This window comes from Ranitomeya variabilis, chromosome 3 (genome assembly GCF_051348905.1).
Source record: "Ranitomeya variabilis isolate aRanVar5 chromosome 3, aRanVar5.hap1, whole genome shotgun sequence".
NCBI classification, from domain to species: Eukaryota; Metazoa; Chordata; class Amphibia; order Anura; family Dendrobatidae; genus Ranitomeya; species Ranitomeya variabilis.
Window position 1 is genome coordinate 400,193,245 of NC_135234.1, and position 66,174 is coordinate 400,259,418.

A 66,174-nucleotide genomic window follows, 5' to 3' on the forward strand; every position below is an offset into this window, starting at 1 on the left:
AGGCCACACACTACTGAGCAATCATTTCCTTGTCTTGAGGCATTTCCATTGAAGGTGGATCAGCCTGTAACTTCATTTTCCACTTTGATTTTGAGCATCATTCCAACTCCAGACCTCCGTGGGATATTAGTTGTGATTTACGTTGATAATTTTTAGGTTTTATTGTTCTCAACACATTCCACTATGTAATGAATAAAGATTTACAACTGGAATATTTCATTCAGTGATATCTAGGATGTGGGATTTTAGTGTTCCCTTTATTTTTTTGAGCAGTGTATATTTATATTACACAACTACAATTTCCAGAATAATCACTTGAACTAATCACTTGTAGCTCCACACAGCAGTATAAGAGTGTTAACTGTACTGTCTGAACCACAGGACAGCCCAAATTGATAGTTATGACTTCCATCATCTTGTGTGGCAGTCTAATGGTAAAGACTGGTAATGTCACATGATTTTTATAAGAGTGTGACAGCTATTTTGACTATTGTGACAGATGCTTGTGGATGCAAGGGATGAAGTGAGAGCTGGAGAGTGAAGGTTAAGTATAGTTACAGGCACACCTGGTGAGGTGGATTCTCTCTGCTGTAGGTCTGAACGTGCAGCATGGGCCCTAGACTATGGTGCAGGGTAACTTATCTCGACGGTTGACACTTGGATCAGCGAGGACCAGAACAGCAGAGTATGGAGTACAGAAGACAAAGAAGTGGAGCAGGTAGCACCAGATAAAGCTGAGCCAAGTGTGCAGATATCACAAAGGAACAGTAACTGTATAGGAAACTGCCATCTTCAGTGAGAATACGGTTTATCACAGGAACACAGACATGTATACATGTACTGTATATGCAATTTAGTATTTTACAAAAAGGATACAGTTAATCACAGGAAAGACAGAGTAGCAAATACTGTATGGTATCGTGGTTAATAGCTACGCTGTATGCAAACTGGGACTTGCAGCCCAAAAATGGTTAGTGACCTGCACACACTTAGGATAACATACAACATATTCTTGGATGCCTTGTTTACATTAAGGCCACTAGGAAGAAGCCAGGCTCTGTAATGTTGGTGAGGGGAATCGGGGTGTCTAACCTTGTTGGGTGCATGTTAGGTGCATTTATGCACTTATATAGTGCTGAGCAGCCTGTCTGCTCTAATAGAATGGGGGTCACTAAGAGGATATAAGCCGGCATGGTCCATACACGGACGTCCGTGCACATCGATCCAAGCACAGACCGCATTGAATGGACTGGCAGCGGCTCTCCCAACAGCTTTATAGAAATATATGAAGCGATCATGCTCCGCTTGGGATTCTTGCGGCCAGTCAGTTCATTACAGTCTGTGATTTGACCGAATTGCACAGACGTTTGAATGATCCCTTACAGTCAATGGGAGAGTTTCTAACTCTTATCTGTCTTTTTCTGAGCTCCTTTCAAATGCTTTATGACCACAGAACACAAAGGTGAAATGTACTGGGAAGCAAAGAGCCTGTGAAAGTAAAATAGTGCAAACATTTTAATGAACTCAATTGCAAAAATGATTTTTAGCCCCAAATACATGCATTTAAATTAAAAAATTGTCTCTAGGTGGCCAAATCTTTGAGCCTACATATTTGAAAAGTAACTCTATGCATAAATATGCCACCTAGGTTCCTCCAATACCTCTTTAAGGAGTTGGCCTGTCTTAGGGTACAAGTCTACTGTCACTCTATGTGACTGTAGACTTGTGAATCCTCAAGCACGTGCACTGCGAGAAATCTCTGCTGTCAGGCAGTCATGTGATGGCAAGTATGTGATTTGAACATTTCCAGTCACATTCCGACTAGACGTGTCTGGCCTCGCTCAATACACTGGCACTGAGCAAAGCTGCCTAAGTCTAGTCAGCACGTGTATGCAAATCATATACCTGTAATCACATGATCACCCGTTCCCCGCACAGGAGAAGCGTCACCGTGCAGTGCAAATGTACAAGTCTACAGACACATAAGAGTCACTGCAAGCTTGAAATGGGTTTCCCACTACTAGGACAACAACCCTTTCATGATCTAAATGTTTGGCCCCGATAAAATAAAAAAGCCTATGCTCACCTCCCGTGCAGGCGCCGTTCCAGCCGTATCACGTTCCTGGAGCTCGGGTGGTTGTATGACAGGTGGTGCCCGATGCCCAATCAGCGTTACTGTTACCACCTTCGACCGAATTGAACATGAAGAGGAAAATCAGAGATCAGCTGCAGCCCGGACTTCCTCTCATGTTCAGTTTGTACCAAGGTGGAGACAGTAACGCCAACAGTGATTGGCTGATCACATCAACCACAGTAGGACACTGCTAGAACAGCGCCAGCATGGGAGGGGAGTATAAGCTTTTTTTATTTTATTGGGACCAAGTAGGGTGTCCTAGTAGTGCACAACCCTATAAACAAAGTAGATGCAACAGCAAACCTGCACGATACACCAACACCTGGCTCACTCTTAGGAACATTACCATGCTTTTCCACTGAGCCACATACATACTAGCATCCCTGTGTGGAACATGGCTTTTGCAGGTGCCGAGGCAGTTGTCTTCTGAAGCAGGGACCTCTGACAATGTAAGGCCGGGTTCACACTTGCGTATGGGGGCTTTGCGGATGGCAGCGTACTTCCTCCATGAAATTCCGCCGTTTAGGTCCGCCTACTCTGCATGCATCCTGCGTACCTATCTTTAACATTGGGTACGCAGGACATGCGGATGCGTCCGCATGCGGCGATTTGAGGTGTGCGGCGACCATACGGGAATGCAAAATTTTGCATTCCCGTACGGTCGCTGCACACCTCAAATCGCCGCATGCGGACGCATCCGCATGTCCTGCGTACCCAATGTTAAAGATAGGTACGCAGGATGCATGCAGAGTAGGCAGGGTTTCAGGGAGGAAGAAGGGAAGTACGCTGCCATCCGCAGCTCTCATGTACGCAAATGTGAACCTAGCCTAAGTTGTGTACTTGCGCACTGTTAGTTTAGTGAACACACACTAGTGTATTATGGACTGCTCACTACTACCACAAACAGTTTTAGACTCAGGATCGACCTTGACTAGCTAGAGGAAGTAAAAGTCGTCCGTTAGTCTGTGACTAGCACAAGTGTGCAAAGAAAATAACCACTGGATGGCACCGGAGTTCTAGTACCACAGTACACGAGTGGGAAGAATTTGACGCATGCGCACACCTCTCAGTTTTTCTAGTCATGCGTCAACGGCTTCTAACAGATCACAAAACAAAAAAAAAACACAAACCGGAAAGATGAGTTAAACAAGCGGAAACCGAAAACTGACACACGCCACTAGCAATATGGCGCGTTGCTACTTGCTATATGGTTGGCGCGCACCAGAGGGCGCTGTGACTAAAGGGCTAGGCCGGTGCACCTGCGACCTGGATATAAAAGCCGTACTTCCAGCTATTGTCGGCCTCTCTTGTACTCGCTGCCGAGCGGGGTGCCGGCTACAAGGTGCTTTCCTGAGGGCGACCGGGGCGCAAAGCTAAAGCTATAAATAAGAGGGGTAACTACAAGACACACACTGCTCGGTACACGGGTCACTTCGCAAGACTGTAACCCCCCGGTCTCTCCACGGAACGTCAGCCGGTCAACTGCTCCTTGCCCGTCACGTTTCATCTAGTGAAAGCACCATAACCAAGCACCAGCCTGAGCACATGACTCTCTCATCACAAGTATAACTCCGCCGAGCCCGTACTATCGGCTTCCCTCGGTGTGGTCGTGCAGTAACCGCCCTATATTCCCTGTGGCTGCCGGTGACCCAGGCGCCTTCCTAGCCGGTGACTTCTGTGGAGATCCCCCGGGCCTGTAGTGCGGTGTAACCTGGTCGGGTGATGCACACAGCCACCAGCAGTTATCCTATGGCCTCCCTCTATGTGGGTGACCTCCATCCTGATGTCACAGAAGCCATGCTCTATGAGAAGTTTAGTCCAGCTGGGCCAGTGCTGTCTATACGGGTGTGCAGGGACATGATCACAAGAAGGTCTCTTGGTTATGCCTATGTCAACTTCCAGCAGCCTGCAGACGGTGAGTATGGCTGTGTTGGCTCACTGACTGGCCAATATGTCATTGTCATGTCGCTCTAATGTGCTTGGCTTTGTGTGTGTTGCTGCCGATTTGTTTCAGCCCATCTGACAGCACTGTGTCCGTGCCCACCATCGGGCACATGCACTTAGAAGAAGTGTGCCCGGACACTGACCACAGTCAGGATGGAGCCTGAAGCATCCGTCACCATATGAACACCGTAAAAGTGGAATAGGTTTCTCTGTAGTTGCCCCCTAAATAGGAAAGCAGTCTGCTGTACTTTCCATATAGTCAACACTCCCAGAACACAAATGTTGGCCTCTGGTGAATGGAGGCCTCTGGGGATGTTCCAGGATATGTCGGAAGGGTACTAAGACTGTGTCTTTTTGCTGAGGTTTTGGAATGGAAAGCTCCCAAGTTTTTTTTAGGAGGATTTGCAGAGTTCCGCTCCAAAAAATCTTCCCACCCCCCAAAAAAACTAAGTGTGAACTTAATCTTAAGTCTTACACAGCCTTATGTAGTGGTGTTCTAATACAGTGCCCAGACTACCTGCATTTGTTTTATTGTTTTTTTTCTTGAGCTTTGCTGATTTCTTTATTGAAATTACCTTTCAGGTAGGCAGGGGTGGTTACTCCACGTTTAATGATAACTGTTGCTCATGCTCTTATCCTGGCAGGTATCAATAAACATGTCTCCAACCCTGCTCACCTCCGGATACAATGTGAATGGAGGCAAAATAAACCTTTCAGTAAAAAAAAAGTTGCAGGCAGCAATTCAGATAAAGTACAAGAGAGAGGCCTGGATGTCTTCCTGGAGCGTAACAATATTGTATCTTAGTTATTAGGTTCTTTAGAAGGACGTAGATCTGGGGATTTATTCTGACGGAATATAGGATGAACTGGATGGACAAATGTCTTTTTTCGGCCTTGCTAACTATGTTACAAATTATTCATTTATACCCCATTCATCACTGAAACGCCAATCCTACCTTCTGATTGACTTGACTGCAGTCATGATATCCCATAAACTGATGATGCTACAGACAAACCGCTGTAACTGACTGTCCAGACTAAGTACAGGCACCTGAAGCATCATGGCAAGGCCAAACATTTTAAGTGCACCTTCCCACTTGCTTGTTTTTCCTAATCTCCACCTACCCTATCTTCTTTGACAGTTCTGGCTTCATAGAACCAGGGAAGGGTGGGGATAGGTGGAAGGTGTATATAAATAATTGGCCCTGCCACGAAGCACTTGGGCTATGTGCACATGGAGGAAAAGAGGTGCAGAATTTTCGGCACAAAATCCACATCTACTGGCAGAATCCGCAGCCACGGATTTGCCCCGTTTTTTATGCGGATTTTGTGCGGATTTTCTGTGGTTTTTGCCACTGCAGAATTTTAACATGGAGGGATGCAGAAACGCTGCAGATCCGCACAAAAGAAGTGACATGCACTTCTTTGAAATCCGCATCAATTCCGCACAGATTTTTCTGCACCATCTGCACAGCTATTTTTTTTCCCATTGAATAACATTATACTGTACATCACAGGGCGGATCTGCAGCGTTTCTGCACGGAAAAATCCGCTGCGGATCCGCAGCAAATCCGCATCATGTGCACATAGCCTTAGTGATGGGACTTGGTTTGAACAGTCATTGTGTTGATAGTCCGTTAATTGCACCTTCTCGCCTGCTTGCTTTCCAACTACCTCCAAACTTCTGTGGCTCTATAAAGCCAGAGCTGTCAGAGGGGGTGCAGAGATAGGTGGGAAGGTGCATTTAAAGTGACCCTGTCAGCAGGATTGTGCACAGTAACCTACACACAGTGTCAGGTCTGCACCATTATACTGAGTAAAATGATACCTTGGTTGATGAAATCAGTCTTGTGGCTGTTTCCTAATCTTTATTTTCGGTTTTGTGTTAATGATATTGCTTGTGCTGCGGGGTGGGGTTGGTGTATGTGGTGCTCTGATTGTATATTCATAACGCTGACAGGTCACTGATCCCTCACTGACCTGCCCCCTAGTTTACATAGTGATACCATCACATACTGAATTAAAGAAAAAAAGCTTCTGAAGGCAGGTGCCAGCCGTGGCACCTGCGCTGCAGTATAATCGCATGGTTACTTGGCACTTATTCTCTTTTGCAGATTTGCTTGAGTGAGGAAAGTCATTTTGAAAATGGCGCCTGCGCAGTAGCAGCTATTGGTTTGTATAGAGATTCGATAGGTGCTGGCAGCGCCATCTTGCTGGAGAAAAAAAAGTCCTTCAAGATGGCGCCGCCTGCGCATTAGCAGCTCTTGGAGATCGCCAACAGCTGCTATTGTGCATGCTTTTTTCTCCTCGCTCAAGTTAATCTGCAAAAGGGATTAAGTGCACAGTAACCATGCGATTATGCTGCAGAGCAGATCAGTGACCTGTCAGCAGGCTGCATTATGAATATCTAATCAGAGCACCACATATACCGTCCCCGCCTCGGGGCACGAGAATGTCATTAACACAAAACTGAAAATAAAGATTACAGAACAACCACAAGACAAATTTCATCAACCAAGGTATCATTTTATGCAGTATAATGGCAGCGACCTGATACTTTGTGCAGGTTACTATGCACAATCCTACTGACAGGTTCCCTTTAAATGTTTGGCCCTGCTATGATGTTTCAGACACCTGTACTTAGTCTGAACAGTCATTCTGTGCTGACAGTCCCTTTTAATGGGCATTGATGACACATGCACACCACACTGAACTGCAAAAGTGTTTTTGCATCTGATGCCACTATGCTCTTGTGTTGGTCACATAGGTGTGGGAACTGCGTGTTATCACCAGGGCTGTGGAGTCGGTAAACCTAACCTCCGACTCCTCAATTTCCATGACGCTGACTCCGACTCCCTCATACCAGGGCTGTGGAGTCGGTAAGCCAAACCTCCAATTCCTCAATTTCCATGACACCGACTCCACCAAAATGGTCTCCGACTCCACAGCCCTGGTTATCACTAATTGTCATTTTGTGCCTCTTGCATCTAGAAAGATTGGCAAGTACAGGTACAGCAGATAGTAAGCGTGCAATACCCACTATTCTCCTGCACTTGTAATAGCAATCTTAAGGCAGTCTCAGCTGTGTATTACAAGTTCCAGCCCAACTGTAGGTTTAAAGTTTCATACTGACTGCTTCAAAGATCCCAAATTCACCCTCAATATGCTTGTCTGAATTTGGTCCTAGGCTGCATTCATATTTTGAACACTTCTTAGTACTGTTTTTTATTTCTTGGACAGCACAGTTCCCCATAGTTTTCTGGATAGTGAGACTCGCTGTGAGTCTTATCTGTTTTGCAGATCTGCCATAAAGTCTGAGTGTCCATATTAGGCCTCTTTCACACATCCATGTCTCCGGTACGTGTGGTGACAGTTTTCACACATACCGGAGACACTGACACACACAGACCCATTCAAATGAATGGGTCTGTGCACATGTCTGTGTGTTTCCACGGACCATGTGTCTGTGTGCCCCACACGTAGACATGTCTGTTTTTTACCGTCGGCACATCCCGCACACTGAGAACACAAATTTATGTCATCCGTGTGACTGGCTTCGGGAATGGGGAAGAAGCGCTAGCGTAAGTGCTGTTCCCCGGCGCCGCGTGCTGAAGACGCTCTTGCCATTCTCCCCTGCTCTGCCGGCGATCGGCGCGAACAGAGGAGAATGAGGAGTTCTAATAAAGTCCGAAGATGACAGCAGGTGGGGGCTTTTGTTACTATTACTCCCATCCAGGCTGAGGAAGAGACCCCACATGCAGCCACCTGTGTCCCGACACGCGTTTTGCGGTTATGCTATTTCAAGGGGAGTGAGCACTATTTTTGGTTGTATATGGCATTAGAACCATTTATTGATTCATATGATGGGAAGACTAACATTGAGATGCCTCTAGCCCGTATAACCATGTATATGTTTTTTTGGACTTTTGTGTTTTTGTGATTTGAAGTTGCCTTTTAATGACACCTTATATATTGTTTAACTTTGTTCTGGTCACAGGTAGATGGGTTTTTGGCCTGTCATTTGTGGTGATTAGGCCTCATCTTCACTTTCAGTTTGTGTCTTGTTTTTCCAACATGGAGACAAGACATTTAGGGCACCGAATTAAGTATACCACGTTTGTAGACCATCTGAATGTCTCAAGAATCTTATATTCCTGCTATGCATTGGGCATTTGTATCCTGTCTATGGTCATTTTAGAAATGCAGGTTTTGCAACTCCTTACACTGAAAGGATAGGTTAATTTTGCTTGTCAGAAGCTATTGAACGTCTTGTCATGATCTTTCCATGTTGGAGAAACGGGACAGAAACTGAAAGTAAAGCTGGTGTTATCACCCCACAATTACCAATGAAAAGGTTCAACTACCCGTGGAGAAATGTTTTTCTGGTTCAGGACACAACATAAACATTCAAAGCGAGAGAGGAGCACAACCACAGATTGACTACAGGGCTCTTGTGGCATAACGGGTGCTCAAGCCCCTGAAGACACAGCTCTGGTATTTGAAGGATTGTCCAAATAGTGGACAACTACTTTAATTATTTTCACATATTTCATTCCACCACCACCTCGCAACTTGAACCTGGTATTTTTCAATCGCTTGTACAATAGAAATATATATTGTTAACAGAGCTGTGGAGTCAGAGTCCCTTTTGGTGGAGTTGTACAGGGTGGGCCATTTATATGGATACACCTAAATTAAATGGGAATGGTTGGTGATATCAACTTCCTGTTTGTGGCACATTAGTATATGGGAGGGGGAATACTTTTCCTGATGGGTGGTGACCATGGTGGCCATTTTGGATCCAACTTTATTTTTTTAAATGGGAAGAGGGTCATGTGACACATCAAACTTATTGAGAATTTCGAAAGAAAAACAATGGTGTGCTTGGTTTTAACGTACCTTTATTCTTTCATAAGTGTTTTACAAATTTATGACCACTTATAAAATGTGTTGAAAGTGCTGCCCATTGTGTTGGATTGTCAATGCAACCCTCTTCTCCCACTCTTGACACGCTGAAGGCAACATCGCAGAAGAAATGCTAGCACAGGCTTCCAGTATCTGTTGTGTCAGATGCTGCACATCTCTTATCTTCACAGCATAGACAATTGCCTTCAGATGACCCCAAAGATAAGTCTAAGGGGGTCAGATCTGGAGACCTTGGTGGCCATTCAACTGGCCCACGACGACCAATCCACTTTTCAGGAAACTGTTCATGTGGGAATGCTCGGACACCCAAGATGGTGCACCACCACATTATGGGTGTCAGGTCCGAGCATTGTCGTGTACTAGAAAACGGGGATAAAATTCCAAGGGCTGTGAAATTGCAAAAAAGGTGCAATCCCACACTTGTTTTTTTTTTTTTTTAGCTTTTTTGCTAGGTTCACTAAATGCTAAAACTGACCTGAAATTATGATTCTCCAGGTCATTACGAGTTCATAGACACCAAACTTGTCTAGGTTCTTTTTTTTTTTTTAATCTAGTGGTGAAAAAAAATTCCAAACTTTGCTTAAAAAAAATTGCGCCATATTCCGCTACCCGTAGCGTCTTTATTTTTCGAGATCTCTGGTTGGTTGAGGGCTTATTCTTTTGTGCCGAGCTGACATTTTTTATACCATTCTGGTGCAGATACTTTCTTTTCATTGCCTGTTATTGCATTTTAATGCAATGTCGCAGCGACCAAAAAAACTTAATTCTGCATTTTGAATTTTTTTGGTTTTTTTTTATCGCTTTGCCGTTTAACGATCAGGTCATTCCTTTTTTTTTTTTTATATTTTTTTTGGGGGGGGCGATTCTGAATGCGGCGATACCAAATGTGTAGGTGTTTGATTTTTATTTTTTTTTTGAGTCGCTCATAGCAATCTGGTATCAACAACCATAGAGGTCTCAAGGAGACCTCTGGTTGTCATGCCGACGGACCAATGACCCCCAATCACGTGACGGGGTCACCGATGCGCGCATTTCTGTCCAGATGCGCTTGTTAAATGCCGCTGTCGGAGTTTGACAGTGGCATTTAACTAGTTAATAGGTGCGGGCGGATCCCGATTCCACCCGCGCCTATTGCAGGCACATGTCAGCTGTTCAAAACAGCTGACATGTCCCGGCTTTGATGCGGGCTCACCGGGGGTTAAATTGGATTGACTCAGACTCCTAAAATATATAATAATTTTTATTTATACAGCGCCAACATATTCTGCAGCAATTTACATTATAGAGGCGGGGACTACATTTTGTATAGAAGCACATTGCAGGATGCGCTGTAAATGTATTCATAATTTGTAAAAGCTTTAAAATGTCCTATAAATGTCTGTTCTGTTCCTGATCTAAGGGTCTCGGCTTTTAGTGGAGATGAATCTTTCTACACTTTATGCACATGCTCAGTAGTGAAGCAGTGCTGTGGAGTCGGAGTCAGGTAAATTGAGGAGTCGGAGTCAGGCTGTGTGCACACGTCGCGTTTTTTTCACGGTTTTTCGCTATAAAAACTGTATAAAACCGCAAAAAAACACTCACATTAAGCATCCTATTTAATAGAATGCAATCCACATTTTTTGTGCACATGCTGCGTTGTTTTCCTGAGCGGAAATGCATTCCAGAAAAAAACGCAGCATGTTCAATAATCTGTGGAATCCCGGGGATTCCGCACACATAGGAATGCATTGATCCGCTTAAGTAAGCGGATCATGTGCGGTTGGTACCCAGGGTGGAGGAGAGGAGACTTTCCTCCACGGACTGGGCACCATATAATTGTTAAAAAAAAAATAAAATAAAAAATCGTGATGGCCCCCGGAGACTTCCCGCCTCTCAGCGGTGCACGCGGCCGCTTCCGTTCCCAGGGATGCTTTGTGTGAAGGACCTGCGATGATGTCGCGGTCATGTGACCGTGACGTCATCGCAAGTCCTGCACACAAAGCATCTATAGGAACAGAAGCCGCCGCGTGCACCGCTGGGGAGATTGGGGGCCTTCGGAAGGTGAGAATAACCGTTTTTTAAAATTATTTTTATCATATCTTTTTACTATCGATGCTGCATAGGCAGCATCAATAGTAAAAAGTTGGTCACACTTGTCAATCTGTCAATCAGTTTTCCAAGCGATGCTACAGATCGTTTGGAAAACACTAGCATTCTGCAAGCTAATTATGTTAGCAAAACGCTAGTGTTTAGCAGGAATATGCATGCCAATTCCGCATGCGATATATCCGCGGCAGGAGTTGCAGAATTGCCGCGGAAATTTCCGCGGCAATTCTGCGACGTGTGCACTTATCCCTCAGTCGTTGGTTTGGCTTGGCGACTCTACAGCCCTGATTGTTAATTTACTAGTGTCCTATGAAGCTCAGACACAAGATGATCTTCTTAGGCCTCTTTCACACTTCAGTCTTTTGGTGTCAGTTTGAAACCGCCATTTTCGTCAAATAGCGGATCCGCCATTTTTTTTTGGGGCGGATCCGCTATTCTCCCATAGACATGCATTAGCGACGGATTGTGGCGGATGGTCATCCGTTCCATCCGCCATGCGACGAATCCGTCGATTTGGCGGACGTCATCTAGACATTGACGGACATTATAACGTTTTTTGTCTGCGCCGAAATGGCGGTTCACGACGAATCCGTCGCATCCGCCATTCCATAGAATGGGCGCCTATGGGCGACGGATCCGTCGCGACCGTCATTTCGGCGGATCCGTCGCCCCAATCCGCGTTTTCAATTGCGCATGCTCCAAAAAGTAGATACTTTTCCCAGACAACCCCCCAAGTAACGGATCCGTGAAAAAAAACGGATCCGTTAGAACCATTTTCTCAACAATTGTGATGGATCTGTCACTATGTCTGAGCAGATTGACGCCAAACAACTGAAGTGTGAAAGAAGCCTAGTAGTGCAGTGACAGCAGCTACATATGTGAGCATACCCCTACTAAACAACATGAAACCACTTAAATGTCACTCTGCACTTGAAAGCATCTATGGTAAGTAGTTAAATACCAGATATGAAAACTATACATATACCACTGTCCCTTTCCATGTAAAAAGTGGTCTTGGCTTCTGAGTCTGCTCCTTACACCCACCCATATGATAGATATTTGTTGTAAAGTCATGGTGGGAATAAGGGTGCTTTCACACTGTGTTCTGGAACCAGTGCATTGGACCCCTGTGAGTTTGTCTGAACGCCCCGCAAAACGGGGTCATAGATAATAATGGTGTCAACAGAGCAAATGTGTGCTTTATCGTGCATCTTTTTCGGGAATATACGCCTACTGGGGACTGACATCCAGAAGTAGTAGTCTGGGTGTGTCTCCTGTAGGTGTGCAGGCCCAAAATGCACAACAGAGCGCACGTTTGCACGGGTGAATTGGGCACCTTTATGTTTATGTGCAGCTATACTCGGGGAAAGACCGTCACTGATGCCATGTGTGCACCCCTTGTGTTGTAGGCAGATAATGGGCAATCTTGGCCTCTTCTCCTGTATCCTATGTCAGGATCACCCTGATGTGTGTGGTGATGGTGTTAGTGTCAGGTTTGTGTGGCAGCAATCGGCATGTAAATCTGCATTACTATAAATAAACTCCTCTACATTCCAGTTGCTGCGCTTGCTGGGAGCTCGGTGCTTTATTGCCTGACCCCACAACATGTCCCAGTTACAGCCTGAGCAACTTTAAAAGTTTTACTAAGGCATTAATCCTGATTTTGTTTTTTTGAGTATTTATTATTATTATTATTATTATTATTATTATTTATTATTATAGCGCCATTTATTCCATGGCGCTTTACATGTGAGGAGGGGTATACATAATAAAAGCAAGTACAATAATCTTGAACAATACAGGTCACAGCTGGTACAGGAGGAGAGGACCCTGCCTGCGAGGGCTATTTTATTGCAATGTCGGATATACAGTGTATAAGGGAAATATTAAGGCTATGTTCTCATGTTCAAGATTTAATATGGATTTGGGTGCAGATTCTGTGCCTAAATCCTCATAATTCATCCAATGCAAATGGTATTTGTACCATTTACATGAAGTGGAAAACAAATTTGTGCAAAATAATAACTGATGTGTGGCTGTGAATATGTGCAGTATGCTTATTTGCGCAGATTCTGCACTAAAAAAAACCTGATCAGCCTATGAATCATGCGGATCCACTGGGTCATCCGTGGCAGGAGTCTGTCCCCACCTTTTTTGCTGCAGATTCTATGAAATTTACAGATTGCATTTGCCTGTAGGATCACAGCCCTATAGTATGAATTTGCTGTGTCGCTATCAATGAACAAAAAACTACTTTCTTGTATTATATATTATTGTACAGTCTCGGAGTCGCCATTGGCTTATGAACTTGCTAGGTTTTTTTAAACAATTACACAGCACTTACTGACGTTGTATTTCAGCACTCGGTCCGTTCTCTTGTATACTTTGTAATATCATTGCTGTATTGAAACTAATTCAATATTTTAATGCATTTCTTGAATCTGCAGCCGAGCGTGCGCTGGATACCATGAACTTTGATGTAATCAAAGGAAAACCTATTCGAATTATGTGGTCCCAGCGTGACCCATCACTTAGGAAATCTGGAGTGGGCAATGTTTTCATAAAGAATCTCGACAAATCAATTGACAACAAAGCACTTTATGACACTTTTTCTGCTTTTGGCAACATTCTTTCTTGCAAGGTACGTTTAGCACCTCCTTGTATAACTAGGGTATTTTTATTTATTTTTTTCAGCGCACACTAGGTCATTAATAAATGTCTTTTACAGGTGGTGTGCGATGAGAATGGCTCCAAGGGATATGCTTTTGTGCACTTTGAAACACAAGATGCTGCGGATAGAGCCATAGAGAAGATGAATGGCATGCTGCTCAATGACCGCAAAGTGTGAGGCTGTGTGAAAGTATAACTTTATGGCACTGAGATTGTGCAGGGAATTGAACCATAGAGTCTAGAATTGGAGCAATTGTTAGATGCCACAGAGGGAGTCGAATGAATCAACATTTGGTACACCGGCAGAATTAAAGGGGTTGTCCACTACTAGGATAACCCCTTCTCATTCCCCACGCTTGGCCCTGATCAAATAAAGCCTATACTCCCCTCACCTGCTGGCTCTGTTCCTGCTGTGTTGGCACTCACGGTCCCGGGGCTCTCGTGCGGTTCTTATGACACGTGAGTCCAGAGCCTAATCTGCACTGACATCACTGGCCCTGCCTTCATACGAATTGAACATGAAGAGGAAATCTTGAGATCAGACGTCAGTGCTGATTGGGCGGCAGGCTCACTTGCCTGAGATCGCGAGTGCCAACACTGCAGGAACGGCGCCGGCACAGGAGGCGAGTAAAGGCTTTATTATTTTATTGGGGCCATGTGTGGGGAATGAGAAGGGGTTGTCCTAGTAGTGGACAAACCTTTTAAGAGGTATTTTAGAAAATCACACCTTGCCCCTATACCACCTATTTGCTATTTGTATTGCATGCCTTTTGAAAGCGTTATCTTGGTTCTAGTAAATAAAGTTTTAATTTAAAGTATTATGATTTAAAATCATGCTTTGGTACACAGTTATCATCCGAAACATGGATTCTTCACTCTGGGCTGCTTGATAGGCTTATATATCGATGTCTGCTATCATGGGTGTGAAGGGCAGACTGCTTTATCTTATACTTATTTTTATTCCCCATTTCTGTGTGTTTAAACATAACCTGCAGCACTGTCGTAGTATTGAATATCATTTCATTTTTGTGACTTGTCCCTTTGAGGGCCCAATCTATCAACCAGAGTGAGTAGAGCGCCTTAGAACAGAATGGTTCTCTGACAAGACAAGGCATGGCCATCTATTAAGACAAGGACTCCCTTGAAGAATTTTTTTTCTATAGCTTTGTGTGTGTGATGTACTCACCACCACCTACTCTGGGATCCAGTACCGCTCTGCTCTTCATACTAGCCGGCTTGCTCTTTGAGGCAGTAGTCTTTTACAGTGTAAGGCTGGTTTCACATTTGCGTTTTTTGCAGCTGCATTTTAGCGCAAAAAAAAGCATGCGTTTTTTTCCTATATTTAACATTAAAAGCGCATGCGTTTTTTTGTATGCGTTTTGACGACGCATGCGTCATTTCTATGCTTACGTTTTGTTGCAGAAATGCAACATGTAGTAATTTCTAGAGGCGTTTTTTTGCCGCAAAAAAACACATGCGTTTTTTTGCGGCAAAAAACGTATTGCTGTCTATGTAAACGCATGCGTTTTTAAGCACATGCGTTTGTTTGCGTTTAAAACGCATGCGTTTTTATAGAAAGAAAAAAAGAATACACACTGATAAGCCACCCCCAACCATCAAGGTGATAAAGGGATCCTAACCCTAAGATAAGCCACCCCCCACCATCAAGGTGATAAAGGGATCCAAACCCTAAAGGTACCTTCACACTAAACGACTTTGCAACGATAACGATAGCGATCCGTGACGTTGCAGCGTCCTGGATAGCGATATCGTTGTGTTTGACACGCAGCAGCGATCTGGATCCTGCTGTGATATCGCTGGTCGTTGCTGAAAGTCCAGAACTTTATTTGGTCGTCAGATCGGCATGTATCGTCGTGTTTGACAGCAAAAGCAACGATGCCAGCAATGTTTTACAATGGTAACCAGGGTAAATATCGGGTTACTAAGCGCAGGGCCGCGCTTAGTAACCCGATATTTACCCTGGTTACCATTGTAAATGTAAAAAAAAAACAGTACATACTCACCTTCTGATGTCCGTCAGGTCCCTGGCCGTCTGCTTCCCGCACTGACTGAGCGCCGGCCGGCCGTAAAGCACAGCGGTGACGTCACCGCTGTGCTCTGCTTTTACTTTACGGACGGCCGGCGCTCACAGTCAGTGCGGGAAGCAGACGGCCAGGGACCTGACAGACAACAGAATGTGAGTATGTACTGTTTTTTTTTTTTTTTTTACATTTACAATGGTAACCAGGGTAAACATCGGGTTACTAAGCGCGGCCCTGCGCTTAGTAACCCGATGTTTACCCTGGTTACCCGGGGACTTCGGCATCGTTGGTCGCTGGAGAGCTGTCTGTGTGACAGCTCTCCAGCGACCACACAGCGACGCTGCAGCGATCGGCATCGTTGTCGATATCGCTGCAGCGTCGCTTAATGTGACGGTACCTTAACCCTAAGATAAGCCACCCCCCACCATCAAGGTGATAAAGGGATCCTAACCCTAACCCTAGGGATCCTAACCCTAGATATTTCTATTTATAGTGGGTTTTCTAGATGAATTTGATGATTGGCAGCTGTCATACACTTCTCAGCATGCGTTTCAAAAACGCAAACGCAGGAAAAAATGCATGCGTCTAAAAAATGCAGCGTTTGCACGCGTTTACATGCGTTTTTTTCACCACCTGCGTTTGCTTTTTAAATGCAAATGTGAAACTAGCCTAAAGGCCCCGTCTCACATAGCGAGATCGCTAGCGAGATCGCTGCTGAGTCACAAGTTTTGTGACGCAACAGCGACCTCAGTAGCGATCTCGCTATGTGTGACACGTACCAGCGACCAGGCCCCTGCTGTGAGATCGCTGGTCGTGTCGGAATGGCCTGGGCCGTTTTTTGGTCATTGAGGTCCCGCTGACATCGCTGAATCGGTGTGTGTGACACCGATCCAGCGATGTCTTCACTGGTAACCAGGGTAAACATCGGGTTACTAAGCGCAGGGCCGCGCTTAGTAACCCAATGTTTACCCTGGTTACCAGCGTAAATGTAACAAAAAACAAACAGTACATACTCACCATCTGATGTCCGTCAGGTCCCTTGCCGTCTGCTTCCCACACTGACTGAACGCCGCAAAGTGAAAGTACAGCACAGCGGTGACGTCACCGCTGCGCTCTGCTTTCACTGTACGGCCGGATCTCAGTCAGAGCGGGAAGCAGACGGCAAGGGACCTGACGGACATCAGATGGTGAGTATGTAGTGTTTTTTTTTTTTTTTTGGTAACCAGGGTAAACATCGGGTTACTAAGCGCGGCCCTGCGCTTAGTAACCTGATGTTTACCCTGGTTACCCGGGTGCTGCAGGGGGACTTCGGCATCGTTGAAGACAGTTTCAACGATGCCGAAGTCGTTCCCCTGATCGTTGGTCGCTGGAGAGAGCTGTCTGTGTGACAGCTCCCCAGCGACCACACAGCGACTTACCAACGATCACGGCCAGGTCGTATCGCTGGTCGTGATCGTTGGTAAATCGCTATGTGTGACGGGGCCTTAAGTCTGATAGGTGTAGAAGCCACTCCTGAGTCCTGCAGTGTGTAGTATAACCCTTTATCTGAAGAGTGGTGCATTCATTCCAAAGAGAAGTAGAACAGTGCTGAATCCTGGAGAAGGTGACTGTAAGTGAATAAATACACTTTATACACGGATTTATATAAAAAAAAAATTAATGGGACTACTATGTACTGCTTTGTTTACCCTACAGGAAAGAATTGTAGCCATCAGCACCTTCTTTGTGACCTTGCCCAATTGCACAGCATTGGGGCTTATTGAGACGTCCTTTTTTTTTTGTGTGCTTTTATTATCCATGTTTTACACTTTTAGCACTTGTAACAGTGAATGGGGCTGTTCACATGTCCATGATTTTTTCATGGACCAAGCAGTCTGCGCCAAATCATGGAGAAATGTTTGATATTGATTTGTGTTGGATCAAAATCGTCAATTCAAGTCTATGGGGCTGTGAAATCTGACAGCATTTGGATGCCATCCAAGTGCAGTCCTTTTTACACAGACTATTACAGAAAAGAAGGTGGAGAAACTTTTTTTTTTTCTTCCCATATGAGAAAAACAAATGAAAATTAAACCAAAAACTGATGAAAATCGTTGGTAAAACTTTGTCCTTTATCTCCTACGTGAAAATGAACTCCTGAATGAGGTTTTAATGTGAGGTTTGTTTGTCCCAGATAACCTCTACTACATAGTTGTAATACAACCTTATTTTCTTTGTCATGCAGGTTTGTTGGTCGCTTTAAATGCCGAAGGGAGAGAGAAGCCGAACTTGGAGCTAAAGCCAAGGAATTCACAAACGTTTACATCAAGAATTTTGGGGAAGATATGGATGATGAACGGCTAAAGGAGACTTTCAGCAAATACGGTAACTGTGTGAAATCCTCAACCCATCAAGTCAACACTTGCTTCTGGCTTAGTGTGTGCCGTGGATAACTTTTGTGAGGTCCTTCGCTCTGCCCATGCATGTGGGCTGTTGGTTTCACGCGTATGCCGTGGTTAACCCAATGAGACCTGACTCTGCTCCCGCATGTGGGCGCCTGGTATCAAGCGTGTGCCGTGCACCTGCATGCTGTGACCCTGTAACCTTTGTGGTTAACTGGTGTCTCTTGGCTGCAGGGAAGACTCTGAGCGTTAAGGTGATGACTGACACCAGTGGCAAGTCCAAAGGGTTTGGCTTTGTCAGCTTTGAAAAACATGAAGATGCAAATAAGGTAAGAGCTCCCCTGGAGGACCAGGCAGACACAGTGTCTGCAGGGGAGAGCCAGGCACCCGGGAGCTCTGCCGGAAGTGATGATTAAATGTGGGGAAAACTGAACGGTAACGTTCTTTTAACATTTACTATTTTATTTTTTTATAGGCTGTAGATGACATGAATGGAAGGGATGTCAATGGAAAAGTGATGTTTGTAGGCAGAGCCCAGAAAAAGGTGGAGCGCCAAGCAGAGCTGAAAAGAAGGTTTGAACAGTTAAAACAAGAGAGGATCAGCCGCTATCAGGTATGGATTACATGTATTCTAAATACATGACATTGTACATTCAGTGCTGTCTGTGGGAATCAGTATTGCTTGTAGTTCATTCATTTCAATCCCTTCTTTCAATGCTTGAGTCCAGTAGGCAGCCCTCATCAACGTTCAAGCTGTCCCCGTTACATGCTAGTACAAGGAAAGCTGTCATTGCCAGTTAGAACCACTCACTGAACTCCTATGCATAGAAGGGCAGGGATTTACGTGAATGGAATACAAGTAATTCTGAATATTCCCCCACAAAACTATATATCAATCTGCTCAGTTCATCTGGCTTTACCATGCAGACTAGATGCCATCGGTTGCTATAAAATGCAACCATTGTAAAATCCATGTTCATGTGACTATTGGGGGTAAAAAATGCAAAAAATATTTCAGGAGAGTACTGCTTTGTGTATAGTAGCTGCGATTGTATATTGTGGCAGCCATCAGTTTAGCCTTGTTGGCAAGTTGTGTGGCCAAAGATCACCATGTACCATTGCTTCATCACAGCATAATTCAGGTGAATGGTGTTGCAACAAGCGAGTCTGAGGAACTCAATTTTTTTTCAACTTGCTTGTTGTATCCTAAGGCTTATTTTACACTTACCGTGGTTTTGCGGCCCCAATAGATTCTATGGGGCCGTAAAAACTGGCGGCAATAATTCCACGGAGCTCCGTGAGGGCCGTATTTACTGCTGTGAAAAAATTTCAAGCCTGCTCGATATTTTTCACGGCTTACGGACACGGGCCGCAAAAACAATGGTAGCTTGTTTTTGCAGTACACCGTGACTTCCGTTTTTGTGGGACACTGTTTTTCTCCCAATACTTTTGCCATAGTATTGGAAACCCAAAAAACGTCAATCCGCAAGTTTTTTTGCGGTCCGTTATTGCGGCAGACCGTGAAAATTGCGGCAATATGGCGAAAAGTATCGCAAAAAAAATATCGCAAATAACAGGGTAAGTGTAAAAGAAGCCTAAGGGTCTGAATGTAACCCTATTCATCTACGTTATGCAGCGATGTACCAGCAACACATGGTGATCTTTTGCCAAGCAACCTGCATAGCTGCCAAAGTCACTGAGTACCCCTGATATAGTCTTTACTTGTTTACAGGGAGTAAATTTGTATATTAAAAATCTGGATGACACTATTGATGATGAAAAGCTGAGGAAAGAATTTTCCCCATTTGGCTCAATCACAAGTGCCAAGGTGAGTAGAAACTCCTATTTATTTATATTAATCTTGCTCCAACTAGTGGTGTGAAAAACAATATTGGGTCTAACTTAGTTTGTCAGTAGGTTTTTACTATCCTATTTGAGAGCAGCATAAAGTAGGGGAAGAAACCCTGAAGCTAATGCTGTCACTTACTGGACTTCTTGCTGTTTGATAAAAGCTTTAATCTGCTGCCGTTCTGTTGATCTTCTCAGTGATGACATCTTGCCATGTCCTAGTTATTCATGAGCTTTGGCGAGGTCTGCTCCCAGCCATTAATTGGCAGCTTTGTGGCTATGCAAAGTGTGGGCAGGAATCTATCAATCAGTGGCACAGACCAGATTTCATAGAGCTTATGATTAGTGGACTGGTGGATATGCAGCATTGATTTTACCAAACAGCAGCCAGGAGCCCAATTAAAGACACAGATTTGGAATTGTGCAAAATTCCTATTTTATGGTGCCCTTAAACTGGAAGCCATTGGTAAGGCTTTTTGATTATTTCATAATCCGCTTTCCCTACGCCCAAATGTAGCTGCATTTACCCTTCAGGATAAATACAAGTGTTTCGTACTAAATTAGACTATCATTAAAAAGTTAATTTATTTCAGTTCTTCAATACAGAAAATGAAACTTACAAATTATATATAGTCCTTACAAACCGTGATCTATTTCAAGTGTTTCTGTTAATGTTGATGATTATGGCTTACAGCCAATGAAAGCCCTAAAGTTATTATCTCAGTAAATTAGAATAATTAACAATAAACACGTGCAAAGGTTTCCTAAGCATTTAAAACTGTCCCTTAGTCTGTTTCAGTAGGTTCTACAATCATGGGGAAGACTGCTGACTTGACAGATGTCCAGAAGGCAGTCATTGACACACTCCACAAGGAGGGTAAGCCACAAAAGGTCGTTGCTAAAGAGGCTGGCTGTTCTGAGTGCTGTATCCAAGCATATTAATGGGAAGTTGAGTGGAAGGGAAAAGTGGTAGAAAAAGGTGCACAAGCAACCGTGATAACCACAGCGTTGAAAGGTTTAAGAAAAGGGCATTAAAACAATTGGGGAGATTACAAGGAGTGGACTGCTGCTGGAATAGACGTATTCAGGACACGCTCTACAAGTGTCGCATTCCTTGTCAAGCCACTCATGACCAATAGACAATGCCTGAAGCGTCTTACCAGTGCCAAGGAGAAAAAGAACTGGACTGTTGCTCAGTGATCCAAGGTGGTGTTTTCAGATGAAAGAAATTTTGCATTTCATTTGGAAATCAAGGTCCCAGGGTCTGGAAGAAGAGTGGAGAGGCCACAATCCAAGCTGCTTGAGGTCTAGTGTGAAGTTTCCACAATCAGTGATGGTTTGGGGAGCCATGTCATCTGCTGGTGTAAGTCCACTGTGTTTTATCAAGAACAAAGTCAGCGTAGCCTGTTATGAACTGGTGGTTTAGGAGCAACATGGGACGAGCTCTGGAGGAGGTGGTACCTGTACTGACCGCAGTTCCTGATCTTAACACAACACTAGAAGTAGCCGTGGGATGTTCCTGTCACTCCCTAGACACCTCATCACAGCCGGAGGACTAACTGTCCCTAAAGATAGAAACAGGAAAGCTATCTTGCCTCAGAGAAAATCCCCAAAGGAAGACAGCCCCCCACAAATATTGACTGTGAGTGGAGAGGGAAATGACATACGCAGAATGAAACCAGGATGAAGCAAAGGAGGCCACTCTAGCTAGATAGAATAGGACAGAATACTGTGCGGTCAGTATTAAAAACTAGAAAAATCCACCACAGAGTTTACAAAAATCTCCACACCTGACTAAAGGTGTGGAGGGTAAATCTGCTTCCCAGAGCTTCCAGCTTAACTGAATAAATCCATACTGACAAGCTGGACAAGAAAAAACACAGAAAGTGCTGAACGATAAAGTCCACAAAATGTGGACTGCAAAGAACAAAGTAAGGACTTAACTTTGCTGAACTGGTCAGAACATCAGGGAAATCCAAGAGAGATGTGAATCCAAGCAGGAACCATTGACAACTGGCACTAGCTGAAGGATAGAGCCAGGATAAATAGCCGAGCCAGAATAGACGATCAGTGGAAGCAGCTGCTGACTGCTAAATCCAAGGAGCAGCAGTTCCACTTAAATCCACCGGAGGGAGCCCAAGAGCTAAACTCACAAAAGTGCCACTTACAACCACCGGAGGGAGCCCAAGAGCGGAATTCACAACAGTAGCCATCTACCAGGAAATTTTAAAGCACTTCATGCTTCCCTCTGCCCTCAAGCTTTTTGGAGATGGAAATTTCATTCTCCAGCAGGACTTGGAACATATCCACACTGCCAAAGGCACCAATACCTGGTTTAAAAACATTATCACTGTGCTTGATTGGCCAGCAAACTCGCCTCACCTTAACCCCATAGAGAATCTATAGGGTATTGTCAAGAGGAAGATGAGACACCAGACCCAACAATGCAGACGAGTTGAAGGCTGCTATCACAGCAACCTGGGCTTCCATAACACTTCAGCATTGCCTAGGTTGATCGCCTCCATGCCACGCTGCATTGATGCAGTAATTGATACAAAAGGAGCCCCGACCACGTATTGAGTGCATTTACTGAACATACATTTCAGTAGGCCAACATTTTTGATTTGAAAATAATTTTTCAAGCTGGTGTTATAAAGTATTCTAATTTATTGAGATAATGATTTAAGGGTTTTCATTGGCTGTAAGCCATAATCATCAACATTAACAGAAATAAAAACTTTAAATAGATCACTGTTTGTAATGACTCTATATAATGAGTTTCACTTTTTGTCTTGAATAACTGAAATAATTTAGGGCTGTGCATTTGGTAAGCCAAACCTCTGAATCAATTTCCCTGACTCCGACTCCCCAGCACTGCCTCAGTACTGAGCATGTACATAAAGTGCAGCACGGATTCATATCCACTAAAAACCGAGATCCTTAGATCAGGAACAGAACAGACATTTATAGGACATTTTAAAACTTTCCCAAATTCTTATGAAAACATTTACCACACATCCTTCATTGAACGACGCTACCCCAATTTATTATATATTTTAAGAGTCTTGAGTTTGTCATTTTATACCAACTCCACCAAAATGGACTCTGACTCCTGGTTATGATAATGGGTGTAGCGACGGTGGAAATATATAGCTACAGCTTATAGGGTCGGTACAGCTCTTGAGTACGTGCCTTACCAATGATGAACATCTACGGTGCTGTGTGAAATCTACATTGATCTACAGTAGTTATGACCATATTTGCAAATAATTTTTGGACCGTTCATGGTGATGGGTGTTTGCTGGAAATTATAACTAATATTTCATTACCTGCTTCCCTTTATTGCACTGGAATCTCATCTTGTCCCTTCAATATTGTGTAGGGAGAGGTAATGCAGTGCTAGATAAACGCAGAGGAAATCCAGACGGAGCATAGATTGCATTGCGCTCTGTCTCTACGCCTCTTCTACATGCAAACCTATGCATATTTTAATGTTGTGATAAACATATAAAATTCCACCTTTTAATGCATAATGTCCCTTTCAGGTAATGTTGGAGGATGGCCGTAGCAAAGGATTTGGATTTGTTTGCTTTTCTTCTCCAGAAGAAGCCACTAAAGCAGTCACTGAGATGAATGGAAGAATTGTAGGGTCTAAACCACTCTACGTGGCATTGGCTCAAAGAAAGGAAGAACGGAAAGCTCATCTTACCAATCAGTATATGCAGCGTATAGCAGGAATGAGGGCTCTTCCTGCCAACACCCTCATCAACCAATTTCAGCCTGCTCCTGGAGGATACTTTGTGTCTGCTGTTCCACAGGTAGGTGTAGGGCAAATTACAGTTTTAAGTTGCTCCATCACATGCATCGCTTTGTAATGTGGCTTGTCCTTTTCCAGGCTCAAAACAGACCTACATACTATGCACCTAATCATATGACTCAAGTTCGCCCAGGCCCTCGGTGGCAGCAGACAGGACGCCCTCAAGGTAAAACATTTGTAAAACACTGTTGTAGACCTAAAGATACTGCCTTATTTTAATAGTCGTGTTAGCGCACTGACTGATTTGTTTATTTTAGGCTTTCAACCCATGCCTAATGCGTTGCGCCAGAGTGGACCACGTCAGTCACTACGCCATCTACCACCTTCAAGTACTCAGGGCACCCGTGGTGTCCCCAACGTAGCCCAGAGAGTTGGTGAGTATAACTGAATTGTGAGCTTTCTCAGCTCTTGTTAAAAACATTGTAATCATGCTCTTATATAAGGAGTCTTCTCACAAGTTCCATTTTTTAATCTGTATTTGTTGCACCTACCTGTAAACAAGTATTGTGCAGTCAACATGTTTCATCCCTATGTTTCCCTCTTTTAGCAGCCCACAAACTCTCAAAATTCTCATTTTAAGTTGCCCTGCAGCATATTTGTATAATTGCTGTAACATGTAGTTATGTAGTGGATTACTGTAAGGCTATGTGCACATTTAGGTTCGGGTCCCTGCGGGTTCTCCCGCAGCGGATTTGATAAATCTGCAGGGCAAAACCGCTGCGGTTATCCCTGCAGATTTATCACGTTTTGTCTTGCGGTTTCCGCTGCGGGCTTTGGTTTTACTATTGATGCTGCATATGCAGCATCAATAGTAATGTTAAAAATAAAAAAAAATGGTTATACTCGACCCCTCTGACGTCCCGATCTCCTCGGCGCTGCACGCGGTGGTCCGTTTCCAAAGATGCTGTGCGAGAAGGACCTTCGTGACGTCACGGTCATGTGACCGCGGCGTCATCACGGTCATGTGACCGCGACGTCACCGCAGGTCCTGCTCGCACAGCAAACCTGAGACTGGACGGCCGCGTGCAGCGCTGAGAGGTGAGTATAGCATTATTTTTTATTTTAATTCTTTTTTTTTTTTACCACAAATATGGTTACCAGGGCCTGGAGGAGAGTTTCCTCTCCTCCACCCCGGGTAGCAACCGCACATTATCCGCTTACTTCCCGCATCGTGGGCACAGCCCCATGCGGGAAGTAAGCGGAACAATGCATTTCTATGTGTGCAGAATCGCTGCGATTCTGCACAAAGAAGTGACATGCTGCGGGTTGTAAACCGCTGCGTTTCTGCGCGGTTTTTCCCGCAGCATGTGCACAGCGGTTTCCATAGGGAAATTTCCATGTAAATGTAAACGCTATGGAAACTGCTGCGGACCTGCAGCATCAAAATCGCCGCGGATCCGCGGTAAAACCCGCAAAGTGTGAACATGGCCTAATGCACTGTGAACTCATCCTCTCCTGCTACTTGGTGCAGGAGAAATGGTAAATATGTGCTTAAAGAAGTGCAGAGGAAATCCAGACAAAACATGCTTGACATTGTGTTCTGTCTCTACACCTCTGCCACATTTGTTCAATATCATAGTATTCATCTTTATCTGTAAACATACCTTTAAAAATAACAAGTTCAGGCAATGTAAAGAGTTCTCTTGCACATCACTTAAGTTGGTGAATTTTAGCTCAGTGGATTTTTTTTTTAATTAAAACCTGCATTTAAAATTTGGTCTTAAAGCGCACCTGTCATCCGGAGTTTGCTAAGTAAACTACAGACACTGTCAGGGTGGCGCTCTTATACAGATTAAAATGATACCTGGGTTGATAAAATCTGTCTTGTGGTTGTTTAATCTGTATTTGCAGTTTTCAGGTAATTAGATTCTCGTACTTTTGAGGCTGCCTGTTTAGGTGGGGTGGGGGGCTTTATTTGGTGCTTAGTGCACAAATTCATCTTTATGAGCATATAACAGGTCACTGAAGTGATAATGCTACTGTGCATGTGCCATTGCCATTTTGCTGCTGGAAAAAAAATTTTGCAGGAAAATGGCCCCAACGGTGCTTGCGCAGTAGCATCTATTGGCAAGCGATAGACTCTACTGCCCATGCTCCAGCACTATTTTGCTGAAGGTACCGTATTTTTCGAACTATAAGACGCACACCAAATTTTCAGAAGGAAAATAGGGGAAAAAAAGGAATGTCAAATGAGTGTCTGTCTTACAGTCCGAATTCAGCTTACTGAGGGGGCTCGACAGCACTGGTGGTCACAGGGGGTGTCCGGTGGTCCGGCGATATGACTCCAATCCCAGACTGGTGTGGCTGGTTTGGCGGTGCCGCGCTGGCCTCCGGGAAATCCCATCCCAGGCTGGTGCGGGGGCTGCGATGGCATTTTGTGAAACCCCGGAGGCCCCGCACATCCATTGCTGCGATGTGGAGGCCTCCGGGAAATCCCATCCCAGGCTGGTGCGTCAGGTTCTGCGCTGGCATTTTGTGAAAGCCCAGAAGCCCCCACACATCCATTGATGCGATGCGGTGGCCTCCGGGAAAATGACCGCTGGGGGTGGCGCATGCTCAGATTGAGATGAACTCTTTTTACATTAGATGTCTTTGGTCTCAAAGTACGGTATAGTGATCATGGGAGATTTTAACTATCCAGATATTTGTTGGGACTCTCTCAGGTAAAATTACTGAGTCCAGAAAATTCTTAACTTCTCTCACCGTCTCTTGTCTTAAATTTTTTTTTTTTTTCTAAGCATCACAATGGTCAACATTATATGCCTCAACAACATTATATGCATAATGTAAAATAGGAGGCAGGTCATAAGCCCATATAAATGCATATGTAAGCAGAGCACCACATAAAGACCTCTCCCACAAACCGCCCCGGATCATGAGAATCTCATTAACTGAAAACTGCAAATAAAGGTTAAACAACAACCACAAGACGGATTTCATCAACCCATGTATCCTTTCAATCAGTATAAGGCACCAACCTGACAGTGTCTGTAGTTTACTTAGCAATATCCTGCTGACAGGTTCACTTTAAACACTTGTTAAAAAGGAGGGTAGGGGACCAAAGTGAAAATTGGCAGCGGTGGGAAAAGGTTAAAATATAACCCAATGTTAAAAAAAAAAAAAAAAAAAGACACCTATCTTAGGCTCTATTAATTCAGTATATGGCATTGACGTTTTTGGGCAATGTACAGTACTTAATCAGTGGAGGATAACACGTGCTTCATGTAAGAATACTTGATAATTTAAAATGGTGTATGTGTAATTTTTTTTACGCACAGGGGTATCTTCTGCTACTCAGACATTAGGCCCACGACAACCAGTCTCCGCTCCTCCTCCTCGGGCTGTGCCTCCATACAAGTACACACGTTGCCCACTCCCTGGGGTTCAACCTCTGCAGGTACATGCTGTCTGTTACTCATGTCCTGAAACACAAAGTAGTCTGCTGTGCGTTGCTTAAGAATACAGCCACTTGTAATATTGGTAAGCTTTATCAAGAGGACCTTTTCATGTTGAGCTGGATACACTATGTATTGGTGCCTGCAGAGCGGAATACGACTGTTTCTCCATTGTGGACATAGTGGCGAACAAATTATTTGGCACCTAATGAGTTAAATTTTGTTAAAGGGGTCATCCCACAAAGTACATTTTAACCCCTTCACCCCTGTGCTATTCAGTTTTTGCAATTTTTTTTTTGCTGCCCTTTTTCCCAGAACCATAACTTTATTTTTCCGTCAATATGGTAGTGTGAGAGCTTGTTTTTTGCGGATCGAGTTTTACTTTTGAACCACACCATTGATTTTACCGTATTGTGTACTGGACATGTACCAAATGCTAAAACTGACCAGCAATTATGAATCTGCTGGTCATTTTGAGTCTGTAGATACCAAACATGTATAGTTTTTTGTTTTTTTTCCGAGACTTGTAGCGTCTCCATTTTTCAGGATCTGGTTCTGGGTGAGGACTTATTTTTTGCACGCTGAGCTGACGTTTTTATCCAAGCCATTTTGGGATAGATACAATGTTTGCATCGCCTATTACATGTTATTGCAAAGTTGTGGAGACCAAAAAACACAATTCTGGCGTTTTTTAATTTTTCTCGTTTCGCGGTTTACTCATCTGATTAATTATATTTTGATCAGTTGTCTCTGAATGTGGCAATACCAAATGTTTTATTTTTTACTTTCTATTTTGAATGAAGCAAAAGTGTGATTTGAACGTTTTATATATTTTTTTACTTTTTTTTTTGCTTTTTAAATACTTCAGTAGTCTCCATAGGATACTTGAAGCTGCGATCTTCTGATCGCTTGTGCTACACAGAGCAGGGTTTGTCCTGCTCTGTGTAACAGAAATGCTCATTTGCTATAAACGCCGACTACTGGGCTGATTGGCTGACAACCACAGGGGTCTCCTGCAGACCCCGGGTTGTAATGCGAACCCATCAGCACCCTGTGATCATTTGACAGGGGTGCTGATGGGCATGGTTTGTGACATGCTTCAGGTGCATGCATTCTCAGCGCTGTAGCCCACATCAAAGGGGAGACTTGACATGTGCTGTATATACACTGCACATGTAATGAAGGGGTTGAACACTAGATTATGGAATAAACGTTTCACAATTGGATGTTAAAAAAAAATAAAATAATAATAATGTTCCGGTGCTGATAATATTACAAATGTGCCCCTGCTGTGTACTGTGTAATGGCTTTGTCTGACCATACAGGGACATGGTCTGATCATGCCACATCTCCTGGGCAGGGGAGGAAGAAGCAAAAGAGTATACAGAGGACAGCACAGGATCACAAACTATTCTTTCTGTTAGGTGCTTGTTTTACCTCCCAGTAAGATGCATATGTGATCCCATGCTGTAAAATCTGTATACCCTTTTACTTCCTCCTCTGCCCAGGAGCTGTGGTGTGATTGGAAATTATTATTCAAAGATCTATTTATTAAAATGAAGTCCAAGTCGCTGTTTTCACTGGGAGCTAGTACTTTTTCTCCCCGTGTGAGTTGCTATCCATTTGGACTTAAAAGGGGTATTCCCATCTCCAAGATTCTATCCGAATATGTAGTAGGTGTAGATATTATAATAGCAAATACTTCCAATTAGAAGTAGCAGGGCGGCGAAACGTGCGCGTCGGGGCAGGAGGTTGGTCTTTACAGCGGCTGAGCTAGTGAACATTGTAACATCCAGGTATTAATGAACTGCAGTGTTCTTAGTTTTATGTGATTTTTTTTTTTTGGGGGGGCTATTGAATACTGGGATCTATATACCTTCGGGTGATCTTCTTTAACCCCTTTCTGACATCAGACGTACTATCCCGTCGAGGTGGGCCCGTATGACTACCGATGGGATAGTACGTCATATGCAATCTGACTATCGCAGCTGACATCCGGCACTATGTGCCAGGAGCGGTCACGGACCGCCCCCGGCACACTGCGATCAAACATGATCGCAGTGTTCTGGCGGTATAGGGAAGCATCGCGCAGGGAGGGGGCTCCCTGCGTGCTTCCCTGAGACTCCCGGAGCAACGCGTTACCTCCTCCACCCTGCAACAGGCCCGGATCCAAGATGGCCACGGCATCCGGGTCCTGCAGGGAGGTGGCTTCACAGCGCCTGCTCAGAGCAGGCGCCGGGAAGCCTCCAGGAGCTGTGCACTTCAGATCACCGATCTGACACAGTGCACAGCAAAGTGTCAGATCGGCGATCTTACACTATAACATGATGGCCCCCCCGGGGCAATGTTATAGTGGAAAAAAAAAAAAACATATATGTAAAAAAAATAATAAATAAATAAAATAAAATATGTATATATATATATGTGTGTATATATGTATATATAAATTTCCTATAAATACATTTCTATATCTAAATAAAAAAACAACAAAAGTACACATATTTAGTATCGCCGCGTCCGTAACGACATGACCTATAAAACTGTCCCACTAGTTAACCCCTTCAGTGAACACCGTAAAAAAAGAAAAAAAAACTTTATCAAACCGCCAATCAAAAAGTGGAACACGCGATCAAAAAGACTGATATAAATAACCATGGTACCGCTGAAAACGTCATCTTGTCCCGCAAAAAACGAGCCGCCATACAGCGTCATCAAAGAAAAAATAAAAAAAGTTAGTCCTCAGAATAAAGCAATGCAAAAATAATTTTTTTTCTATAAAATAGGCAAAACATATAAAAATGATTTATAAATGAGTTATCGCTGTAATCGTACTGACCCGAAGAAAAAAACTGCTTTATCCATTTTACCAAACGCGGAACGTTATAAACGCCTCCCCCAAAAGAAATTCATGAATAGCTGGTTTTTGGTCATTCTGCCTCACAAAAATCAGAATAAAAAGCAATCAAAAATGTCACATGCCTGAAAATGTCACCAATAAAAACGTCAACTCGTCCCGCAAAAAACAAGACCTCACATGACTCTGTGGACCAAAATTTGGAAAAATTATAGCTCTCAAAATGTGGTAACGCCAAAATTTTTTTGCAATAAAAAGCGTCTTTCAGTGTGACGGCTGGCAATCATAAAAATCCGCAAAAAAAACCACTATAAAAGTAAATCAAACCCCCCTTCATCACCCCCTTAGTTAGCGAAAAATTAAAAAAATGTATTTCCATTTTCCCATTAGGGTTGGGGCTACAGTTAGGGTTGGGGCTACAGTTAGGGTTGGGGCTACAGTTAGGGTTGGTGTTTGGATTACATTTACGGTTGGGATTAGGGTTAGGGGTGTGGTTAGGGTTACCTTTGGGATTAGGGATGTGTTTGGATTAGGGTTTCAGTTATAATTGGGGGGTTTCCACTGTTTAGGCACATCAAAGGCTCTCCAAACGCGACATGGAGTCCGATCTCAATTCCAGCCAATTCTTCGTTGAAAAAGTAAAACCGTGCTCCTTCCCTTCCGAGCTCTCCCGTGCACCAAACAGGGGTTTACCCCAACATATGGGGTGTCGGCGTACTCAGGACACATTGGACAACAACTTTTGGGGTCCAATTTCTCCTGATACCCTTGGGAAAATACAAAACTGGGGGCAAAAAATAATTTTTGTGGAAAAAAAAAGGATTTTTATTTTCACGGCTCTGCGTTATAAACTGTAGTGAAACACTTGGGGGTTCAAAGTTCTCATAACACATCTAGATAAGTTCATTGGGGGGTCTAGTTTCCAATATGGGGTTACTTGTGGGGGGTTTCTACTGTTTAGGTACATTAGGGACTCTGCAAACGCAATGTGACGCCTGCAGACCAATCCATCTAAGTCTGCATTCCAAATGACGCTCCTTCCCTTCAGAGCTCTGCCATGCGCTCAAACGGTGGTTCCTTCCCCCCCCCCCCCCCCCCCACACACACACACACACACACACACATGGGGTATCAGCGTACTCAGTTGAAATTAGACCCCAAAAGTTGTTGTCCAATTTGTCCTGTTTACCCTTGGAAAAATACAAAACTGGGGGCTGAAAATTTTTTGTGGAAAAAAAAATAATTTTTATTTTCACGGCTCTGCGTTATAAACTATAGTGAAACACTTAGGGGTTCAAAGCTCTCACAACACATCTAGATGAGTTCCTTAGGGGGTTTACTTTCCAAAATGGTGTCACCTGTGGGGGGTTTCAATGTTTAGGCACATCAGGGGCTCTCCAAACACAACATGGCGTCCCATCGCAATTCCTGTCAACTTTGCATTGAAAAGTTAAACAGCGCTCCTTCCCTTCCGAGCTCTCCCGTGCGCACAATCAGTGGTTTACCCCCACATATGGGGTATCAGCGTACTCAAAACAAATTGTACAACAACTTTTGAGGTCCAATTTCTTCTCTTACCCTTGGGAAAATAAATAATTGGGGGCGAAAAGATAATTTTTGTGAAAAAATGATTTTTTATTTTTACGGCTCTGCATTATAAACTTCTGTGAATCACTTAATGGGTCAAAGTGCTCACCACACATCTAGATAAGTTCCTTAGGGGGTCAACTTTCCAAAATGGTGTCACTTGTGGGGTGTTTCAGTGTTTAGGCACATCAGTGGCTCTCCAAACGCAACATGGCGTGCCATCTCAATTGCTGTCAATTTTGCATTGAAAAGTCAAATGGCGTTCCTTCGATTCCAAGCTCTGCCATGCGCCCTAACAGTGGTTTACCCCCACATATGGGGTATCGGAGAAACTCAGGACAAATTGTACAACAACTTTTGGGGTCCATTTTCTCCTGTGACCCTTAATAAAATAAAACAAATTGGAGCTGAAGTAAATTTTTTTTGAAATAAAGTTAAATGTTCATTTTTATTTAAACATTCCAAAAATTCCTGTGAAACACCTGAAGGGTTAATAAACTTCTTGAATGTGGTTTTGAGCACCTTGAGGGGTGCAGTTTTTAGAATGGTGTCACACTTGGGTATTTTCTATCATATAGACCCCTCAAAATGACTTCAAATGAGATGTGGTCCCTAAACAAAATGGTGTAAAAATGAGAAATTGCTGGTCAACTTTTAACCCTTATAACTCCCTAACAAAAAAAAAAATTTTGGTTCCAAAATTGTGCGGATGTAAAGTAGACATGTGGGAAATGTTACTTAAGTATTTTATGTGACATACCTCTGTGATTTAAGGGCATAAAAATTCAAAGTTGGAAAATTGCGAAATTTTCAACATTTTTGCCAAATTTCCTTTTTTTTTCACAAATAAACGCAGGTAATATCAAAGAAATTTTCATGACTAGATGGTAGCCCGATTCTAACGCATCGGGTATTCTAGAATATGTATTTAGTTTATTTATGAAGATTTTAGAATACATTGAATACACAGGATTTGGCCGGCCACGACCAATTAGCAGCCGGACTGCGCCTGTCGCTGATTGTTCCCGGCCGGCCATGTAGTATATAACAGCCCGCGCAGTATGTAGCGCAGGCCGCGCAGTATGTAGCGCAGGCCGCGCAGTATGTAGCGCAGGCCGCGCAGTATGTAGCGCAGGCCGCGCAGTATGTAGCGCAGGCCGCGCAGTATGTAGCGCAGGCCGTTACCGCTGCCATTAACCCTGTGTGAGCGCTGACTGGAGGGGAGTATGGAGCGGGCGCCGGGTACTGACTGCGGGAAGTAATTTTGCCGCCGGACTGTGCCCGTCGCTGATTGGTCGTTTTGCGGCGACCAATCAGCGACTTAAATTTCCATGACACAGAGGCCGCAACCAATGAATATCTGTGGCAGACAGAAGGACAGACGGAAGTGACCCTTAGACAATTATATAGTAGATATATAAATATAGCGATGCTTGACTCCTATTGAGCAATACTACCCTCTAGTGGCAATCTGAAATATTGAATTGGTTAATTAGTGAAAGCACTTTACTATATTATATGTATAACAATGATTTTTTTGCACAATGCACTTTATCGTATATAAATATTGTTCTAGTTTTTTTGCTGCGTAATATTGCTGTATTTAGGAAAACTGCCAATTTTATATCTGCTGTAATTTCCTTTTTGTAATCTCCATTCTTTCCAGTTATCTCGTGTTCCTGAATATCTTTTTATGGTTTTTTATTTAATTGAATAAAAACTAATATAGTTTTAAAAATTGATCTGTTGTCACTTCAAATTTTTCTTTGGCACCATCTCTGTGAACCTGGTGTACAAAATATAGTTGTGTAGTCTTTTGAAAGATTGAAGTGTTGTCCCTTGGAAATGGACTTAGTAATTATTTAACCCCTTCATGACCTTGGGATTTTCAATTTTCCCGTGTTCGTTTTTCACTCCCCTCCTTCCCAGAGCCATAACTTTTTTATTTTTCCGTCAATTTGGCCATGTGAGGGCTTATTTTTTGCGGGAAGAGTTGTACTTTTGAACGACATCATTGGTTTTACCATGTCGTGTACTAGAAAACAGGGAAAAAAATTCCAAGTGCTGTGAAATTGCAAAAAAAGTGCAGTCCCACACTTGTTTTTTGTTTGGCTTTTTTGCTAGGTTCACTAAATGCTAAAACTGACCTGCCATTATCATTCTCCAGGTCATTACGAGTTCATAGACACCTAACATGACTAGGTTATTTTTCACCCTAAGTGGTGAAAAAAAATTCCAAACTTTGCAAAAAAAAATTTAAAAAAGCGCCATTTTCCGATACCCGTAGCGTCTCCATTTTTCGTGATCTGGGGTCAGGTGAGGGCTTATTTTTTGCGTGCCGAGCTGACGTTTTTAATGATACCATTTTGGTGCAGATACGTTCTTTTGATCGCCCGTTATTGCATTTTAATGAAATGTCGCGGCGACAAAAAAAGTAATTCTGGAGTTTCACATTTTTTTCTCGTTACGCCATTTATCGATCAGGTTAATGCTTTTTTTTTAATTGATAGATCGGGTGATTCTGAACGCGGCGATACCAAATATGTGTAGGTTTGATTTTTTTTTTTTTTTTTATTGATTTATTTTGATTGGGGTGAAAGGGGGGTGATTTAAACTTTTATATATTTTTTTTTTATTTTCACATTTTTTTTTACTTTTTTTTTTTACTTTTGCCATGCTTCAATAGCCTCCATGGGAGGCTAGAAGCAGGCACAGCACGATCGGCTCTGCTACATAACAGCGATCATCAGATCGCTGCTATGTAGCAGAAAATCAGGTGTGCTGTGAGCGCCGACCACAGGGTGGCGCTCACAGCTGCCGGAGATCAGTAACCATAGAGGTCTCAAGGACCTCTATGGTTACCATTCTAAAGCATCGCCGACCTCCGATCGTGTGACGGGGGTCGGCGATGACGTCATTTCCGGCCGCCCGGCCGGATGCGGTAGTTAAATGCCGCTGTCTGCGTTTGACAGCGGCATTTAACTAGTTAATAGCGGCGGGTGAATCGCGATTTCACCCGCCGCTATTGCGGGCACATGTCAGCTGTTCAAAACAGCTGACATGTCCCGGCTTTGACGCGGGCTCACCGCGGAGCCCTGCATCAAAGCAGGGGACCTGACGTCGGACGTACTATCCCGTCCGAGGTCAGTAAGGGGTTAAGGACTTTTTGTCTTGAATCAGTGAGAAATGTAGTATAGTTCTTCTGATCCGCTATATGTCTTACCCCCATGTGTGGGGCGTTGCAGTAGCTTAAGTATCCATGGTTATGATTAGAGAAGAGCGAATTTGCTTGGGTTCCCGCTTACTCGGCAAGCTGCAGATGGAACCCGGCTTCCTGGATCGCGCCGGACGATCAGCTGATCGGTGCCGCGGCTGTGTGATAGTCATGACACATGTATGGAGAATCTGTTTGTTGGGCTCTCCATGCATGTGTCGTGAGTGTCACACAGCCGCGACACATGCAGCTGCAGCACTGATCAGCTGATCGGCCAGCGCGATCCAGGAAGCCGGGTTCCGTCTGCAGCTTGCCGAGTAAGAGGGAACACAAGCAAATATGCTCATCTCTAGTTATGACCACTCTTATAGTAAGTAGTTAGCATTTAGTGGTCTTAATCATGGATACTTAAGCTACTGCAAAGCTCTACACATGGGGGGTAATCAACATGGCAAATACCTCCATTTAGAAATATAGTATCGTTCTTCTGATTCGCTAATATTACACTTCCTACATATTGGGAGAGGTTCTTGGAGATGGGAATACCCCTTAAACAATAATTAACTCATTAGGATACTTAGCTTGCTAATATCTACAAAATTGCTAGGGAAAATTCAAATCAAACTCGTTTTATTTAGCTCTGCAGCCACTCTTACATCGTGACCAGTTCAGCTTGACAACATGTTAACTGACTCTGAGCAGGAAGACTTTTTAGGAGCCCTCCATGCCTGTCCCTCCAAGTAAATGCCACGGGCAAGTTGTATAAAAGCAGAATTAGCATATGCTAATTTTTTTTGTGTGTGTATTTTCATCCCTTATCTTGGCTCAGAAAACTGAGGTCCTTTCAACAGTCAATCTTGGCTTATTAAAATAGCTTTTTTAACCCCTTTCAAGGCATATTCACCCATGCAGTTTTAGGGCTTATTTACATGTTGCAGTTTTTCCACATGTTTGCAAGGGTAAAAAAAATGCACTTTACAGTACAAGCAAAGTGAATGAGATGTTATCTCATGCTGTTGCCGCTTATTTTTTTTCTTTCCGGATCAAAGCATCTTAAAATCTGAAGCAATTCAATTCTTCCAGTGTTTTTCACCTGTTCAATTGAATGGGAAAAACGCTTCAAAAATGTTCATATTTTACAGTTTTTCTTGCTAGCCAACCCTTCTATTTTTGTTGCAGAAAAATCTGCTGCAAAGACTCAATGTATTCGGCTATCCCAACTGTGATTTGCTGCAATGTTATGATTGTACTCTGTAACAGTTGTATGTCAGGCAGCCATCTCAGTGTTTCTATCCAACAATCAGACCCATGTGTGTTTAGAATAAGCTTTTTATACCGCTGCACAGCTTAGAACACATCTATATACTCAATAGTAAAGTAATATCCTTTTCAATCAGAACCCCCAGCCTGCTGTCCATGTGCAGGGACAGGAGCCACTGACGGCTTCAATGCTGGCCGCTGCCCCTCCCCAAGAACAGAAACAAATGCTAGGTGAGTCAGCTGTGGCGTAGTTTCTATATGTAGAACTTTTTTTGGGTTTTTTTTGCGTGACCTGAATGCTAGTAGTGACAGTGTAAGTGTATTCCTTGAATCTTCTGTTTCTTATAGGGGAACGTCTTTTCCCGCTTATCCAAGCCATGCACCCCTCATTGGCAGGTAAAATAACAGGAATGCTGCTAGAAATTGATAACTCAGAGCTACTACACATGCTGGAATCTCCAGAATCTCTGCGCTCCAAGGTGAATATCCATGTAAACTGCTGTATTATACAAAATGAACATTCCTAACGTCTAATGAAAAATGTGCCAACCTCAGGCTCATTGCAACGGATAAGGTTACCATTTTGTGAATTGCTTTTCTTCAGGTGGAAGAAGCTGTAGCAGTTTTACAAGCTCACCAGGCAAAGAAAGACGCTGCCCAGAAAGTTGGGATCGTTGCTGCTACCTCCTGAACCAGGGTAACCTGTAAGTATTTGATATTTTTTATATCTTGGCTGTATTAACCCCTTCATGACCCAGCCTATTTTGGCCTTAATGACCTTGCCGTTTTTTGCAATTCTGACCAGTGTCCCTTTATGAGGTAATAACTCAGGAACGCTTCAACGGATCCTAGCGATTCTGAGATTGTTTTTTCGTGACATATTGGGCTTCATGTTAGTGGTAAATTTAGGTCGATAATTTCTGAGTTTATTTGTGAAAAAAACGGAAATTTGGCGAAAATTTTGAAAATTTCGCAATTTTCACATTTTGAATTTTTATTCTGTTAACCCAGAGAGTTATGTGACACAAAATAGTTAATAAATAACGTTTCCCACATGTCTACTTTACATCAGCACAATTTTGGAAACAATTTTTTTTTTTGCTAGGAAGTTATAAGGGTTAAAATTTGACCAGTGATTTCTCATTTTTACAACAAAATTTACAAAACCATTTTTTTTAGGGACCACCTCACATTTGAAGTCATTTTGAGGGTTCTATATGGCTGAAAATACCCAAAAGTGACACCATTCTAAAAACTGCACCCCTCAAGGTGCTCAAAACCACATTCAAGAAGTTTATTAACCCTTCAGGTGTTTCACAGCAGCAGAAGCAACATGGAAGTAAAAAATGAACATTTAACTTTTCAGTCACAAAAATGATCTTTTAGCAACAATTCTTTTATTTTCCCAAGGGTAAAAGGAGAAACTGGACCAGGGACGTTGTTGTCCAATTTGTCCTGAGTACGCTGATACCTCATATGTGGGGGTAAACCACTGTTTGGGCGCACGGCAGGGCTCGGAAGGGAAGGAGCACCATTTGACTTTTTGAATGAAAAATTGGCTCCAATCTTTAGCGGACACCATGTCACGTTTGGAGAGCCCCCATGTGCCTAAACATTGGAGCTCCCCCACAAGTGACCACATTTTGGAAACTAGACCCCCCCAAGGAACTTATCTAGAAGCATAGTGAGCACTTTAAACCCCCAGGTGCTTCACAAATTGATCCGTAAAAATGAAAAAGTACTTTTTTTTCACAAAAAAATTATTTTAGCCTCAATTTTTTCATTTTCACATGGGCAAAAGGATAAAATGGATCCTAAATTTTGTTGGGCAATTTCTCCTGAGTACACCAATACCTCACATGTGGGGGTAAACCACTGTTTGGGCACATGGTAAGGCTCGGAAGGGAAGGAGCGCCATTTGACTTTTTGAATGGAAAATTAGCTCCAATCGTTAGCGGACACCATGTCACGTTTGGAGAGCCCCTGTGTGCCTAAACATTGGAGCTCCCCTACAAGTGACCCCATTTTGGAAACTAGACCCCCCAAGGAACTTATCTAGATGCATAGTGAGCACTTATAACCCCCAGGTGCTTCACAGAAGTTTATAACGCAGAGCCGTGAAAATAAAAAATAATTTTTCTTTCCTCAAAAATGATTTTTAGCCCAGAATTTTTTATTTTCCCAAGGGTAATAGGAGAAATTGGACCCCAAATGTGGTTGTCCAGTTTGTCCTGAGTACGATGATACCCCATATGTGGGGGTAAACCACTGTTTGGGCGCACGGCAGGGCTCGGAAGGGAAGGCACGCCATTTGGCTTTTTGAATGGAAAATTAGCTCCAATCATTAGCGGACACCATGTCGCGTTTGGAGAGCCCCTGTGTGCCTAAACATTGGAGCTCCCGCACAAGTGACCCCATTTTGGAAACTAGACCTCCCAAGGAACTAATCTAGATGTGTGGTGAGCACTTTGAACCCCCAAGTGCTTCACAGAAGTTTATAACGCAGAGCCATGAAAATAAAAAATAATTTTTCTTTTCTCAAAAATGATTTTTTAGCCCACAATTTTTTATTTTCCCAAGGGTAACAGGAGAAATTGGACCCCAAAAGTTGTTGTCCAGTTTCTCCTGAGTACGCTGATACCCCATATGTGGGGGTAAACCACTGTTTTGGCACACGTCGGGGTTCGGAAGGGAAGTAGTGACGTTTTGAAATGCAGACTTTGATGGAATGCTCTGCGGGCGTCAGGTTGCGTTTGCAGAGCCCCTGATGTGCCTAAACAGTAGGAACTCCCCACAATTGACTCCATTTTGGAAACTAGACCCCCAAGGGAACTTATCTAGATGTGTGGTGAGCACGTTCAACCCCCAAATGCTTCACAGAAGTTTACAACGCAGAGCCGTGAAAATAAAAAATCATTTTTCTTTCCTCAAAAAAGATGTTTTAGCAAGCAATTTTTTATTTTCACAAGGGTAACAGGAGAATTTGGACCCCAATATTTGTTGCCCGGTTTGTTGTGAGTATGCTGATACCCCATATGTGGGGGTAAACCACTGTTTGGGCACACGTCAGGGCTCGGAAGGGAAGTAGTGACATTTGAAATGCAGACTTTGATGGAATGGTCTGCGGGCGTCACATTGCATTTGCAGAGCCCCTGATGTGCCTAAACAGTAGAAACACCCCACAAGTGACCCCATTTTGGAAACTAGACCCCCGAAGGAACTTATCTAGATGTGTGGTGAGCACTTTCAACCCCCAAGTGCTTCACAGAAGTTTATAACGCAGAGCCGTGAAAATAAAAAATAATTGTTCTTTCCTAAAAAATTATGTTTTAGCAAGTAATTTTTTATTTTTGCAAGGGTAACAGGAGAAATTGGACCCCAACAGTTGTTGCCCAGTTTGTCCTGAGTACGCTGGTACCCCAAATGTGGGGGTAAACCACTGTTTGGGCGCACGTCGGGGCTTGGAAGGGCGGGAGCACCATTTGACTTTTTGAACGCAAGATTGGCTGGAATCAATGGTGGCGCCATGTTGCGTTTGGAGACCCCTGATGTGCCCAAACAGTGGAATCCCCTCAATTCTAACTTCAACACTAACCCCAACACACCCCTAATCCTAATCCCAACTGTAGCCATAACCCTAATCACAACCCTAACCCCAACACACCCCTAACCACAACCCTAACCGCAACACACCCGTAACCCTAATTCCAACCCTAACCCTAATCCTAACCCTAATCCCAACCGTAACCCTAATCCCAACCCTAACCACAACTGTAACCCCAACACACCCGTAACCCTATCCGTAACCCTAACCACAAGCCTAATCTTAACCCTATTTCAAACCCTAGCCCTAATTCCAACCCTAACTCTAATTCCAACCCTAACCCTAAGGCTATGTGCCCACGTTGCGGATTCGTGTGAGATTTTTCCGCACGATTTTTGAAAAATCTGCAGGTAAAAGGCACTGCGTTTTACCTGCGGATTTACAGCAGATTTCCAGTGTTTTTTTGTGCGGATTTCACCTGCGGATTCCTATTGAGGAACAGGTGTAAAACGCTGCGGAATCCGCACAAAGAATTGACATGCTGCGGAAAATACAACGCAGCGTTTCTGCACGGAATTTTCCGCACCATGGGCACAGCGGATTTGGTTTTCCTTAGGTGTACATGGTACTGTAAACCTGATGGAAAACTGCTTCGAATTCGCAGCGGCCAATCCGCTGCGGACCCGCGGCCAATCCGCTGCGGACCCGCGGCCGATCCGCTGCGGACCCGCGGCCGATCCGCTGCGGACCCGCGACCGATCCGCTGCGGACCCGCGACCGATCCGCTGCGGACCCGCGACCGATCCGCTGCGGATCCGCGGCCGATCCGCTGCGGATCCGCGGCCGATCCGCTGCGGATCCGCGGCCGATCCGCTGCGGATCCGTGGCCGATCCGCTGCGGATCCGCGGCCGATCCGCTCTGTGTGCACATGCCATAACCCTAACCCTACCCCTAGTTCTAACCCTAGTTCTAACCCTAACCCTAGTGGAAAAAGAAAAAAAAATATTTTCTTTATTTTATTATTGTCCCTACCTATGGGGGTGATAAAGGGAGGGGTTTTATTTATTATTTTTTTATTTTGATCGCTGTGATAGAACCTACCACAGCGATCAAAATGTACTTGTAATGAATCTGCCGGCTGGCAGATTCGGCGGGCGCACTGCGCATGCGCCCGCCATTTTCCAAGATGGCGGCGCCCATGGAGAGGACGGCCGGACACCGGGAGGGACATGGAAGCTAGGTAAGTATGGGGGGGTGGGATCGGAACACGAAGGGGGGGGGGGGGGGGGGATCGGAGGACCGGGGGAGCGGACAGGAGGGAGGAGGGGAGCGGACAGGAGATCGGGGCAGAAAGGACGACTGGGGGGGCGATCGGTGGGGTGGGGGGGGCAGATCGGGGTCTCCAGCCATGGCAGATGCTATTGCAGCATCGGCCATGGCTGGATTGTAATATTTCACCATTTTCATAGGTGAAATATTACAAATCGCTCTGATTGGCTGTTTCACTTTCAACAGCCAATCAGAGCGATCGTAGCCACGGGGGGGGGGTGGGGGTGAAGCCACCCCCCCTGGGCTGAAGTACAACTCCCCCTCTCCCTGCAGATCGGGTAAAATAGGAGTTAACCCTTTCACCCGATCTGCAGGGATGCGATCTTTCCATGACGCCACATAGGCGTCATAGGTCGGATTGGCACGGGTTTTCATGACGCCTACGTGGCGTCAAAGGTCGGGAAGGGGTTAAGCTACGGGTTTCTTAAATGTACTTGTGTAATCTGAAAATAACCAAGCACTGGACAAATGCAGCCTTTGATCATGGGGTTTAAATGTAAGTGTACGGTGCAGGTTTAAAGCTCTTGCAATTTTGAAGTTTATAGCCATTCCTGTCTTCTCTTTTCCAGCATAGAGCTCAATGATCATGGTTAACTCAAAAAAGCAATATGGCTGCTGCCTCAATTGGACTTGGCTAGTGTTTCTCAACTCCAGTCCTCAAGACCCCACAACAGGTCATGTTCTCAGGATTTCCTTTGTATTGCACGGGTGCTGGAATTAATGCTTGAGCAGGTGATGAAATTATCACCTGTGCAATACTAAGGAAATCCTGAAAACATGACCTGTGGTGGGGTCTTGAGGACTGGAGTTGAGAAACATTGGACTAGGCGATTGCATGGTCTCTGGGTGTTGCCTAGCTTGTCAGGGCTCGATGAGTTCTATGACTCTGATCACTTCTGCCAGTGACTAATTGCACCACGAGGGGTCTGTTTTCCTCTTGGCACTCCCATGGATTATTTTTTTCTTATATTGCCATTTAGTCCATGAAGTCTATCTCCATTTTGGTGGCATTTGTATAAACTGCACAGATTCCTAAAATATATAATAAGTTGGATACAGTAGTACAATACAATGTATACTGTAAATGTTTTCATAAGAATTTGGGAAAGTTACTAATTTCCTACAAATGTCTGTTATTCCTGAACTAAGGGTCTCGGCTTTTAGTTGAGATGAATCTGTGCTGCACTTGTATATGCTTCAGTAGTGAGGGGGTGCTGTGGAGTCAGGGAAGGTTTGGTCTACTGAATCCAAAGTCCTGGTTTCAGAGTAGGGGGAATGCATGGGAGAAATCTTGTATGTGATTGTGGGAAGAAAAGATAAGAGGGGAGTAGAGAAGGAGATCTTGTGAGGATCGGAGGTTGTGTGCTGGTAAGTACCGGGAGACACGGTCACAGATGTATGGAGGAGAAAGGTTGTGGATGGATTTGTATGTCATGGTTAAGCTTTTGAACTTATTTTGAACAAAAATAAATATCTGAAAGTGATAAAACAATTATATCAAACACCCCTCCCCTTCATCCTCGAACCTGTTTTCATGTTTCTGACCAGGCCAAATCTTACAATTCTGACCAGTGTCACTTTGTGGTAATAACTCTGGAATACTTCAAAGGATCCCAGTGATTGTTTTTATGCAACATATTGTATTTCATGCTAGTGGTAAATTTAGGGGAATTTTTGGCATTTATTTGTAAAAAATATCAGGTTTTTGGTGAAAATATAGCAAATTTTCAAACTTTTAATTTTTATTTCCTTAAACCAGGTATTATACCACACACAATTGTTAATAAATATATTTACCACATGTCTGCTTTACATAAGCATCGTTTTTTAGACTTAATTTTTTTAATGTTACTTTTTTTAGAAGGGTTGAACGTTTATCAGCAATTTTTTTTTTTTTTAACACCCATTTACAAAACCTTTTTTGTTGAAACCACATCACATTTGAAGTGACTTTTATGGGTTTATATGAGAGAAAATGCACACGTGACACCGTTATAAAAAACTGCACCCCTCAAGGTGCTCAAAACCACATTGAAGAAGTTTATTAACCTTTTGAGGTGCTTCACAAAAATTAAAGCAACGTGGAAGGAAAAAAAAAAAATATTTTACATTTTCCCTCCAAAAATTTCTCCTGAGTAGATTGCTCCCACATATCTTGTGGAAAATTGTTTAGATGCAGGGCCTGGAAGGGAAGGGGCATCATTTTGACTTTTGAAGCACAAAATTGTCTGGGATAGTGGACGTCATGTTTGCAGAGCCTCTGATGTGCCTAAACATTGTGCACCCCCCACATGTGACCCCATTTCAAAAACCACACTACTCAATTATCTAGAGGTGTGTTGAGCATCTGAACCCATGGGTGTTTCACAGAATTTTATAGCGTTGAGCCAAGAAAATTCCAAAAAATACATTTTCTCCTTTGCCTCATTGGGGGACACAGACCGTGGGTGTATGCTGCTAAAAAATATATTTTTCCCGCTAAAAATGCTCCAAATTGTTTCATTTTCATAAGGGTAAGGCTTCTTTCACACTTGCGTTGTGACGTCCATCGCAATGCGTCGTTTTGGGGAAAAAAACGGATCCTGCAAATGTGCCCGCAGGATGCATTTTTTGCCCATAGACTTGTATTGCCGACGGATCGCGACGTATGGCCATACGTCATGTCCGTCGTGCACTGGATGCTTTGTGTTTTGGCGGACCGTCGGCATGAAAAAACGTTCAAGGGAACGTTTTTTCGTACGTCGCGTCCGCCATTTCCTACCGCGCATGTGCGGCCGGAATGCCTCCCCCTCCTCCCTGGACTTTAGAATGGGCAGCGGATGCGTTGAAAAACTGCATCCACTGCCCACGTCGTGCCAAATTTTCACAACGTGCGTCTATATGTCGCCCTGACGCTTAGCGACGGCCCCGTACCGACGCAAGTGTGAAAGAAGCCTTACAGGAGAAATTATCGATACAATTTCAAAGATTGCAGTAGCGCTATCTTTTTGCCAAAGAATACTAATCTGCATAAAACATTGCACTTGCTGCCTATGTGCATAAAATGCTACACAAAATTCAAATAAAGGTTAGGAAGGAGGACGTTGCCTCTGAATCACATCGGATAGAATCATGGACTACTGTTTTTTCCCATGGGGAGACCCGTAGAAAGTGACATCACTATTTCTGAAAGCGGCAGTCTTTTTCTGGAGTGTCTCAAATTGGTGCAGCCGGCCGGAGCACTGGAGACAACGAAAGCACCACGGATTGAGGTTTGACAGGTTATTCCCCCACTCGGCTAATCCTCATTCAGTGAATCATCTCCATGTTCTAACAGATCTAGGAACGACCCAATTCATATCTATGCATAGTAGGCATAGATTTTTTTTTCTTCTTCTTTCTATCATGGTGGATAATTTTTTATTATATTTTAACTACATTTTATTCATTTATTTGTGAACTGTACTATTGTGCAGTTTCTCCTGGGTACACAGATACCCCATATGTGAAAACTACTGTTTGGGCCCACGGCAGGGCTTTGAAGAAAAGGCGGACCAATTGAACTGTGGAGCACAATTTTGGCTGGAATAGACTGCGGATGTCATGTCACATTTGAAGAGCCCCTGACATGCCAAAACAGCAGAAACCCCCTACAGATGACCCCATTTTGGAAACTACACCTCTGGAATTCATCTAGGGGTGTAGTAAGCATTTTTAACCTGCAGGCAACTCACAGAATTGTATAACATTAGGCTAAGTAAATGGAAATATACTGATTTTTTTTTTTTTCCCAATAAATAAAATGTCTCTTTGGCCCTAAATTTTTAATTTTCAAAAGGGCTGATAAGGAGAAAATGAATTGTTCCAATTTATTACGCAAATTCTTCTACCTCATAGTCAAAAACTACTTTTCAGGCACAGTGCAAAGCTCCCCATATGGTCAAGTGATAACAGCCTTATTCTTTGAAATTGTTTTTACATCACTGTATTCTGAGAGCTATAACTTTTTTTTTTTTTTAATCTCACCTGACTGAGCTGTATGGCGGCTTGTTTTTTTGTGGGACAAGATGTTTTCAGCGATACAATTTTTTTTTTCTTTCTCGCTTCATTGGGGGACACAGGTAACCATGGGTGTATGCTGCTGTCACTAGGAGGCTGACACTATGCAAATAAAGAAGTAACTCCTCCCCGGCAGTATACACCCTCCGACAGGCACCAGGCAACTCAGTTTTTGCTTAGTGTCTGTAGGAGGCGGACCTGGATCTAACACCAGATCCGCATTTCTTTTACAGGGATTTGTTGTGTGTTTTTAATCATTTCCCCTTTCTTTTTCAGACTCTTTCTTCAGGGTAACAGGGTGCAGTTTTCTCACCCTGTCTTCCCCACTTTGAGCGACCGAGAGAGCAGTGTGGTATCACCCACATCGCACCCTCTCGGACCCGCTGGGCAGGACTTTGTCCCCTGTCACCCATTTGGGTGTTCAGGGTGACCCTTTCTTCGGTGGCCAGTCCTGCCTGTTTCCCCTCCTCATCCCTCTCCTCGGAGCGGGCTGAGAGGAAGACGGCGGTCACATCCAGTGACCCTCTCCCCCTGTTCAGGGGTCGACGCCGTCTTCTGCGCCGGAGAGTCGTGGCGCGGGAAGGAGGACTACTTCCAGGACCCTCTATCTACCAGGGATCCTGATGATTCCTCATCTGCAGGTAGGGAATCTTCAATCAACAAACCCCCCATCCCCACCAATACCCTGCCCAGCAGCGATCTCCTCTTACCATAGGGGAGCATCTGACAGGGAAGTGGGCTGCATATTCGGGCGTTGAGACCACGTAGGAATGAGAGCAGGAAGGCTGGCATCTTTTCCCTCCTTATTCAAACTTGCAGGCTCGTTCGCCCGCCATTTCTCTCTGCCTCATTTTCCCTTTCTTGCCGCTTGAGCGCCCTCTTGTGGCGGTCGACGGTATAGCGGCCGGATTGCTTTCAGTTTTACAGGGGGCGTTCCTTTCTTTCCCCCCTTCGGTCCTGTGCACGCCCACAGCGTCGCACTTTCTCCGCGCTCTTTTCTCCTGCTTCCTGCTCCCTGTCAGCGTCTGCTCATCGCGTGGGACACAGGATTTCTCGGGGGAACACAGGCACCTGCGGTTACCGCTGTCTTTCACCAGGCTCAGCGCTACCTCCTACTCCACCTGGCAGTATTCTCTGGGGACAAGGTAATATCCACCTATGTCCGACCCCACCCCGGCCTTTGCCCCTACGGCCATCCATTACGCCTGCGCTCACTGTAAGAAAAAGTGGGTTTCAGGTCAGCCATCTCCTTTCTGCCCGTCCTGCGTTCCTCCCACCATGTCAGCTCCCCTGGAAGCTTCAGGGTCCCGGGACGAGTGCACCCCCCCTCCCCCGGAGTGGGCTGTTGCTATGTCTCAATCTGTGTCCGACCTGACTAAGGTTTCTCAGTCCCTGGTCCAGGCACTTGAACGCATCCCGCTTCTCTCTAATGCCACCAGTGCCACGAACGCCTCTCACGGCGATTCGCCCGCACCTGTCCTAGACTCTCACAGAGGCAGACCGGACAAAAGAGACAGAAAACGGACTTTATCTAGATCCTTCTCCAGTTCACCGGACCACATCGGGATTCCCCTATCTGCCCGTTCCCCTTCCTCACAGGCGGACCTCGGGTCTGATGTCACCTCTCAGTCGGAATCTGACTCGGATGCAGATCAGACTTCCGGAACACAAGACATGGTTGATAGCCTTATCTCAGCTATCATTCAGACGCTTGATCTTAAGGAGGATGAGGCAAGCTCTCAGGACGTCTCCGTTGCTTTTAAACGGATTAAACGTCCCTCTAGGGTTTTCCCTAATCACAAGGAGTTTGACAACACTACCGCCACTCACTGGGAAAACCCTGGCAAGCGTTTCCCAGGCAGGAAACTGCTTGATGTGTTATACCCTTTTCACTCCGACCTGGTCTCCAAGTGGTCCGAGTCTCCTAAGGTCGACCCGCCTGTGTCCAGGCTATCCTCACAGACAGTTCTGTCTATTCCGGACGCGGCTTCCCTTAAGGACCCCTCGGACAGACAAATCGAGGCGCTAGCAAAATCAGCATTTGAGGCCTCCGGAGCCTCCCTTTGCCCTAGTTTCGCCTCGTCATGGGTAGCCAAGGCTGTTTCAGCCTGGGCCAAGACCCTGCGCAGGGGCATTTCGGCCTCTGCTCCTGCTGAAGAACTGTCTGAATTAGCGGATCAGATTTCACTGGCAGGAAAATACCTGATGAATGCCTCCCTTGATGCAGCGGCCTGCTCTACCAGGGCTAATGGCAACATTGTCGCCATTCGCCGGATTCTTTGGTTAAAGGCGTGGAACGCTGACCCCGCATCTAAGAAATCGCTCACGGGTCTGCCCTTCCAGGGCTCCAGACTCTTCGGCTCGCAGCTAGATCAAATGATCTCGGACGCTACTGGCGGTAAGAGTACCTCCTTACCCCAGTCCAAGCCGAAACGTCCCTTCAACAGGAGGGGTCCCCAGTCCTTTCGTCCCTTTCGGTCTTTTGCCTCTTCAGGAAACCCCGTCCAGGACCGTTCCTCCTCACAAGGGGACCGAAGAAAACCTCCTTTCAGGCCTCCGCCACGCTGGAGAGCCAAGAGCCACCCCGCAAAACCATCGGGATCTCGGAGCCGCAGGTTTTCTAATAAATGACGGGTCGCCCCCACCTGGAACTCCTTCCAGGGTGGGAGGCCGCCTTCTTCTATTCTCAGAGGTTTGGCTTTCAGTAGTCGACGACGCCTGGGTCAGGGAGATCGTCACGTCAGGCTACAAAATAGAGTTTTCTTCGCCCCCAGGAAGACGTTTCATGCTTTCTCGTCCTCCCAAAAAGCCCTCTCATCTCCCAGGGCTTCTCCAAGCCGTCGATTCGCTCCTCGCCTCGGGAGTCGTAGTGCCGGTGCCTTTTCGTCAGCGGTTTTCCGGGTTTTATTCAAACCTGTTCGTGGTTCCAAAAAAGGACGGCTCTCTCCGTCCGATTCTGGATCTCAAACGATTGAACCGCCACCTTCGGATTCAACACTTCAAAATGGAATCTCTGCGCTCGGTGATCGCGTCCATGGAGCCGGGAGAGTTTCTGTGCTCAGTGGACATTCGGGATGCGTACCTTCACATTCCTATTTGCGTGCAGCATCAGAGGTTCCTCCGATTCGCGATCAGGGAGCATCATTACCAGTTCACTGCCCTCCCCTTCGGGCTGGCATCTGCTCCCAGGGTCTTTACGAAGGTCATGGCAGCTGTCATGGCCATCCTGCGTTCAAAAGGGATTCTGGTAATCCCATACCTCGACGACCTATTGATCAAGGGCTCATCCCAGGGGGATTGCAGCCAGAGCCTCCATCTTACTCTGGACACCTTAGTTCGCCTAGGCTGGTTGATCAACTACCAGAAATCTTCCTTGATTCCAACCCAATGGCTGGAGTTCCTAGGCATGGAATTCGATACCTTTCGGGCTCAGGTCTTCCTTCCCAAGGAGAAGTTTCTTTCTCTTCGTCGGGGTGTCAGATCGCTAAAGGGTCCGAGTCCTCTGTCCCTTCGTCTAGCCATGAGAGTTCTGGGGAGAATGGTCGCTTCTATGGAAGCGGTCCCCTATGCTCAGTTCCACTCTCGTCCCCTCCAGCTGGCTCTTCTGTCTGCCTGGGACAGGAACCCGCTTTCCCTGGACCGTCCGTTTCGCCTCTCCCCCAGGGCGAGACAGTCTCTCTCTTGGTGGACGCTGTCCACCTCCATTCTGCGCGGGAGGTCATTTTTACCCCCCCACTGGCAGGTGATTACCACCGACGCCAGTCTCCAAGGTTGGGAAGCGGTCTTTCTCCACCTCACAGCCCAGGGCCGCTGGACTGCTCAAGAGGCGTGCCTCTCGATCAACCTCTTGGAAATCAGAGCCATCTTCCTAGCCCTCATCCGCTGGGAGTCTCTCCTTTCGGGAAAGCCGGTCCACATTCAGTCGGACAACGCCACGGCCGTGGCATACATAAATCACCAAGGGGGGACTCGCAGCAGTCAAGTCATGGCGGAAGTAGCAAAAATTTTCCGCTGGGCGGAGGGTCATGTTCCCTCTCTGTCAGCCGTCCACATCCCAGGAGTGGACAATTGGGAGGCCGACTTTCTAAGTCGCCAGGGCATCGTGGCGGGCGAGTGGTCTCTTCTTCCAGCAAGCTTCAGCCAGATTTGCCAGCGGTGGGGCGTTCCGGACGTCGACCTGATGGCCTCCCGGGCAAACCACAAAGTTCCCCAGTACGTCGCCAGGTCTCGGGACCCGATGGCCGTCGGATGCGACGCTCTCGTGATCTCTTGGGCCCAGTTCCGGATGCCCTATCTGTTCCCGCCTCTCCCTCTGATCCCAAGGGTCGTAAAGAAGATCAAGTCGGAAGGGGTCCCCGTACTCTTGGTAGCTCCAGATTGGCCTCGCAGAGCCTGGTACGCAGAGCTGATAAACATGTTATCGGATGTTCCGTGGAGACTTCCGGATCTTCCGGACCTTCTTTCACAGGGGCCTCTCTCCCACCCGAATTCTCGGTCGCTGAATTTAACGGTATGGCCGTTGAGGCCGCGGTCCTGAAGAACGCGGGTTTTTCTCATAGCGTCATCCAGACTATGATAAGAGCGAGGAAACCGGCCTCATCGCGTGTCTACCACAGATGTTGGAAGGCCTTTTTCCGGTGGTGTCAGGATAACAATCTGTTTCCTATGACCTTTTCCCTTCCTTCCCTTCTCAGCTTTCTTCAAACGGGCCTAGATTCGGGTCTTTCCCTTAGCACCTTGAAGGGTCAGATCTCCGCTCTATCAATTCTTTTTCAAAGAGACCTGGCTTCCCTGCCTCAGGTGAGGACCTTCATCCAGGGGGTCGCTCATATAGCTCCCCCTTACCGGTCTCCTGTTGAGCCTTGGGATCTCAACCTCGTCTTAGCTGCCCTGCAGCGGCCGCCCTTTGAACCGCTTCAGGATGTTTCCTTCTCGCTTCTATCCTGGAAGGTAGCCTTTTTGATCGCCATCACCTCCATTAGAAGGGTTTCAGAGCTGGCGGCTTTATCCTGTCGTTCTCCCTTTCTGGTCCTGCATCAAGACAAGGTGGTTCTTCGTCCGGTTCCTTCCTTCTTACCGAAAGTTGTCTCATCTTTTCATATCAACGAGGACATTGTCCTCCCGTCCTTTTGCCCTTCCCCGGTTCATCCATTGGAGAAATCCCTTCACAAGCTGGATGTGGTCAGGGCTATCCGGATTTACATCGCCAGAACTGCCTCTTTTCGTCAGGCCGATCCTCTGTTCGTCGTCTCGGATGGGCGTCGAAAGGGTCTTCCTGCCTCCAAGTCCACGATTGCTCGTTGGATCCGTTCAGCGGTTTTGGAGGCATACCGCGTCCAAGACAAACAGCCTCCTTCGGGGGTGAAGGCTCACTCTACCCGGGCAGTGGGAGCTTCCTGGGCAGTTCGTCACCAAGCTTCGGCCTCGCAGGTTTGCAAGGCCGCTACGTGGTCTTCCATGCACACCTTTGTCAAATTCTACGGGGTGCATACTCAGGCTTCCGCGGACGCGAGCCTGGGTAGGAGGATACTGCAGGCGGCGGTTTCTCACCGGCCAACCTGACTCCTCTTTTTCTGCAGAATACCCGCCCTAGGGACTGCTTTTGGACGTCCCATGGTTACCTGTGTCCCCCAATGAAGCAAGAAAGAAAGAGGGATTTTTGGTTCTTACCGTAAAATCTCTTTCTTGGAGCCTTCATTGGGGGACACAGCACCCTCCCTTGAAGTTGTACCGTGTTGGCTAACGTGCCGTTGTTGTGGGTTGGTACATAGGTTGAGTTTTATATTACCTGTTCCTACTACTGCTTTTGCACCAACTGAGTTGCCTGGTGCCTGTCGGAGGGTGTATACTGCCGGGGAGGAGTTACTTCTTTATTTGCATAGTGTCAGCCTCCTAGTGACAGCAGCATACACCCATGGTTACCTGTGTCCCCCAATGAAGGCTCCAAGAAAGAGATTTTACGGTAAGAACCAAAAATCCCTCTTTTTTTTTTTTTGACTCTTTGCATTTCATTCCCCTTTTTTAGGGGTGGTATGATGAACCAGACATTTTTTTGTTTGTTTTTTTTGCAATGTTTTTATGTTTTTTACGGAGCTTACTGAAGGTGTTAAAAAGTGACAGTTTTATAGGTTGGGTCGCTCCAGACGCAGCAATACCAAATGTTTGCTTGCTTGCTTTGTTTTTTACTTAGTTCCTCTGAGACTAAAGGTACCTTCACACTGAACAACTTAACGATATCGCTAGCGATCCGTGACGTTGCAGCGTCCTGGATAGCGATATCGTTGTGTTTGACACGCAGCAGCGATCAGGATCCTGCTGTGACATCGTTGGTCGGAGCTAGAAGGCCAGCACCTTATTTCGTCGCTGGATCTCCCGCAGACATCGCTGAGTCGGCGTGTGTGACGCCGATTCAGCGATGTCTTCACTGGTAACCAGGGTAAACATCGGGTTACTAAGCGCAGGGCCGCGCTTAGTAACCCGATATTTACCCTGGTTACCAGTGTAAATGTAAAAAAAAACACTACATACTTACATTCCGGTGTCTGTCGCGTCCCCCGGCGTTCTGCAGGGTATTTAATAGTTTTTTTTGTAATGTAGAACGCAGCGAAAATACACTGCGTCTGATTCCTGATTGTGGGCACTTGGCTACAATGCCAGAAGCATCCAGACATGCTCTGAGCATGGTCTAACAGGCTTGCTGTAGCTGGGTGATCCAGAGGTCATCATAACGACCTTGTTGTGCCACGGCAATGATTGGACCCTCGTGATGTTGGGAGAGCGCCCACTACCGTCTAAATTCTGCGATGGCTATCCTGATTTGATAGTGTGACACTTGGCTGTTTGCTGTATTTTGATAAATTCAGATTTCTCTACAGCAGCTCCGCTAGCGCACTTGTAGATGAGCTCTGTAACTCTGCACACGTTATTAAAAGCGTTCTGCGTACATTGTGAATAAGCAGAAAGCTGCCAACCAATGATAGATCAAAGGGATACCCGGATACACAAATACCAATGACTACAGAGCAGGAGATCATTCCATGACTAGCAGAGCTGCAGCAAATAAAATGGTGCATTATCATATCTTCAGCAAGAAGCCCAGTAAGTGACACTGCATTAGAATTGGGGTCCCTGCCCTCATTTTATGCATCTCCTACGTGGGGGCAGTAAATATCTTGTGACAGATTTTCTTCAAATCAGTCTAACGCTTACATTTCCGCTGCAGCTTTTATCCTTTGTATTAAGAGAATAAATAGCTGCAAGCGCATTAGATTAGTTGTTTAGTTTCCAAACAAGAGATTGCAGAAGATATCAACAGGGAACGGGCAGGGAATTATAATTCCCCCTATTAGCTTGATAGGAGGTGGCCTTGTCAGGGCTGTGGCATCGGTAAGCCAAACCAATGACTGACTCCCGACTCCTTAATTTACCTGACCTCCGACTCCCCAGCACTGCCTCACTACTGAGCATGTACATAAAGTGCAGCACAGATTTATCTCAACTAAAAGCTGAAATCCTTAGATTAGGAACAGAAGACTTTTATAGGACACTTCATAACTTTCCCAAATTCTTATGAAAAAAATGTACAGCACATCCTGCACTGTACTGTACCCAATTTATTGTATATTTTAGGAGTCTGTTCATTTTATAGACTCTGACTCCACCAAAATGGACATAGACTTGCCCTGCTTTGCATGCAACCATCTTTCATCTGTATAAACTATATAGATGTGCAGTTGCAATTAAATGTCTAATTTTCTACTTTCTCATTCCTTTTTAATTGCAGGAAGTAAAGAAGCCAAATAATCCCAGAATGTGTGTTTGGAAAGTGGCTGCCAAGAATCTTGTCTCGTCCACATGCTGCTTATCTCGAGAGAGATGCCATCTGTTTGTAAAACATGGAGTCTATGCACTATGTCGCTTTATTGCTCTTAGGATGAAGTTGCGTCTTGAGTGAAACATCTCCAGGATTCTTCTGCAGGACTTTTCCCCCTAATTGCAAAAGGGTTTTTATTTTTTGCAGTATCAGTTTGAAGAAATTTGAATGTGAGATCTACACTGTTTTCTCAATGAAATAATAAAAAGGTTTTAGTCCAATGACTTTTAGTTTGATGTGTATGTGTGCTATAGTTTTTTTCTTCTATTTTATCACTTCAGGAGCAAATTTCTTTGCATTCAATAACAGATCCCAATTAAGATTTAATACATTTTATGCAGTTGACATGCCGAAAGCCCTGGGGAAAAGGAGCATATAGTTCTCAATAGAACACTTCATATGACGTTATAACCTGCAGTAGTCAATCTTTCTTTCTGAGTTATAAAATACAAAAAGACATCTTAAGAACAGTACTACCTGTAAATTTTCAAATGTGTAAGACGCATCTGTAAAATATAAAGGAACAAGGAAAACATTTTGATTGGTACATTGTTTAAACACCAAGCTCCATCTCCCTGCAGTTAAAAATTGACTTTGTTCTTACCTGAAAAATCCTTTTCTCACACTATACATTGGCTGACACAGAACCATGGGTTAAAGCTGGCTGCTACAAGGAGACAGCTAGCCAAGTTGGCTGGCTGTTCCTCCAACCAGCTATACCACGCCTGCAGCCGCTGAACTAAATTAGTTTGTAGGCTAGCAGTGGGAAAAGCAGAAAAAGAAAAAGGTTTTAAACATAACTGAACCGTTGGATGCGTTGGGACCATCTTGAAAAATGTAAAGGGGGTCAGACAAAAGGAAAAAGGTGGTTTGGTAAAAGAATATGCAGCTTCTGGACCACATCCAAATGATAAAGGGGGAACTGCGTAGCAAGTTGTAGAATATTTTTTTTTTCTCTCCTATTACTCCTTGTGAAAGTTAAATGTGTGATAATTTTACATTTTAATGGCAAACGTTTTTGTTTTTTTTTTCACTTTGCATTCTTGTGCAATTTCTCTTGAGTACACTGATGCCCATATGTGGTGGAATACTACTTTTTGGGCACAGAGCATGGCTCAGAAGGAAGAACCGCCATTTGACTTGGAGTACAAAATTTGCTGAAATCGATAGGACACCATGTCGTGTTTGCAGGGCCCGATGCACCTAAACAGTGGAAATTTGACCCCACAATTGACCCCATTTTGGAAAGTACACCCCTCAAGGAATTTATTTTAAGCTGTGGTGAGCACCTTGAACCGACATAAGTGATTCACAGAATATTATAACGTTGAGCCGTGAAAATAAAGAAATATATTTTGGACTGTACACAAATGGACCAGTACACTTTGTTGTGCAATTTCTCCTGAGTGCACACACCATATGTGGGGGAAAACTACTGTTTTGGGCTTGGAAGGGAACAAAACGCCAATTGAATTCTGTAGCGCAATTTTTTTTTTAAGAGATTGCAGATGCCATGTCACAAAGAGCCCCTGACATGCCAAAAACAGCAGAAACCATCACAATTGACTCACATTTTGAAAACTACATCTCTTTATGAATTCATATAGGGTTGTAGTGAGCATTTTTAATTCACAGGATTGTATAACATTGGGCTAAATCAATGGAAAATTACCAATTGTCTCCACTAAACGTTTTGGCAGCAAGTTTTTAATTTTCAAAAGGGATAATAAGGGAAATTGCATAAAATTGGACTGTTCAATTTCTCCTGAGTACGTCAATACCCCATATGTGGTCAAAAACTACTTTTCAGGCACAGTATAAAGCTCAGAAGTGCCATATTGGAGTTCAGATCTTGCTAGAAAGGTTTGAGGGTGCCATGTCACATTGGAAGTGCCCCTGAAGTGCCAGATCAGCAGAATGACTCCCCCCTCGTAAGTGACCACATTTTATAAACTACACCCACCCTCCAGTGAATTCATCTAGGGGTGCAATGAGCATGTTGACACCACCTGTGCCTCAGAATTTTAAGTTTATACCACTGGGTGGTGTTTGGGTTTTAATTTTAATATGGGCTAATAGGAAAAAAAGGACCTCTCAGTTTGTTGTGTAATTTCCTGAGTGTACCAATACCCTACATGTAATCAGGAAATACTTATCACTGACAATGCAAAGCTCAGAAGGAAAGGAGCACCATATTGTAGTGCATTTGATATGGTTTCGGGTGCCATGACCCACTGGGAGAGCCCCTGAGCTGCTGGAACAGCAGAACACCACCGTAAATGATTTACAAACTACACCACTCAATGAATTCATCTAGGTGCAGTGATCATATTGACACCACAGATATGTCAACAAATTTTATATCATTGGGCAGTGAAGAAAAAAAATTTTAACCACAAAAATGTTGTCAAGCCTCCGATTTTACGTTTTCATACAGTGAAATGGGTTAAAATGGCACTAAACTTTCTCACAACTTCTGCCCAACGTGGAACTACCCCATATGTGGTTGAACAGTACTGCTTAGCCATACGGCGAGACTCCTGAGGGACACAGCGCTATTTGCAGCAGTGGATGTTGCAGAGTGGAAATGGCAAAAGTGTTCAGTACGTTGTAGTGACCAGTATGTCATGTCCAGCTCATGCTTCTGGAGACATGCACGCATAAATTAAGTCGAATCATCACTACAGAAATGCTGAACATTGTGGGTGCTAAATGTGGTATAGCACACTGGGGCTCAGAAGGGGGGGGGATTTGGAATTTGTAGCACAGAATTAACTGAATTTCTTTTGAGCAATTTCTCTTTTCCGGAACTTTTTGTTACCAGTGATATGGAGGCCCCCTATATTTCCATTTACAGATGACGGACCTGAGTGGGGCTTGCTTTTTTGTGGATTGAGTTTAAGCTTTTATTGGGAACATTTTACATAACATTTGGGATCGCATTTATACGGCGCTCTACACTGCGCTGAGCATTTACATCAGTTTCCATCTAAATTTCCAACTGACATGATTCCGATGAAACCCCAGATGGATTCAATCACTATAATGATATTAAGGGGAGAGACTTGCGTGAGTTTCTTGCACTGCAGTTGCAAGTGTGGCCCTGGACTTACTCTGGACTCCATCTGGAATCTTCAGCTGTGTCCATCTCTTCAGAAATGCAAAGAAATGTGGCCTGCCCACGCTTATATGCACACTTAAAAAGACGGACGCTGCCGGATCATAGGCCAGATAGCGACCACAGCGTCTCCATCTGCCTCATTTTAGGGATGCTTCCGTCTGAATCACACATTTCAGAGACTTGCATGGAAACCCCGTTGTAAGCACTTGGCGTAGAACGAAGAATAAATGTGCCGAGCCTTACTGTATTCTTTGGGAGGCAGAATTGGTTTTATTCATTTTTTACACCGTATATAGTGATAAGGCGGCCAAGGAGCGATTACAGCAATACCAAACTTACTTAGTTTTTTTACGTTTGGCTGCTATCACACACAAGATGCTTTTTTTTTTTTGTTGCAAAAACAAGCTTTTTCGCCATATTTTGAGAGCTATAATTCTAGATTCCTGGCGACAGTTATGTGAGGGTGTGATTTTGCTGGACGAGTTGACTTTTTTTATTGGTACTATTGTCAGGCTCATAAAATTTTTTGATTGCTTTCTAGTCCGATTTCTCGGAGGCAAAATGAACAAAGCCCAGTTATTCAGGAATTGTTTTTTGGGAGTTTTTTTTTCTTGCCATTCCAGAGTTGTAAAATTGATATGACCACTTTATTCTTCGGGTCAGTACGTTTACAGCATTGCAATGCATTATATCTGTCAGAGCTGCACTGAGAGAAGAGTCTTAACATGCTTGCCATGCCAACAATCAGGCCCTTGCAATGACATCACAGGGGCACCAATCGGATGGCAGAGGGAGCTCTCTCACAGTCTCCTGAATGTTATGATTGATATCAATCGCAGCATATAAGGTGTTAAACAGCTGGGGTCAGTGCGGGGACCATTCCTGGCTGTGAGAGCCAGGGTTTGACTATCATGCAAGCCGAGCTCACTGTGGCGATAATAATAATCTTTATTTTTATATAGCGCTAACATTCCACAGCGCTTTACAGGTTGCACACATTATCGTCGCTGTCCCTGGTGGGGCTCACAATCTAAATTCCCTATCATTATGTCTTTGGAATGTGGGAGGAAACCGGAGTACCCGGAGGAAACCCACGCAAACACGGAGAGAACATACAAACTCTTTGCAGATGTTGTCCTTAGTGGGGCTGTGCTGTCCACTGCGCCACCGTGCTGCTCCTGTGCTGTGCACGATCACCATGATGTATATCTGTCATCGGTCAGGATCACCTATCCGACCATGATTTATAGGTACATCAAATGTCGTGTAGGGGTTAAAGGGAACATGTCAGGAGATTCATGCTTCTCAACTGGGGGTAGCATGAATTGCAGCTTGGCTGTATGATTGCAGCCAGGTGTATTATTCTCTGGAGTGCTCCCCAGTTTCAGAGAAAATATACTTATAAGATCTGGCCTGTTACCGTTGCCAGAGATCAGAAAAGTCAGGTGCCGCCCCTGCCTGGCTTTTCCGAGTGCTGCTAGAGGTGATTGACAGGTCTATCGCTTTCTACATGTGAGAAAGAGACCAGTCAATTACCTGGAGATGCTGTGAGAAGAGCTGGATGGTTGCAGTGCCAGACTAGTCTGTTTTTTGGCTATGGTCCCCAGTTTGATCATTAACCCCTTCCTCACATCCACTGTAAATGTATGGCATAATCAGAGTGTGTGTATGGAGCGGGATGAGAGGCTGAGATTGCTCCAATACAACAGATAATGACCGTGTATCACAATCACAGCCAAAATCTGCCTCTTAACAGTTGCGGGTGAAGCCGAGCTGCACCCATGACTAACTGACTTCAGAGCGGTCATAGGGCTGATCTGTCATGCTGTACTGGGAATTGTGGTGCCAAAGACTTTTTGAAGCCTGTGCCATCACTACTACTGGTGTTCCTGCAAATTCTGAAAGACATTCCTTATCTCTTCCTGATACGTAACTTTTTCCTAATCCAACCCAATCCCCTCATCAGTACTTGATCAATCGATTTGTCGCTTTTTTTTTGTTCGTATGTCCTGCAGCCGTTGAACGCTGATCAGTGACGCAAGTCACTGATCAGCATCTGTGCTTGTGGTTCTCCAAGACTTTTCATCCCTGTCTATTCCCCCCCTTTGCACCACCTCCGTGTGTGCGTCCTGCAGCTGCCGAGCACTGATTACTGACACAAATCACTGATCGGCACTTGTGCTCGCTGTTTTCCACGGCATTTTTTCCCTCTAATTTCCTCCCCCCTTTGCACCACTCCTTGTGTGCGTCCTATAGCCGCCAAACCGCTGATCAGATGCACATCAATGATTGGCACCCATGCTCGCTTTTAGACAGGACTTTATTTTTTCACCCCCTTTTAGCACCATATTCCTTTAAGAACAATAAAGGTCTGCGCCCCTGCTTGGATTTCAGGGAATTAATGCGGATTGCTGTCCGGGATCCATGTCCACTCCTTCTTATTCCAGATTTCTTTAATCAGATTTTTGAGACTAAGTAGTTTTCCAAACTGGACCTTAGGGGGGCCTATAATCTCATCCGTATTAAAGAGGGGGATGAATGGAAGACTCCTTTTCATACGCTAGAACACTACGAATACCTTGTTATGCCTTTTGGTTTGACTAATGCTCCTGACATTTTTCAACACTTTGTAAATTACATTTTCCATCACCTGGCAGGTAGATTTGTAGTGTAGTGGATCTGGCGAAAGTACATGTTGTACTGAATTGGGATTGTCCTGAAGACTTAAAAGCTTTACAAAAGTTTATAGGGTTCTCCAATTGTTACCGTAAGTTCATCAAGAACTTTTCGGTAGTGGCCATACCACTGATGCATACAGTTTGCAACTTTAAAGAGATGTTTTTTTTCTGCGACGATTCTTATACAGCCTGATGTCACTCAGCCATTCATTGTAGAGGCTGACACATCAGAGGTGGGGGTTGGTCCTGTATTGTCGCAGGGTTCATCCACAAGTAAATGGCATCCATGTGCATACTTCTCCAAGAAACTGTCGTCCGCCAAGAGAAATAATGACATTGGTAATTGGGAACTCTTGGCAATAAAGCGGGCCTTTAAGGACAGACGTCATTTTTTGAAGGGGGCAGTTCATTCTGTCATGATAATCACAGATCATAAAAATCTTTTGTATTTGGAATCTGCCAAACATCTGACACCTAGACAGGCAAGATGGTCATTATTCTCTAGCAGATTCAACTTTGTTGTGATTTACAGGACGGGGGATAAGTACATTAAGGCTGATGCTTTATCTTGTTGCTTTGCCGGGGAGAGGGGGGAGTAATTTCTAATCTGTTCCTAAATTACAGAAAGATGTAGTTATTGCTACTATATGTTCTAATCTGGACAAGGAGGTCCTAGAGGCTCAGGGGGACGCCCCTGCTGCCTGTCCTTCAAGTAAACTGTTTGTCCCTGTACATCTCCGTCTTAAAATTTAGATTCACCATCATGATTCAGTCTTGGCTGGACATCCTGGTAGTTAGCCACCATATATCTTCTTACTCATTGTCTATCGTAGTCTAGGATGCACCAGGATATTTGGGAATATGTAGCTGCCTGCAGACCAAGGCTTTTCACCCTTTGGCGATTCTCTGTAGACCATGTACTTATTTGTCTGTAAATTTAATCACTGATCTACCCGTATCCGCAAGTAACACTGTAATATTGGTGGTGGTGGACAGTTCAGCAAGATGACTCATTTCATTGCACTACTTGCATTACGGAACCCCAAGACTTTGGCGCAAATTTTTATTAAAGAAATCATGAAATTACATGGGATTCCAGCTGATATTTTTTACGACCGGGGGATTCATTTTATTTCCAAATAAATTGTGTTCACTCAGGGATTCATCTTTCATTTTCATCCGCCTTTCATCCACTGTCTAACGGAAAAACTGAATGAGTGAGCCCGGAGGATTGGGTTTATTTACCTCTAGCTGAGTTTCCTGTGAATAACCGTGGTCATGAGTCTACTGTTTTCATCCTCAGTTCTGCTGAGGATGAACAGTTTTCTTCGTGTATTACATCAGTGCGGCAAGGTGTTATTAATAATTTTTTTTTAAATTTGTTTATTAATTGCAAAATAAATCATACAGTACACACATTTGCATTCGTGTCCATCATTATCAGTTGTAACAAAACAATTACAATGCATCGTCACATCTGGAATATTACAAAAGTAACAAATGGTGTATGTCGATCATTAGCATCTTATGAATCTCCTATCCTATGGTATAACTTAACTACATTAACTACTAATAGGACGCCGCCAAAAAGAGAACTCCACAAATATTTCACCCTGTAAGCAATGCCCCCGAAGCCATAGACCCTGCTTCTCACATGGATATTGTATTGTTGCAGACTATAGAGTGTGATAAGGAGTTCCATCTACCCCATATTTTCTCAAATTTATCAGGACATCCTCTATTCTGATATAATGTCCGTTCATACGGAATAATTGAGTTTACTAGATCAATCCAAGCTCTAAGAGATGGGCAAGAACCACCCATCCATCGCAGCGCAAGTACCTTTTGCGCCATGAACAGTGTCTCCCGCAAGAAAATCCCAGTGTAGTGATCCCAAGCTTCCGCATCCCACGCCCCAAATAAACAGATCAATGGCTCAAGTGGGACAGGAATCGACAACAAGGACGTCAATAATGTCGTCACCTCCTTCCAATAATGAAAAATAACAGGACACCTCCAAATCATATGAATGAAATCTGCATCACTGGAATGACATCTCAGACAATCTGACGAGTGGAGACGGCCCATTTTAAAAAGACGAGTCGGGGTCAGATAAGACTGGTATATGATGTATAATTGGATCATCTTATTATTAATTGATGTGGAGACTTTAGTTGGAGATTCCAAAATATTGTCCCATTCTTCCCCTAGTGTATTAGGAAGAAGTGCCTCCCATTTCCCTTTAATAGAATTTATAATAGACCCCCCTCCTATGGATAACAGATAGGTGTATAGAGAGGAAATAAGTCCTTGGGGACCTTGCGATTTGAGAATTCCTATTAAAGGTAAAGATGAAATGGCCTGCCCTGTACCCATATTCCGCATGTGCGATTGAAAGGCTGACCTTAACTGTAGATAACGGAAAAATTGAGACCTCGGGATATTATAAGTATTCTGTAATTGTTCAAAGGAGATAAAGATCCCCTGATTATGTATATTGCCTACCGAGGGAACACCATGCGATATCCAAAATTCTAATTCCGTGGACGGGTGGCCCAACAATCCTGGGAAATAACTGTTATTCCACAGTGGCATTTCGGCTATTATATCTACAAATTTAGTAATTTTTTTTGATTTGCCTCCATGTTAATCGTGCCAGCCGGAGTAGAGGCAGCAGACGAAGAACACCAACCTTCTCCATCTCCAGAAACCCTAGTGGGCAATCAGCCCGAGCAGAATGGAGCAAATGGCTCTCAGAATTAGGAAGAGAGTTATTGGGCATCCATTTATTTATCATTTTAGCCTGCCCGGCCAGATAATATAAATAAAAGTCCGGCAAAGCCGCCCCGCTCCCTTGTTTCGGTCTCTGCAGAGCAGTCAGCTTAAATTTGGGCCTAGTCTTCCCCCATATGAAAGACGTAGTTAGGGAGTTTAGATTCGCAAATAGGGATTTAGGTATTGGCACAGCACTGTGTTGAAAGCAATAACTCAGTTTGGGGAGCAGTATCATTTTAATCAGACTGATACGACCAGCCACTGAAAGCGGTAGTTTATCCCAGGTAGCAAACTTGGAATTTAACCAAGTCCAATAATGGGTAAATATTAAAGGGAACCTGTCACCTGAATTTGGGGGGACCGGTTTTGGGTCATATGGGCGGGGTTTTCGAGTGTTTGATTCACCCTTTCCTTACCCGCTGGCTGCATGCTGGCTGCAATATTGGATTGAAGTTCATTCTCTGTCCTCTGGAGTACACGCCAGCGCAAGGCAATATTGCCTTGCACAGGCGTGTATTCCGGAGGACAGAGAATGAACTTGAGTCCAATATTGCGGCCAGCATGCAGCCAGCGGGTAAGGAAAGGGTGAATCAAACACCCGAAAACCCGCCCATATGACCCAAAACCGGTCCCGCCAAATTCAGGTGACAGGTTCCCTTTAAATTGTAGATCAAATTGACTACAGTGAGACATGGATTCCCAGATATTTAAAATTGGAAACGATGGGCAACGACGAGAGGGTTTCGAGACTCGACATTGGGGTGTGAGAAAGGGGCATCAGGGCAGATTTATCCCAATTTATATAAAGACCGGAGAATTTGCTAAATTTATCTATAATCGTTATCACTTTCGGCAACGTATCCTCTGTTTGATCCATAAACATCACCATATCATCATAGAGACCAATGATGTCCACTCGATCCGCAATTTGTATTCCCTTAATGTCAATGGAGGACCTCATCCGTATTGCCAAAGCCTCTATCGCCAGGGCAAAGAGAGCCGGGGAAAGAGGACACCCCTGGCGGGTTTCCCTGTGTAAGGAAAAAGGTTCAGAGATAGAATTATTTACAACCATACGCGCCCTGGGTTTCATATATAGTGTACCTACCCCTCTCAAAAATTTGTCTCCAAATCCATACCTCCGCAAACATGCAGTGAGGAAGGACCACTCGAGGGAATCAAAAGCCTTGGCCGCGTCCAGCGACGCTAATGCCCATTTATTATCCGGTTCTAGAGAGCTATATTGGATGACCGACTGAACCCGCCTAATATTAATGGAGGTACTTTTTCCCGGCATGAAGCCAGTTTGGTCCGGGTGTATAAGATCTAATATGATCGTATTTAGCCTGGTAGCCAGAATTTTAGTAAAAATTTTATAGTCTACGTTTACCAGAGATATAGGACGATACGATCCACAATCCAGAGGATCCTTCCCCTCCTTCCTAAGTACAATAATGTTGGCATCATAAAACGTTTCTGGCACAGGTTCTCCCATATTCCTCTTAGCACTACTTTTATTGAAGATACTAACTTATCTCGGTATTTCCTGTACAGCTCAATGGGAAACCCATCAGGTCCCGGAGCCTTCCCAGCAGCCATATCCGCTATAGCGTGTTCTACTTCCTCCAAAGTAAACTCAGCATCCATAAAGGCTTGTTGAGATGGGCTCAATGAAGGGAATGTTATATCTGATAAGTAATCCAAACATTCATGGACATCATGACCGCTACTAGATTTATACAGAGATTTATAATAATCATAAAAACATTGAAGTATTTCATCAGTAGAGGACACTAATGAGCCATCAAGTGTACGAATCTGCAATATTGTGTTAGATGTGTTATGTTGGCATACTAAGAAAGCTAGAAGTGTACTGGCCTGATTCCCCAGCTCAAAGTAAGACTGACAGGTGAAAAATAGTTTGCGTTTTGACTTAGCGTCTGCATGTTGAGTGTACAACCTTTGGGAAGTGAGCCATTCAACCCTATTACCGCTAGTCTGATTAGCTATATATGTGGCCTCCGAGTCTTTTAACCGCTGTTCTATCTCATCATCCTCCCCCGCCGTTACCCTTTTAATGTAAGAGATTGTAGAGGACAGGCACCCCCGTAAGTATGCCTTTAGGGTATCCCAGAATAAACCAAGATTCTGGGGTTCTGGGTGAGTGAAAATGAAACAATTTAACTGGTCAATCGTCCTATCACTAGAATCTATTAATTTTAACCAGAAGGGATTCAATTTCCAGGATCTATTATTATTGGGCTGCCCATATTTCAGTTTAACCCCTTAATGACCGCCAATACGTATTTTAACTGACCTGAGATATAAGAGAATAGCCTCCCCATACAGGTGACAATCCAGCATCTGTCGGTTGTGCACTATAGCTGACAACTTGCTGTATCAGCCATGATCAGTGTTTGCACCATCCAAATCTGTTTAACCCCTTAGATGCTGCTGTCAATAGTGACTACATCATATAAATGGTTAACAGAGTGTGGGGGCTTCCTCTTTATCCCAATTGGTGCCCTTAGATCATTATTTTGTGGTCCTGATGTTTGCCATGGCACTTCACAACCAAATAGTGGCCTTAGAGTCAGACAGCTGTAGTAATCTGTTCAGAAGTTAGAGGCATTTAGGTGGTAAAAATAGACATTTTCATTTCTGTCATGCCACTCTGCATTAATTCCTGTAAAGCACCTGAATGGTTAACAAACTAACTGACTGCAGTTTCAATATGTCAGGGGGTGCTGTTTTTAAAATGGTATCACTTTTGGGGGTTTTCTAATATATAGGACCTCTAAAGTCACTTCAAACATGGATAAGTCCTTAATAAAAGAAATTGTGTAAATTTCCTTGAAAATATGAAAAATTGATGCTACATTTTTAAACCTCGTAAAATGCTAACAAAACAAAATAACATTTTACAAATGGTGCTGATGTAAAGCCGACATGTGGGAAATGTTATTTATTAATGGTTCGCTGTGGTGTGACCATCTGGATTAAAGAGATAATCATTCAAATTTAGAAAAGTGGACGTTTTTTAACATTTTACTAAAATTTTTGATACTTTTTATAAACACAAAACATATTGACCTAGATTTACCATTATCATAAAGTATAATGTGTCATGAAAAAACAGTCTCAAAATCACTGGGATTTGTTGAAGCGTTGCAGAGTTATTACCACATAAAATGACACGGGTCAGATTTCAAAAATTTGGCTCCGTCACTAAGGGGTTAAGAATAACTGGGCTATGGTCCGAAATCCCCCTATTGCCATGTTCAACACTCTCCACCCATAATGCCAAACCACCAGATCCAAATATATAATCTATACGAGATAAAGATCGCTTAGTAGATGAGTGACAAGTGTACCCCTTAACCTCCGGGTGATTCGTTCTCCATAAGTCTAGCCAACCGCTGCCCTTCATAAACAGTGCCAATTGAGAAGGAGGCTGAGACGTAGACTCCCCAGATATTGCGTCATCCAGTCTCAATCTGTCCATGGAGTGATGCATGACTAAATTAAAGTCACCCATACAAATAACATTGGCATCCGGATATTTTAAGGAGAAACCCATTGCCATACGGAGAACCGATAGATTAGCGGGGGGAGGGTTATAAACACACAATATCACATATTCACGCGAATTAATAAATGCATGCACAAAGACAAAATGGCCCTCAGGATCTCGCCGTGCCTCCCTGGCCTCCCATCTAACCTGTGTATCAACAGAGAAACCCCTCGTGAGTAGCTGGTATGAAATGCATGAAGAGACCACTGCACCCACGGCTTCTGCACACATCGAGCCGTATCCCTAGTCAGGTGCGTCTCCACTAGCGCTACAACATGAGGGTGATATCTTTTAATCTGCGAGAAAACCTTGATCTTCTTCTGAGGAGTCTTGATACCCCGTATATTCCAGGTCATACATACAATCTCAGATCCCATATTTATATGCAGAGGAAAGAATATTATGTATCATTGTTATTCGGGCAAGGCTCAGAGACATCACACAGAGCAGAAAAAGAAATCTAGTATTGGCGGCGACCATACACATCAAACAATCAAAACTGGTATACAAAACCAAACCAAGCAAAACTCGAACAATAGAGGAGCATAATTCTATACTCCTACAGTCAGATTGAAAAGGGGATACCCTCACTGAATTCAGTGTCCGGTATTGTTGACATCTTTCGCACCCATACGAAGAGCTCCATTTATATTGCCGTTAGGCAAAGAACCCAAATTAGGAGTCTTTCACATTGGACCCCTTATGAGACTGCAACCATTCGGCCACCTCCGCTGGATCCGTAAAGAATAAAGAGGAGCCCTCATGGACAATACGGAGCCGGGCTGGATAGAGCATGGAGTAGATGATATTCTTATCTCTAAGTTGTTTCTTGATCTCCATAAATCGTGCCCGCTGCTTTTGGAGCTCCATAGAGAAATCCGGAAAAATAGATATGGTAGCATTGTTGAATTTGATAAGGCCCTTCTGCCTCACCAGACGAAGAATAGTGCCCCTGTCCCTAGAATTGAGGAGACGTGCCAGAAAAGGACGAGGCGGAGTTCCAGGGGGGAGAGGTCTCGTTGGGACTCTATGGGCCCTTTCCACTGCGAATGTTGAGGAGAATCCATCCCCCAGGGAGGTCTTA

At 44.4% G+C, this 66,174-nt stretch overlaps 1 protein-coding gene and 2 non-coding genes across 4 annotated transcripts; all 3 read left to right on the forward strand.

The window, feature by feature from the left end:
- Positions 1-3,433: 3,433 nt before the first annotated feature.
- Positions 3,434-53,178, forward strand: PABPC4 (poly(A) binding protein cytoplasmic 4). 2 transcript variants are annotated; one of them, XM_077296166.1, is made up of 15 exons: positions 3,434-4,049; positions 13,537-13,730; positions 13,818-13,933; positions 18,026-18,165; positions 18,417-18,511; positions 18,658-18,795; positions 19,915-20,010; positions 23,576-23,848; positions 23,926-24,013; positions 24,105-24,221; positions 27,126-27,244; positions 36,295-36,388; positions 36,506-36,636; positions 36,762-36,861; positions 52,853-53,178. In XM_077296166.1, exons 1-14 carry the CDS (start codon positions 3,857-3,859, stop codon positions 36,846-36,848), a joined length of 1,881 nt encoding a protein of 626 aa, XP_077152281.1. In that variant the 5' UTR covers positions 3,434-3,856; the 3' UTR covers positions 36,849-36,861; positions 52,853-53,178. The 2 variants fall into 2 exon arrangements, with proteins under 2 accessions (XP_077152281.1, XP_077152282.1); XM_077296167.1 differs by lacking the exons at positions 18,417-18,511; positions 19,915-20,010; positions 23,576-23,848; ... (5 more) ...; positions 36,762-36,861; positions 52,853-53,178 and having other exon boundaries at positions 3,713-4,049; positions 18,658-18,790.
- LOC143818672 (small nucleolar RNA SNORA55) lies at positions 23,375-23,503 on the forward strand. Its single transcript, XR_013224664.1, has one exon. It is a non-coding gene; the product is annotated as a small nucleolar RNA SNORA55 (small nucleolar RNA).
- LOC143818671 (small nucleolar RNA SNORA55) lies at positions 25,282-25,412 on the forward strand. Its single transcript, XR_013224663.1, has one exon. It is a non-coding gene; the product is annotated as a small nucleolar RNA SNORA55 (small nucleolar RNA).
- Positions 53,179-66,174: the final 12,996 nt, after the last annotated feature.

Coding starts and splice junctions, on each gene's coding strand:
- PABPC4 (XM_077296166.1), top strand. CDS start 3,857: ATGCACACAGCCACCAGCAGTTATCCTATGGCCTCCCTCTATGTGGGT. Junction 27,245..36,294: donor CTGGGGTTCAACCTCTGCAG/GTACATGCTGTC, acceptor CTTTTCAATCAG/AACCCCCAGCCTGCTGTCCA. Junction 36,389..36,505: donor AGAACAGAAACAAATGCTAG/GTGAGTCAGCTG, acceptor TGTTTCTTATAG/GGGAACGTCTTTTCCCGCTT.